Below are 72,089 nucleotides of genomic sequence, written 5' to 3'. Positions count from 1 at the left end.
TCGCAATGGTTACTGGTTTAGGAATGTCTGTGAACTTTCTTATGTTAATCTTGCCTTGTAATTGTGCTTGTTTTCATTTCTTATACATCTATGTGTTTGTGTTTCTTACAAACTAGGTGTACAAAATAGAAATCTCAAGTCACTGATCACCATCCAATGTGCCTCGCAGATTGTGATATTAGTGGTGTCGAGGAAAAAACGATAGTGGTGACCAATGAGTTGAGTTGGGAAGTCTATTTGGTAAACCTAGTTTATAATGATTTGATTGCTCTTAGTTTGTTAAATCTTTGATACTTACGTTTCTAGCAGATATCATTTTTTTCTTTGATTGTTTTTGTTTTCTACTGGTGACTGGATTGCCTGTCGCTATGCCATTTATCATAAACAATTTATCAGATGCATTCATGGATACTCGATGATTACAAGAGAAAGATTCTAAAATACAATGATTGAAAAGTCATGCCTTTGAAGAAAGTGATTAGATGCAAAAAGGTGCTATTTTCATGATAAATCTAAACTTTGTTTTATTCAAAATTCTTATGTCTCAATTTGATACTGCACTATTTATTTTCTTTCAGTTTTGTTTGTTAATACATACAATGGTTAGTTTATCCTTTTGTTATTTTTTTAACATTTTTTGAGTCTTGGGAAAACTGTGTCAACAAAAATGATTCTATTTCACGAATTCTGATACATGCATGAACTAACATTTACATATAAATATAAAATCTTATGAAATATAATACATGTATATAATTTTGTTTTTGTTAATTAACTAAAGCTTGCAAATTGTATAAGAAAATAATGGTCCAAGGATTTTATTTATTTCAATTTGTATATAAGCATGTGGCATAGAATTGAAAGAATAGTATTAATTTGGCATACAATTGATACAGATAAAGTTTGAAATCAAACTGAAAACCTTTTGACAGTTTGGTTTATTTTTTTTACTGTTTTGTTATCATAGTTTGAGATAAATTTGGTTCTTTGTAGGTTGACTTCATTCTAGAGTCTTGGCTTCACTGCAAGCTTCCAACTGGTGCTCTCAACATAACCACTTTATTCGGCTTTCTCAATGCATCAACTGAGGCACCACACCTTCTCATGGAGTTCATACAGGGTAGCCCAACCTCTCTTGTTCTCTTCATGGATTTGCTCCCAAGGAAAGACCTTGTCCTTCATCCTGAATACCTTGCTGAATTCTATCAAGACACTCAACTCGAGAAACTCAGGCAGGAACTCAATAACTTACCGTATGTGCAGCCATATTGCTCTTCATCTCTGTATATTCGCAGTGTACTTTCACCAACAGCCGTTGCGGTTAATATCAATTGCGGCGCCGACGGTGAGAGTTCTATGGAAGAGGTAATGGGGGCTCAATTGAGCAGTGTTGCCAAGGAAGTCCTGCAAATATGGTTGGATAAATGTGCTTGCAGCAGTCATCAAATGGAAGAGAGCAAAAAGAAATGTTTTGATTCAAAGAGATAATTTGATAAAAACTAAGACTGTCGAGATTGATCTTTCTGCAAATTTGCCAAGGATGTTTGGTCCCAATGTCGCAGAAAAGATTGTTGGAACAATACAGAAAACTTTCAGAATATGAGACTGGAATGATAGAGATTGGTCAGTTGGTTGGTTGATTGGTTGTGGTTCTCAGAATTGTAATAAAAATTACTGGAATAGTATGTGTTAGTGTGTGATTTGAGTCTCAGTTGATAATTACATTAGAGTGAATAGAGAGATTCATCTTCAACTGAATGTATTAAATTTAGCTCATTTAAACTTCATCTATGATTTGTAGGAATGGTCATAGGGCGGGCATGGAGAGTCCCTCCCCACCCACTCTTCCATTCCGGCCAGGATTCCCCATCCCCACCCCGATTAGACAACTAAAGAGAGGAACGCCAATTCTCCGCCCCGATTGGCGTTCCCCTCCCCGATTGTTTTTTTCCGTTAGAACCAGGGTATTTCCGCTCTATACAAGGCATATTCCTGAAAGGGATGGGGAATCTCGGGCCATGTCCATCCTTGTTGATTTGTCTGATGCTTTCAGTTATTATGAAAAAACTCATCCTTTTGTTTGGATTTTATTTAAGTTAATGAAAAGAATAGAAAATGGAAAGAAAATTTTACTCATCCTTCTGCATTAAAAATCTTGTGGATCCATTTATGTGGTGATAGTGATGTTATCATCTGGGTGTGTCAAATATAATTTTATATTTTTATTATTTTCACAGTAGTGATTATTGATCTAAAATGATTTTTGCTAGTTTGGTTGTCCATGTTTAAAATCTTGTTTCTATGTATTTGTTTCTTTATTAGTTTGATTGGTTGATTGTTGTTAGTGTTGTTTGATTTATTGGGCCTAATTTATCTGTACATGTGATTAATTCAATTACTTGTTTGTCCTTTTCCCAATAATTTAGTACATATTATTATGACTTAAAAAAATCAAACATTCCTTTCCCCAATAATTTAGTACATTATTTTTGACTTAAAAAAATCAAACATTCCTTATGTGTGTGAGAAAGTTGATCTTATCTTGTGACCTATTGCTTAGTTTGATTTTTGTTGTGGATTCAAAATGGTTAATATGATTCATATATTTTGTGGGGACCAAAACTATGAAATTAAGATGTATTAAAAATTGAAAGCAAATAACTTTTCTTTTAGATATAAGGCCAATGGTAGCCCAAAGAATGGTATCCAAGTCCAACACACTTTATGGGGAATACACCATATTCTTCCATTTCCTTAAGTGTGAAAGCCATCATTTAAACAATTCAAGTTATTCTCCATACCTTAAACATGCATTAACTCAATTAATTCTTGAAACATGTGCTCAAAAAAATAATTAATTAATTCATACTTAAGAAGTGTTAAGTAGATTCATTTCTTTATTATTAAGTATTAAGTTGATAGGTACTTAAAAACTTAAAAAGTTTTGACAATGTCATGGAAGGCTTAGAAAGGGATGTGTCGGCAGCCTTTGGGATTCTTTTCTCCATTCCCATCTAAACTTGAGGGTTTTTCCATATATACCCTTACAAATTGCAGAGACAAATGTTACTTGTATATTTAAAGATACACCTCTATCATTTATATCTTATGTCTTTATAGTTTCAGGTGTTATTTATTTACCTCTTTATTAATTTAATACTTGTGATTTGAGTTGTAACAATTTAGTGCAATGTAATCTAAATCGTTTGCAGAAAAATACCAAAACACTTAACTTTGTTAATATAAATCTTTTTTTTTTTTCTGCCCTTATTATTCAACTATACCTTCAATTATAATTTGAATGATTTTTAAATACTATGCAAATAGACCTGAATGGTTCTTATTAGTACATGCTTTAGTAATTTAGATAAGAATAAAAAGATAAATTCAGGTCTAATTTTATATCACATTAGTAAGAATTAACAGAGTTAAAGCATTTTTGAAACGTTTTTCTAAACGGTTTAGATTAGAGAGTATTAAAGTATTACAACTTAAATCATAAGTTCCAAATTAATAAAAAAGCAAACCACAATATAATTAATAATTTAGTAAAATTTCCCAAAAAACATTTATGACATATAACAAGATGTCCTCATTGTGATAATTTCTTTGCTTCCACAACTTTGCTATTCCTTTAACACATAAAACATTATTTACTATAAGTTAAAATATTACATTATATATATATATACAAAATGTAACTCAAAATTTGATTACAAAAGTAAACTCAATACTTTCATTAAAATATTTGCAATTAGAAACTTCATTCACGGCAATATAATTTCTTTGACTTCATCCGTAACCTACATAAAAAAAAAAAGAAAGAAAGTATTAAATTTTGAATTTAAGTATGAAGCATCGAATAATAAATATATCCATAATTAAATTTAACAAAGATAGAAATAAAGAAAAATCACCATGTATTTTTTTTTAATACAATAAGGAGAGGAGTAAATCCATACCTTTGTTTGGATGGTCATGAGTGGGAGTGAGAGAGGAGTGGATAGGGAGTGAGTGGGGAGTGAGCAATCCTCCCAAAATGGGGGAATTGCTCCACTCCTCCCTCACTTCTTAGGGAAAAATAACCTATTTACCCTTTTATTTAATAATTAAAATAGTAATTTAATTTAAATAATTAATAAATAATTAATTTTAAAAATAATTATTAATTAAATAATAATAGTTTAATTAAATATAATAATTAAGTTGATAATTTTACTAATAATTAATAATTAAAATGAAAACAATAATAACTAATAATTATAGTTAAATATTTATTTATAATAATTAATTAGTTATATTTCTTCATTAATTTATTATTTATTATAGTTAAGTAATTAATTATATTAACAAAAAATCATTAATTATTTATTTGAAATATCTTTAAACATGTAATTAGCTATTTATTATAGTTAATTAATTACTAATGATATTAACAAAAAGTTTTTGAAATATTTATTTATAACAATTATTTTTTTTCAATTTATATAATATTCATTTGAATAAGGGCATAAGTGTCTATTTATCATATTTACTTTCTTTATTTTTCTCATTCTCGATAAATTACGCTCTCGACCTTATCTACCAAAATCGTTCTTCATTCTCACTCCTACTCCACTCCCCTCATCTCACTCCTCCCCGATCCACTCCTCCCCACGTTGGCCAGTGCGGGGACTCGTCAGAGAGTGGGGCAAAAGTTGACCGAAAAATTTCCGTAGCCAGAATAAACATTCCGACCAGGTCAACAAAAAAATCGGCATACAAACATGAAACATAAATACATAAAAACATATCAAAAGTTAATTGATCCATTCAATAACAAGAAAAGTCAAATTAATTCAAAAACTTCATTATTATACACAAGTACATGAATAACAACTAATTTTTTTCCTAACCAATGGAGTACTCCAAGCACGGAACCTTTGAGAGGTTTCAAAATAGTTTTTCGCGAGATGCCAACTTTTGAAACCATTGCATAGTGTTTCTTCATCAATGCTAATGAATATTTTTTTCTCAATGTAACACACCAAACAATCGGCGGTGGTTCATCCGCAAGTCGGTTCGCCAAATCGGTCTTCACAACATTCATTCCTGAAAAACATCTCTCAGCGATGGTGAGGGCAGCTGGTAACACCAATGCTAGCTCGATGAGTCGATACACCAAAGGAAAAACAAATATGATATTTATGCTTCACCATCTTTATTGCAAGAGCTCCAACATCAACAAGATTATAGAAATCTGGATCCCCTCTTACGACATCAATGTAGAGTTCAAGTTGGTAGTGAAGCTCGGCTAGCTCAACGATAGAAATCTTGAGTATAATCTAGCAAGATGGAGTATTTCATGATGATCAAAACGAGCAAAGTTGTTGGAAGGATCAAGACTCAATACACCCTTAAGCAAATTAGTGTTTGCCTCATTGAAATGATTGTTTAATTCTTCAGCAACCTCATCGATTACACCGCCATATTTAAACACAATTCATTTCAAGTATAAAAACCAATGCCATACATATTTATCAATTATAAGAAAATGAAAATAGAATGAAATACCGTTGCAAAAGATTTCCCACGGAAATGATGAATATAAGTCATTGGTTCTCCATCAACAAGTGTAATATGACTGACTTTTCGATAATTTCGTCCATGCTTGGTACTTTAATTTTTTCCAGTTAGGGAGAAACCTCCTTTTATTAGTTTGAGGAAATTGATGCCCAACTAGTTGACAAGGCCCTCTAGCTAAGTATCTCCTTCTCAATGTATCCCTCATCTCTAAGTGAAAGCTATCAATTGGATTTCTCAAGCCCGGATCACTAACTATATCATTATCGGAAACTTCTAACTCTACACGAGGTCTTTTTCCACTAGCTTGGTCAATAGGAGTTTCATTATTCGTTGTTAATGGTTCTGGAGTTGATGAAGGACTTGGGTTTATTGGCATGAAATACTTTTTCATTTTTGTAATTCCTATTAATAACAATAACAATTTACAATCAATGCATTTAAATAAACAAATCAAAGATCATAAGCATGCAAACAGATGTAAAACCTCCAAGAATCTGATAGTGAAGTCAATTGACAAAATATTACATGAAAAAAACTAGAAGTCAAAAAAATCAAAAAAACAACATATCGGTGATGGAATTCTAAAAAACAATTAAACAAACACTTACCAATATGGTCAATCTTTCTATGTGCAAAAGCCAAATCTTGATATCAAATCCAGGAGATGAGATTTTTTTACGAAAAAAACAAACATAATGAGTCAATGTCAAATCTCTAAATGGTTGCCTTTCATTCTAATAATGCATGAGTACAAAAATATAAGGAGACAAGTTACTACAATTACAAAGTGGTAATAGGCTAATAGCTCATATGTGATATGGTCGACCCTATGAGGCATTTCTACAAACATGTGCTATGCCGGCACCGATTAGTGATGGTCGATCCACATGGACCACATAACATAATCCAATTAGTAATTAGCCTTATTTATAGCATAACTTCTTGCCATCAATAGATAGATATGGAGAAAAAATAGTTCATTAATTATCCTATAAGCTAAACCATCACAAAGTAGCAATGAATGGTGCCATGCATATCTTTGTTGCTACCACTCGTGACTCTACACGACCCGTCTGCTGCGAGAACTCAATCCTCAGAAGCTAAGAGGTTTTTTTTTTCCGGCGGAGGGTGTGGCAGATGTCCCTCCTCGCCACACCCCGGCGCCGCCACTGCCCCCCCTAATCCACTCTTAACAACCAAACACTAAAGCTCTGAAGCCAATCTTCTCCACAAAGTAGTACTTGCACGATGTGCGCCAACTCTGACAAGATTCAAAACTTTAAAGTATTTGAATTCCACTATTTTATTACATTAAATTATGATGCCTAGTTTGGAGTACATATATACACTCCCTCTTCAAAATACACATCTAATTCACACTTAACATGTTGAATGGTGTCAACTATCATAATGTAATCATCAAAAAGCTTTTAGCCCACAAACAACACCTTTACTTTTTACCACTTCCACCGTCAAATCACCACCATCACTTAGTTGAAGATTCTCGTGACTTACATTATCAATTGTTGATATATAAATTGCAACATAATTCTTAAAATTCTTATAAAGAGATTCTCTCACATAATTGATATAGAAATCAACATCTTCCGCATACAAAATGAGAAAATAATATCCAATCATCTACATTTTGTTTCTTGGGTATAAAATAGCCATAATATATATCAATAAATTACCGTCTCCTCAATATTTGTTATACCTATTTCTTATCTCACTCACTATTTCTCTCATTTATTCATTTCCAAAAAGTAAAGCTTCTCATCCGAAATTGTTTTTTTATCCATGATAATTTTTTTAAAAGTGCACAAGTGTAGTTGTGTAATAGTGATAATTTTTTTAATAAAAATATAAATATTATGAGTCTGTATGCTTTGGAGGATTAATGCTCCATTACTTATTAGTTTTTTATATAATTGTAATTTTAATAAGTGTATATTAAAATTTAAACGGTATAATTCAACATTATATTAATTTTTTCAAAACAGTAATTTTCCTAAAATCAAATTTATGATTAAGTTTTTTTAAAAAATTATTACTAGATTTAAACCAACCAACCTTATATCTTTAATTGCTATTTTGATAATATTTATAGGAATCCTTCTAATTCATTATTATTTTTATGATAGTCCTAAATCAATATAAAAAATTGCTCTCTATTTATAGAAAAATTACTCCAACAACATAAACCCAAAAATAATTGTGTTTATGGAACAATATATTTTAATAAATATATGTTTTATTAAACATAACGAACCATTTATTTCCATTAATGCCTTTAATGTGATTTGCTGAATCTATACTACTAATATCTATATCAATTTATATAAATAACATTATTTTACATCAATCCCAAATTAAAACTAGTTACTATAGTAGTCTACTAATAAATTTTCAACTTTTAAAAAAACAAAAATAATCAGAATTTAAATGAAATTTTACTTATGATCAAGAGTCGGGCAAGGTATGATTTGTTTTTTAAAAAATAATATGAAACATTAATTATACTGAAAATTATAAATTCATTTCTTTCCCTAAATTTATATTAAAATGACATGTGATTTTCTTGTAACATTAATAGTAATTTGTAAACAAGCTTGTTAATGATGCTATAAAAGATCCTATAAATGATCCTATTAATAATTCTTATAAATGACACTTTAAATGAGCCCCTCAACAATTCTTATAAACAAGTTTTTAATAATACAATAAACGAGTTGTTCATGAGCCTCAACAAACCGATTTTGGTAGTGCTCAGGTTTAGCTTATTTATTTTATGGTCCAACAATTAGATTTAAGAATCAGTCGTTTAGCTTAATAAGCTGAGCTTCCAAACTTTTAAAGAATACATTGGTTTATTTGCAACCCTATTTGTATGCTATATTTTAAAAAGTATTTAAGAAATTAAAAATTTTACACAACCTTAGCCTTCTAAAACCTATAAAAATTTAATGAGACAATATTTCTTTAGTACCATAAAGGAAGAATATGTGTGTCTAGATATCTATCAAACACAACCATTGCAAGGGTATATTAATAATTGCAAATTCAATCAAGCACATAAAAAGAAAGAAAAGAAAAGGCCCCACCATGTCGGCGAATCAAATCAAGGGCGGCATAAGCATAACCCCATCCACAAACCAAGTCTAGAGTCTAGACCGATCCATTTCAAATTCGATGGTTGAGTCGTTGACTAGCGTTTCTGTCTTTATTATTATCAACTATCAAGTTTGAAGGGTACTGAAAAGTTTTGACATTGTTATAGAAGTCTTTGAAATGGATGTGTAGGCAGCCTTTGGGATTCTTTTTCCATTCTTTTATAAAATTGAAGGTTTTTCATGTATACCCTTACAAAACTTGTATATTTACAGATACACCTCTATTATCTATATTTTATATTTTTATAGTTTCAGGTTTTATTTATTTATAAATAAATAAATATATTTAAAATACATTATCATATCATTTTATTACAGTTTTACGAATAACAAATGTGCTTGCCCGGTATGCATATGAAGATGTTATTTGTAGGACTATAAATGCAAGTATATGTTTTTAGAGGGTATATTTGCAAATTTCTCCAAATAAGGGATGTGAATTCTCATCTCATTTCTAATGAAGATCCTATATGGGTCAAATAATTAGTCAGCCTAATAAACAATTATTAATATGATAAGCATCTATATATCATTTATAATATTAGATAAAAATTGTGAAAAGTATGCCCAACACTTATTTATGTTTTAAACTATAGGTGGCAATAATCTATTTAGATCTAGTGGAATAAAACGGGTTTGGACAAAAGTTGTGTTAATGTGGGTTGAATCCGGACATTGCTTGGTTATCAAGATTTAAATCCGTGCTTTGGATCCGGACGTGAAAAATTCGGACAACCGGACTCTTTTACTTAGAATTTTAAAAACCCACAATCTTAAACCCACCTTTTTCTAAGCTTATCTTCCAAAAAAACTTGAAACATATTTTATTATTTCTAAATAAAAAGCGTTAGATATTTTTTTATGCAGGTAGTCGGGACCCGATCGGGGCATTGACTCGGCCAAGATCAGTGGTCAGGGTCGATAGGTTCGACTGGGTTGAATCAGAGGCAATAATAAAATATTAAAAAAATATTATAATAATTAATAATAATAATATAATCTATATTTTAATAATTAAAATACAGAATTACTTAAATGTGATATTTAAAACATTAATCATATATATTTTTTCTTTGATATTTAAAATATCTAAAATACAATTAAATTTAATATTTAAAATTTTAGTTTTATATACTGATTTTTAAAAAATATAAATATTTAAGAAAATCCTAATAATTCTACTCTCACAGTTAGGGATGTAAATGAGGCGAGGCGGGGGAATGGGATTCCCGTCCCCATTCCCGCTTCCCACAAGGCGGGGATTCCCGACTCCAGATTCCCGGCGGGGTAAAAAATCTCCCCACTCACTCCCTGCAGGGGATCCCACAGGGTCGGGGAATCCCGCCCCCTACCAATTTTTATTATATAAAATTCTAATAATACTATGTGTAAATATAAATATATATATATATATATATATAAAAGACCTATTTGACACTTGTCAATTTCTCATAAAAATTTTACCAATATTATTTTAATAATATTAAAAATATTGATAACATAATACTAAATTATATTATTTTTAAAACTAATTTTTTTATTATTTTTATCTCATAATATATAACAAAAATTAATTTTTTTAAAAAAATATTATATTTTTAAAGTTGATAAATAGCTTATTTTATCTAATATTAATTTTTACCTTAATTTTTATAGAAAATAAAAAAATTTATTAATTTTTTTAAAAAATTTCATATAATTATATTAAAGTACATCACACGGGAGTAACATTAATATTACTTAAAAAGTACGAAACATTATTAATAAATACCAAAAAAATATTTTTTTTTTAAATCCAAATATTTGATCCTTATAATCTTATATTCATATTGAATTTTTAAAATAAATAAATAAATAATCATATAAGTTATTTTCATATATATATATATATATATATATATATATATATATATATACATAGATGATATATCTATCTATAGTAAAATAGGGTAATCGCGAGGCAGGGAATGCCCTCCCGCCCCTCTGCGTGGAAGAGGGGTTATTTGGGGAATCCACCCTGCACTGAGCAGGTCCCCAGCAAGACGGAGATTCCACCCATTTACATCCATACTCACAGTCCCACCCTTAGAATTCCTTAGGAACTCACAAAAATAAATAAATAAATAATTAAATAATCACTTGCACACATTCACTCGCACTCTTTTTCTCCTCCCTTGCTTCGTTCGGCCAGCCCTAACTTCCTCTCACACTAGCGTTCTCTGTTTTTTTTCCCTCTCGCAGCTGCTCCCTCACTTCCTCTCGAAACCGGCTTCTTCCTCATCTCCTCCCGCCGCTCTCTCACTTTCTTTCACTATCGGAATTCTCTTTTTTTTAAAAAAAAATTTTATTTTTTTATTTACAGTAGATCCATCCGAGTCAATCGGTTTTCGAGGGTTAGTCCGCTGGTTACCCGATTTTTTGGGTCGGGTTATTTCAACACCGAGTCGAAAGGGGTAACGGACTAGCCTCATGGCCATGTCAATCCGAGTTTGACAACATTGCTTGTATGATTTGAGTTAAGTTTTGGATTGTTGACATTGGTTTTTTTACATTTAATATGAATTAAATTATTTTTTTATAATTTAATATTTGAATGAACTTAAATGTAGTTTATAGAAATCGGACAAATTTAGACATCCGGATAACCGGGTTTATTTTTTAAATAAACCAGATTTAGATGAGTTAGATTTGCCCAGATTTAAAACCGGCCTGGTCCAAACAACAAATTATTTATTTATTCTAGTAGTTATCTGAACCCAGTTTTACCGGACCCAGATTTTTGCCACCCAATTCTAAACATTGTGCAATAACAATTCTTGTGGAGCATGTGTAGCTCTGTGAATTAATTATTAATGGTGGTTATCTTGTTTAATCAGAATCATTTTTTGGTAGAAAATTTTTTATATTAAATTAATTAAATTTGGACTTCATTACCAACAGTAACAGATATTAATGTAATTAATATTAAATATTTTTTTAATTAATTTTTATATTTAATTTACTATTATTTTTTTAAAAAAAATGATATTTTCTTTTCAAATTTTCATGTGTGACTATTTTTTTTTTTCCTTTCTAATACCCTAAAAGCATCCATGTTTTAATAACTTCACTTTTCAATCCCTTATATTTTTTAAGAAATGACTCTCCTTTGGGCTAGCGAACTCAACAGGGAGCATTCATTGCTCATTGAAGTAGGGGCCTGAACAAATTTGTCTTAAAAAAATAAAGCCATTTTTTATCAAAAAAAAAATAAGAAAAAATTAATTATCTGTATTTAAGGCTATACATGAGCCGAGTCGAGCTGAGATTTGCCATGTTCAAGCTCATCTCGTCACTATTTTAATCGAACTCAAGCTAGAACCGAGCTTATTTCGAGCTTCATTTGTCGAGCACAAGGTTAGCTCGTTAAAAAATTTTGAGGCCCATTAGCTTGATTAAGGCTAGGCTATTTTTTTATTATTTATTTTTTTTATTTAGTATAGTACCATTTGAAGCTTGTTTAATAAATCATTATAAGGCTTTGCTTGGCTCGATTTGAGTTTGAGAGTCATTTTAGTAAAAGAATAATTTAAACTTGTTTATAAAATCATTAGAAGCTTGGCTCGAGTTCAAGCTCATTAAAAGCCTCATTAAACAAGTTAACAAATAACAATAATAACACAATGAATATTGGAATACAACCATCCATAATTTTTTTTATATCCATATAACATATACACAGCATTCATTTTATTCATCCATATCAACATGATCACATAAAGATTCAAATCATGCATAACATAATTAGTCTAGACATCATAATGAACCATGTTCATCAATCAAAACATGATGTAATTCAAACACCAAAGTCTAAAAGATAAAATAAAATAAAATAAAAAAATAAAAAAAGCATCACAACATGTAATGATCACATAAAGATTTAAGTTATACATAACATAATTAGTCTAAACACCAAAATAAACCATGTTCATCAATAAAGTCATGGCATAATTCAAACATCAACATAATTTAGTCTACGATTGAAAAAAAAAATCATAACATGTAACAAGGTCTTCTTGTTGTGATAATTTCTTTGCTTCCACAACTTTGGATTTCCTACAACACATAAAACATTTTTTACTATAGCTTAAAATATTACATAGTATATATACAAATTGGAATTCAAAATTTAATTTGATTACAAAAGTAAACTCAATACCTTCACTAAAGTATTTGCAAGTAGAAACTTCATTCATGGTAATAAATTTTCTTTGACTTCATCCATAACCATAGTAAAAGAAAAGAAAATATTTAATTTTGAATTTAAGTATGAAATATCAAACAATAAAGATATCCATAATTAAATTTAACAAAGGTAGAAATAGAGGAAAACTTCCTTGTTTTTCCTTTAATATAATAAAAGCTCTTAAGCCAATTAATACTGTGGTGTTTCGTTCTTTTTGTGTGTTGACTTGAAGTCTTATTCGAGCTGATTTGGTTTTTGCCTCGTAGTTTTTGACCGAGTCCATTGGAGTATGTTCGAGATTGAGTCATTTTGACTCACGCGGTAGGGCATGAGCTTGCATGCTCACTGGCTCGCCACGGGTTAAAGGTTGTGTCATCTGCGCAGAGTTGTCCGGGTAGTCCGATGGATTGTCGCACTCGAAGGCAAGCGCATGGTTGGCCTGCGCCTGCTAGATGAGCGCGGTAGGTAGGAACACGGCACACCTGCTCCCGCTGGATGGGCGCTTGGGCCTAGCCCGCACCCTGCGCCCGACTCCCACCGACAAGGTGGTCACAAAGGGTAGCATGGTGCCCTTGTGAGCTACGTGCCCAAGCCTTATTTTAAGGCTTTTTTTAGGCCTTTTTGTGGTGTTTTCTCTTCTTGGTGTTCTCCCCCTCTCTTTTCCTTTTCTCTTCCTCCCTTTTTTCCTTTGGTTTTCTTTGAAGCAAGAAGAAAGGTGGATAATCTCCTCTTCTTGTTAGTGGAGCTTCGAGATCCATCATCCTCCTCCTTGAGCTAATAGGTAAGTTTCTCCATTCTTTCTCCCTTGTTGTTTGATGGATAGATGGATCTAGGGTTAGAATAATGGTCTAGAAATCTCTTTAAACTCTAGCTGTGGCCGCTGCTAAGTTTAGAGCCGTCAAGGTCCTCATGCCCTTAATGTTTACCCATCGATCCACCTTGTGGTAACTTCGGCTTTCTGAAAAATATCCAATCAGGGTTCTATGCTTCCACCTGAATCTAGACCAATAAAAGCAGTCGGTCTTCCATAACACCTCAACAGGTTAGCTATGAAGACCGCCTACTTTCTCTTTCTATTCCTTTTATTTCCAATCTTATATATATTTCTTATGAACATGTTGCATTGTATAAGGACATAGATCCACTAGCATGTTAAAACTCTATATGCATGCTTTATATGATTGACTAGTTTCTAATTGGAAACCTTGTTGTATTTGTGACGAGCATGTTTTATCATGGTTTGGTTTTGTTGATTCCTCTGTGCTATTGTTGTACTACATTCCTTGTTTATTTTATATTCTTGATATTTGTGATCAGGATTGTGAAAATCCATTGTTTTGGTAGGCTTGCGGCGACTCGAGGGTTGAGTGGTGTGGGTGTTCCTCCTCGAGTTGTCGCTACGGTTGTTGCGTATCAATCCTACGAGATGGGGCGTGACATATCTTCTCCATAAAGTAGTGATTGCACGATATCAGTAGCTAAAGATGAGTGGTATGGCTCAATTACTCTACCATTGGTATTAAAAGAGGATTCCAAAGCCACTGTGGAGATAGGAATTAATAAAAAAAAGCACATGCCATCTTCGATAATATTTGAAACTTCAAAGTATTTGAATTTCACCATTCTATTACATTAAATTGTGATGCCTCATTTGGAGCACATATATATACTCCCTTTACTAAATACACATCCAAGTCACATTTAATATATTGAATGGTGTCAACCATCCTAATGTAATTATCAAAAGATTCACGGCCATTAACTACACCTACGCCTTCACCACTTCCACTAGTTAAATCACCACCACCACTTGGTTGAAGATTCTTTTGGCTTACATTATCAAAAGTTGATTTATGATTTTGCAACATAATTCTCATAAATCTCATAAAGAGATTCTCTCACATAATTGATATGGAAATTAACATCTTTCTTACGCATTCAAAGTGGAAAAATAATATTCAATCATCTTCATCGTGTTTCGTGGGTCTAAAATTGTCGTAATAGATATCAATAAATTAACACCTCCTTAATATTTGTTATACTTATATCTCATCGCTCTCACCATTCCTCTTATTTGTTCATTTCCAAAAGCAAGCTTCTCATCCAAAATTGTTTTAATCCTAAAAAGTTCTGGAAGAAATAAATTTGAAGTTGCATTTTCTGATTCTAAACAATATTGGTAGTCATCTTGAAAACTCTAAGAACAACACAAACTTTTTTTACTTTAGTCCACTCCTCAACACTGGGCAAATACTTGTAGTTTTCATCTCTTTGTTGGTATTGAGGAAAATCATCCTTAACTCCAAAGCAGTAGACAACATATCATATGTAGCATTCCACCTAGTGCAACAATCCAAAATCACATCTTTAAAAGGCAAATGCAATTGCTTAGTTATGTCACTTGGACATCATAAGACGTGACTGGATCATGAAAGATATTTATAAACACATTCTTGCACTTAAAAAATCACATCTTCAATTGCCCAAAGCTCATCTTTTACCAATAAATTGATTATATGTGCACAATATTTAATATGAAACAACACTCCCCCAAGCGAAAAAGCCTTTCTTGATAATTGAGGCTTTCCTTTAATAAGCATGCAACAACATCATCATAAGATGCATTATCTATGGTAATATTGTAAACTTTGTTTTCAAGCTTACAAAGCCATGAACCTTTTAAAGCTCAATCTTGAGCCGAGATTGATTGTGGGAAATTAGTTAAGTTGTGATTCAGGTTTCCAAAGTCAAAGGCGGTGAGGTGGGTTCAACCGCGGATTATCTTTGGGGATTGTTTGGATTGACTTTTGGAATGCCCATAATTGAAAATGAACATCATTGAATTTAAATATTACATTATTTAAAATATATTTTTTATTTTTTATATTTATTACAAATTTTTATTAAATATAAAATACAAACACTTGTGAGTATTTGAATAAAAAATAAAAATTTTGATTGATAAAAAAAATATAAATACAAACGTTACATTAATTAATAAATAAAAACATAACATACAAACAAATCGGATAACAAAACAACACATACAGTAACATACAACTATTAAATAGAAAACAAAAATAAATAAAAATTAAAAAAATAAAAATAAAAATAACTCATGGTATACGATTATTTATGCGTCACTATTGCAAAATTTTTATTTAGGGTCGCTTGAAGTGCATCCTATCCCAAATAAGGACATCTCAAACCGATTTGGCGCTCAACTGCTGTCATCGGTAATCTGTCAAGCACAAAGAAGCAAAATAAAAATAAAAATAAAAATAAATGGCCCCACCATGTAAATGAATCAAATCAAGCGCAGAATGGCCATCCACAGCCCAACTCTAGACCGAGTCATTTCAATTCGATGGTTGACTCGCGTTTCTGTCCCTACGCAGCCGACCTAAACCTTTATAAACATTCAATTCTCACTTCATCACCACTTTCCCTACTTTGCTACCTGAACATGCACCAATTATATATGTACACATATATTGACATATATAGTTAAAAAAAACTGTCGTATTACTTTAATACATTAACCAAAACTTTTCATACTTTTTGGAGAAATAAAAAATAATTCTCCAGCTAAAAATTAAAAAACTAAAAACTTACCTTTCTTTCACTACCCAACAATTGATTGAGATCAAGAAGACCTCTCCGGAGGAGACCGGTCAAGATCGAAACCAGAACCACTCCCCGCCGAAGTTCCGGCCAACTTCAACAACTCCCCAGTTCCACTATCCAAAGTAAACAAATCCTGCAACCCATCCCAACTCCCCTCTTTCTCCGTCCTCTCCTCACCCTGCAACCCTTCCTCAACCTCACACTCTTTGTTTGAATTGGAAGCTTCTTGATCAGGAAAAGGAAAGTTGAGCTTCGCCCGGGGTCCCCGAAACCTAATGGCGGCAGAATCATAAGCTCTCGCCGCCTCCTCTTCAGTATTGAAAGTCCCTAACCATTTCCTCACAGCCTGTGAAGGATCCCTAATCTCGGCCGCCCACTTCCCCCAAGGCCGTTGCCGCACTCCTCTATACTTATTCTTCTTATTCTTCTTCTTCTTGCCCTGTTGGCTATGTTCTTCAGCAGCGACGAATAAGTCACAGCCTAAGCATTTTTCGATGCCGCATTGGTGGCAAGTGTCACTCACTAGTAGCTCTTGCAAAGTAAACGCTTGGGTGGCTGAAGTAGTACTAGTGTCGGACACATTGCCGGAAATGACGTTGATTAGCGTTGACACCATGATTTCTAACTCACGCTCCGGTGATAGAAGATTTGAGGTTTGTTGGTGATGGTGGTAGTGTTCGTTGTGTTCCATGGTAGATATATATCGGATAAGATTGGCTGCAGGAATGAGAGGGAAGGGTGGCAAAAACGGTAGTTATATAAATGGGAGAAGAGAAGCAGTAGTGAACGTAAGATGCCGGTTGGATATTTATAGGCACGCGCATTGAAACTTTTTGTTTTTATATGTTCAGAGAACAAGTAAAAAAACGTGTTTCAGGTGTGAGAATGAAGGTGGACACGGGGTGAGTTCTGATTGGTTGGGGGTTTTGCACAGGATCTTGAACAATGGTGTGATAGGTTGGAGGTTTGCACACGATCTTCAGTAGGGGAATGCTTGGTTGGATGTTTGCATAAGGCCCACTAGTTGCCGCTGTCTGTTTGTTGGAAAACCAGGACTTTATGTCTATAAATTATGACTTTATATAAAATTTCACACAAAGGTTAAATGTTCCATGTGATTTTAATGCCGAAGGAATATAATTGTTATTTATACATCATTATCGTTTAGGATCAAGGTAAAAGTTAATCTTGGTTAGGTTATTATTATTGTTGTTGATTATAGTTACCATTTATAATTTATACTCTGATTAGTATGGTTTTTGGAAAATAAAACCGGTTGTAATTCTTAAATATGATTATTTCTTACAAAATATAATTAATTTTTAGTTTTAAAATAAAGATAATCCCCCAATAGATTAGCTTTGCAAAACAAGCCTATTTTATTTATTTTAAAACGATTTTGAATTTTTTTTGACAAATAAGCGACAAGTATTAACTATTTAAAATAAGTCAAGGATGTACATAGGCGTGGAGTTAATATTTCAACAAATTTATACTTTCAATTTATGTGGACTTTCGTGTTTAATTTTGAGTATTTTTCGAAACAAACATCCTTGGTAACTGTCACGCCCCGAACCTAACCGGGCACGTGGCAACCGCTACGACGACAAGAAGTGGGTCCCACGACGACTCCACCTTCAGGTCGTCGTAAGGCTCAATATAAACCTGTTATCACAAGTACAAAGCTAGAAGACAACATAATAATAATAAGATCACAATAAGGTTCCCTTATACTAGGGACCCTAAACATGAGTAGCATCAACAACAATACAAACCAGGGTTTTCAGATACAATCAGAAAATACAAATACATGAACACCATATAGAGGTCAAGTTTGGTGGATCCATAAAGTTTACATGCACACTATAACAAACCTAAACATGGAGCACAGATAAATCACTCTACTGCCCGCACCGCACAACTCTGTCCAACGTCACAGTCTGAAAACGAAGAAAAGGGAGTGGTGAGTAACAGATGTTACCCAGTGAGTGGTGACAGCATAGATGTAACAGAGTGATAAAGTATTTCAAATAGTAATTCCACAAGAATAATAATGTATAAAATCAATTCCAAGTATTTAACATATTAACAAGTAACACAAGTTTCATCAATAGTAAAAGCAAATAGCATTTTACAAAAACACAATAAACATAGCTCCAAAATACAGGCTGACCTAAAACAATTCCCACGCTAATCGTGGTCGCGACTAACTATGGGACCACCAAGGAGTTTTAAAACTTTTTAAAATTTTAAAAAAAAGTTGTCTTTCCTTGGTGTTGGCCACTGAGATCCCAGTGTGGTGAACTCGGGTTTCTCACATAAAAGAACCCCCTATCAATGGCTCCACGCACCACTTGTCCACGGTAAAACCAGGGTTAACCACGCCGTCTCCAGTCAGGCCGGACCGTGGAACCCCACACTGCAGTGTCGGACTAAAGTCCGCCGTCACTATCAAAACTGAATGCCACAATATAATTCTTTCCAATTTCCAATTCAAAGAATCCATCACACAATGTTTAAACCAGGAAATGTACATCAAACCATGTTCCATTTGCATATAAATACGGAAATATACATCAAATTATATCTCATTTGCATATAATTACGGAGATGCAAGTAAACATATTTCTTTCAAAATAAATAGGTATAAGCATTCTAAGTTCAACCATTTCAAGTAAATTCTTGTTCAAAATATATATTAAGGAAACCAATTTATCATCAAATTTTATGTGATAAAACACATGAAGAAATACTTTAGCACTCTTATTAAATCTATGCAATTATAAATTTAACCACTCACAGAACTAGTCGTCTCGTCCCGAGATGAGCTCACTGATCGGCGAGCTCCTTCTCCTTAGAGGACGCTTCGCCACCTAGATACAAGCAGGAATTCAAATTCTAATGAACACAAGAATGATAGCCAAAAGAAGATGCATGAAAATGCAATTATACATGTCTAATACGAAACCTTAGGGTTTTAGGGCAAAACATCGTCATTTTGGACCCAAACGACCTCAGAATGGAGTAAACCTAGTTCTAATGAGTTCAGGGTAAGAAGAGCTTCAATGTGGACCAAAGAAATACCAAAAAAGGCTCAAAACTTTCTGTGCTACAGTAACTTCGAGGTTTCTACAGTAAACCCGACCTTATACTATGGTTTTCTCCCAATTTATAACACTAAATCAAGAAATTTCTTCAACAACATTTTCACACATGAATCATAAATCATTGGCTCCAATTTAAGCCTATAAACCATCAAATCCATGGAGAGATTGAAGTTTTTATACATTTCCAAAAATAAAGAAATACTGGAGAAATACAAAATAAAAACATTGGATCTAAGGCTTACAGAATTCAGGAGTGAGGGAGGAAGGATTTCGGTATTTGAGTTCGCCGGAAATTATCGCCGGGAAAAAAAATTCTCTCTCACGTTGAGGTCGGTCGAACAAGAAACAAAGAAGAAGAAAATGAAGAAGGAGACAAGGTTGATTCCTTTTTCTCATTCATTCATTCTTTTTTATATATGTATATATATATAGAAAATGACTTAATTTCCCTCCTAATAGAAAAATCATAGAGAATGGATCCAAATGACAGAATTGCCCCCGATTTTTCACATAAAAACTACTATGCAAAAATGCCACTACTACTAAATGACCATTTTACCCCCCTAATGCAAGCATAAAAATTTAGATAGGCCCGAGGTCTAAATCAGGACAGGATACAACAGTAACAATTTCAAATTATTAAAAAAACAAAAATCAGAATCCAGCACTCACACATCCATCGGTCACCACTCATCTAAATTGGGGCACGGACAGGTTACCCGTAATTGGCAGTACTGTAAAAAATATTACAACCACTCACCAAGATTCGGCTCATGATCTCCTAGTCACCAATCAAACATCTTAACCACCCAACCTAACCCTATTTTTTGTTAAGAAAATAAAAAAACTAACACATTTTAAGAAGAACATAAAATTATTTTTCATTTTCTTTTTTAATTTATACATACTCAAAGTGGCGGAAGCAGGATGTATTGGCGGGGAAACAGGATGTATTGGAGGGGTAAATGCCAAAAGTAAAAAAAATATTGCCTGCAATATAAAATAATACGATAATATAACTTTTAATGAAAACAACCACAATCAAATACATATATCAGTAACAGTGTCAAATAAGTACTCTGCAGCATTTGAAATGGAAATATCGGCAATTAGTGGGGGAAAAATTAATAAACATGCTAAATAAACAAAATTATATATATTTATGTATAAATGTCCTAAATTTATTATTTGTTATTAATAAATGTTTCGATATTATGATAATAATTAAACAAACAAGTAAAAATAATAATTAATAAAAATTTTAATAATTTTAAATAAATAAGTATTTGAAATGGAAATATCAGCAATTTGCGGCATAAAAATTAATAAATATGCTAAATAAATGAAATTATATATATTTATATATAAATGTTCTAAATTTGTTATTAGTTATTAATAAATGTTTCGATATTATGATAATAATTAAACAAACAAGCAAAAATAATAATTAATCAAAATTTTAATAATTTTAAATAAATAAACATTTGAAATGGAAATATCGACAATTTGCGGCATATAAATTAATTAATATGGTAAATAAACAAAATTATATATATTTATATATAAATGTCCTAAATTTATTATTAGTTATAATAAACATTTCTATATTATGATAATAATTAAACAAACAAGCAAAAAAATAATAATTAATCAAAATTTTAATAATTTTAAATAAATAAGTATTTATATATTTATTACAAAAATATAAATATTATCTTAGGTCTTTATTTAAAATCGTTAACTCTCATCTTTACAATCCTGTCCTTTCCTTAATCTCTCAAGTTTAGTTTTGGTAGAATTTAAAGACATTCACATATTATAAATTACTAGTATAGATTTATTAATTATAAATAAACATTCACATATTATAGAAATAATTAAATATATAAGTGGGAATAATAATTTTTCAAAATTTAAAGAGTTAGATTTCCCAAACTCCACTCTTGATAGTCTTTATTTCTTTTTGTGTAATTGTGTGCAAGTGTCTTTTTGTATTATATTTATATATGTGTCTATCCCCACATGTTAATAATAAATATTTAAAACAATTAGTTAGGGCGAAAATAATGATTTATTAGTTAATAAATATAATCAGACATAGAATAAAAAAAATGATTAGCATGTTTAAGTGTGATTATAATTTTTAAATTTATAAGAGAATGATACTTGCAGTGTCGTGAAAATCATAAATTTAACCACTAATTCAAGGCTTAACCATAACTTGTATCTTATTAACTTGCTATGATCATTGGGAGGGGCTAAGGCTTCACCATCAACCATTCTTCATATCTTTTTCAACTCCTGTGGAAGAGGTCTCACTTAGTTCCGCCACTGACTGATACTTTTTACATCCCATTATTTTGTATTTAGTGTCAAATTATTTATTTTAATTGTTATTAGCAAAAATTATATATAAAAAAATAGATATTACTTGTCATCTTGGTGTATTAGTCAACATTATAATGTATTGTTTTTATTTGTATTATTCACCTCTGTTATTAATATTATTTAAGATGAATAGAAAAACATAATGTGTGTAATAGTAAAATCATATTATTAATTTAAACTATAATTTTTTTCAAAATTTTTTGTGTATTTTTGGGTGAAATTTCAAAAATTTTATGTATTTCTAAACATATTATTAACTTTAAATCCTAATATTCACTAAAATCTTGATGAATAAATAATTAACTTAAAATTTTGTTAAATTAATACAAACTTTTTGATCAAATGTAATTTACAAATTTTCTATTTGTCTTCATTGATATTTTAAAGAAATAAATCTAAATTACATATAAGTATTTATTAAGAATTGTTAATATTTAAATTTTTTTCTTGATTTATCATTTTCATATTTAAGAATAACTTGCATTTAAGAAAATAAATTGATAATTATAAATTTAATTATTGTGATTTATTTAAAATTATATTAAATATTTTTATTTTTAAAAATTATATTTATTGTTTGGAAAAAGAAATTCAACAATGTACTTATGAAATTTGAACTCATAACACAGGGCAATTTAATAACAACACTACTAGACTGCAAGTTATTAGTGGTACTATGTGTTTCGTAAAATATATAAAGAATTTATTACTCTTATGCTATGCAATTTTAGTTCCATGTCAGGGTAATTTATAAAAAAACATCATAATCTTTTATGCTATTAACTTTAATATTTTAAAATACAATTTTATTTTAAAAATAGTACAACTTAGTGGGCCGACCAGAGAACCGACATGTCTTGGCCTGACCCACCAGTTTTGAAAGGTGGCTGAGGCTGCATATGGGTAACCTTTAGGGGGTGACTCGGACCCGTCGGGTCCACCAGGGCCAATCCAGCATGCATGCACTGTTCGCCGATTAAGATTGGAATTTTTGAACTGAGGTCAAGCTAGTAATTAAGTGTCAGACATTCCATTCTAAACTTATTTCTATCAGAAACAATAAGCGAAAAGGTTTTCATTTGTCGTATCCTATATATTCTTTGACTTTCCCTTAAATTCAAAGCGTAAACAGCCTTGTTACAAACTGTAATCAATATATGGTCAACGCTTATTTTATTTCAATTGTAAACAGGCTAAAAGGACCTTTCCGTGTTTGTCAAACTTTTAGCATCCCTTATAAATCCTTTTTATCATTTGCGATGGTCGTAAGTGCTGACGTTTTTCTCAAAATTTATATCAATCGACAAGTGAAACTGACCTGGTTTCCTTTTTAATTTAATTATTTTTTCATAAAATTTATATTTTATTTTTATCTCCATACAAATTCCACATTTCCTCATGCAAGCTGTAATGAACTCATGTGAGACCATACATGCAGGGGCAAAACAAGAAAATTTTTTAGAGGAGCAAAATTTTTTTTATTAAGGCATAAGTAAAATAAAAAAAAACAAATAATATACTTTCACAATTTCTAAGACATTTTTTTATATTATATATATTAATTTATAAAAAATCAACAGGTCAAATAATTTGATTGTCATCATAAAGACATAGTTCTTCATTAGAATTTATGAATTATTTACTTTTTTTTTTAATATTTCTTTCTTCACTTTTATGAGTAAGAGAGAAAATTTGAGAAATTAAATATTTGTTATTTACAAAATATTTTTTAATAAATTTTGATAACTGCCCTGCATACCTTTTCTATATATATATATATATATATATGTCTGCATATATATTGTTTTATAAATTTTTCTAATTCTAATTTTAACCCTAATATGATTTTATTTTTATTATGATATGAATAAAAAAGAAGGTAATTATGATAAAAAGGGGGAGAATCTTAATCAACATAATAAAGGATACTAATATCCATTTTTAAATTTGGATAAATAAAATTAATAATAATAATGAATGATGAAACAAACCATCTTTATTCGAGGAGGTAGTTAGGATTATCAGATTTTTTTATATTTAAAAAATAATAAATCTAAAGAGCTGAACCTAAGAAAAAAAGGAATCTTTACGAAAGATGGTTAAAAAACAAGGAGAGATCGGATTTTTAAAATAAATCCGGGAGTTAAAAAAAAGTCAGGTTTATTATGATAAAAAATACTAAATAAATTAATTAATTAAAAAAAGTGAGGATAAAAAAATAATAATCCGAATAATAATCCTCATACTATATATATATATATATATATAGGATCATTCTTCTATAGACGTCCATAGATAAAAAAATCTATGGATGTCCATTATCAGCCATTTGATTCTATCGGTCAATATTAATGAACAGTAATTATTATAATAATATTTACAGTAATTACTATTTAAAATAATAACTATTCATCAATGTCGGTCTATAGAAAATATATTGTTATATATTTATACATATAGATATTCAAGAAACGGAGAATAAAAAATTTCAAAAAAAAAATGATGATGAAGAGATAATGATGATATTTTTTTTTTAAATAGTCCCTCTATTTTTCTCTCTTCCTTTTGTCCCTCTACTCATAAATGTTCCCGACTAGTCCCTCTACTTTTGAAAATGTGCCCACTTAGTTAAAAATGCTCTCAATCAGTCCCTCTTCTTTTAAAAATGTGCCCATTTAAACCCTCTAAGTGGGCACATTTTTAAAAGAAGAGGGACTGGCTGGGAGCATTTTTAACTAAGTGGGCACATTTTCAAAAGTAGAGGGACTAGTTAGAGGGAATAAAAAAAAAGAGAGAGAAAAGTACATGGACTATTTTGGTGATTATACCATATGAAATCCGCCGAAGGTCATGAAACAAGGATGGTGATAAATTAATAATAATAATAATAATAATAATAATAATAATAATAATAATTCCTGGATTTCGGGAACAAAACAACGTGTGGAACCATGATATCAGAAGAAGTGGGATCAGAGAAAAAAAATAGAAAGAGGAAGAGCAAACAGAGAAAAAAAAAGTGAGATGAAAAAATATAGAGAGAGAGAGAGAGAGAAAAAAGAGACTGAGACGAAGGGGCAAGGAAGAAGATTGGAGGAAAGAAAAGAGAGGAAATCACGATTGATGGAAGGCCGAAGAGAGGAGGAAAAAAAACGAAAAAGAGATAAAAGGAAAGAGAGCCGAAGACCAAGATTGAGGAAGTCAAGGATTGAGGTATTCAGGACCGGTCTGTCAAAGTTCAGTACCCAAAAGGATACAGTTTCAGTAACCAGAAGGAGACTAAGTTTAAAGGCAGAGAAAAGATTTTCTTCTTTCTTGAGAGAATCCTTTTTTTCCCCTTGCCCTTCATTGGGCTAAACCAAATCTATTAAAAGTTTTTCGAAAAGTTTCTCATCATGACATTTTAGTTCCAAGACAAAACAACGTTAATAAACCTAGTACTACAAAGATAATCATAAAACTGAGTATTCATCAAGGTTGTCAGACTCGACCCGGGCAATGACCCGGCTAAGGCCAGGGGTCAGGGGTCAATGGGTTCGACAGGGTCGAGCCGGGGTTAAACCGGGGTCAATAATTAAATATAAAAAATATTATAATAATTAATAATGAGCAAATATAATATTAAACTGACGCAGCGGGATATAGTTGAGGACTTGTTTAGTCTATGAATACCCAAGTCAACAACGAAATGGAAACCTAAATCCTGTTTATTCTAAGAATACCCAGGAATTTAGAGGAAAAACATATCAATTTTATTTCAAATTCAAGCTGTCTTCATAGCCCGAAGGTTTACAAATAACTAGACCAACAAGAGACACTAAAGGAGAAATAAATCGAAAATTTTCCAAAAATAGAAAATTCGCGATTGACACCATATAATAAATTAAAAACCAAACATAGCGAATGCCAAAAACGGCGTCTCAATCAGAGATCTTCAGCCCAAGATATCGATAGAGGAAATCTTTCCATAAACGGCAAAATTGCTGTTTTCGAGGCCCAGATTATGGAATTTGGCCGAAAAAGGGTGTGGCTCACGAGTTTGCACAACAAACTATGACTTTTGCTTGTTAACCTGTTTTTCATCTAATGGGGTCCTCTGATCACCAAAATTACCTCTTTAGGAAAATTACGAAAATGACCCCGCCTAGGTCATCGCATCCCACTTGTCCAGGTAGGCGCAAGCTAGCTCATCAATCAGGTCCGCATCATTCCCCCAGGTTGATTAGAATTTGTCCCCGAATTATCATCATCTGAAGAATCACCATGGTAAGGCACCAAATGTTCAACATTAAACACGTCAGTGGTTCGAACATGACTTGGTAACTTAAGTCGGTAAGTGTTGGGGTTGATCTTCTCAATAATTTCCAGCGGTCCAATCTTCTTGGCAGACAGTTTGTTGTACTCCACCACAGAGAACCTTTCTTTAGTCAGGATGGCCCACACATAATCACCGACTTCAAATTCCACATGCCTACACCTTTTATCCGCATTGTTCTTGTACTTTTCCGCAGCTTGTTCCAAGTTGGCATGTACCTTCTGGTGAAGTTCCTGCAATCCTCCCACAAAATCTTCCGCTTTCCCATGTAGTCTGGTCATGCTCGGTACTGGAAGTAGGTCCAGAGGCCCCTTGGGACAAGAAGAGTACACCACTTGGAAGGGGCTGAAGCCTGTGCTGCGGTTGACTGCGTGATTGTGGGCAAACTCAGCTTGGCACAGTTTCTGGTCCCAACTCTTCACATGCTCCCCAGCTAGACATCTCAGCAAGTTTCCCAGGGATTTGTTGACGACTTCCGTCTGGCCATCCGTCTGGGGGTGGTAGGCACTGCTAAAATTTAACTTGGTGTTCACCATCTTCCACAAACTTCTCCAGAAATGGCTCAGGAAACGAGTGTCCCTGTCAGATACAATAGAGGTAGGAATACCATGCAAACGATAAATCTCGCGGAAGAAGAGTTGAGCCACGTTCACCGCATCTGTGGTCTGCTTGCAAGGGATAAAATGAACCATCTTAGAGAAACGGTCTACAACCACGAAGACGGAATCATTACCTCGCTCACTCACTGTGTCCGGGGTAGTCCCATCACAAAATCCATGTTGACATCTGCCCAAGGTTGAGAAGGAATCGGAAGTGGCATGTACAACCCCGTATTGGTGGCCGCGCCCTTAGATACTTGGTAGATTTGACACCTCTGCACAAAGCGTTCTACCTCCTTGCGAATAGTCGGTAAGAAGTAGGAGGTTTGAACCAAGTGCAAGGTTCTGTCCCGCCCAACATGACCTTCCCAATGTAGTTCTTTGATGATGAGGGCCCGCAAACTACAATCAGGGATGCAAAGTTGATTCCCTTTGAACAAGAACCCGTCATGGAGCAAGAATTCAGTCTCCTCTCCACGTTTGACTCTTGCCAGAACACCAGAAAAATAGGGGTCAGAAGTAAGTAAGTTACTGAAAGAGTCAAATTCGGGTACCTCAACATGAATCCTGGTCAAAAGAGCCTTCCTCCTGCTTAGTGCGTTGGCTACTTTATTGGTCACCCCCAATTTGTGCTTCACCACAAAAGTAAAACGCTCCAAATAGGCCACCCATGAAGCATGCCGTGCGGACACCTTATCTTGCCGATGTAGATGCTTCAGCGCCTCATGATCAATGTATAGAATAAACTCCCTGTGGAAAAGATAATGGCGCTAATGCCTGACAGCCTGCACAACGGCGTAGAACTCCACATCATATGTGCTATACCGCATCCTAGCACCTGATAACTTCTCGCTGAAATAGGCGATGGGTTTGTTGTTCTGACTCAAGACCGCTCCAATCCCTATCTTGGAGGCATCCGAATGCAATTCGAAAGGTTGGTGAAAATCTGGTAACACCAAAATTGGGGCCGAAGAGAGGCGCAACTTAATCACCTCGAACGCCCTTTCCACCTCCTGAGTCCATAGAAGTCTCCCGCCTTTCATGCAGTCCGTTAATGGGGCCATGATACTGCTGAAGTGAGGAATGAATCGCCTGTAAAATGATGCCAGTCCATGAAAGTTGCGAACCTCCGTGATAGTGGTGGGTCGTGGCCAATGCCTCACTGCTTCCACCTTGGATTCATCCACCTGCAGGCCTTCTCCAGAAATGACATAGCCAAGGAATGATACCCTCGATGTCATAAAGACGCACTTCTTGGTTGTGGCGAAGAACCTCACCCTGCGAAGAACTTCAAGAACTTCCCGCAAATGCTCCAGATGGTCCTTGGGGTTAGCACTATAAATTAAAATATCATCAAAATATACAACAACACATTTGCCAATAAATGACCTCAAAACCTGGTTCATCACCCGCATGAAGGTGCTGGGTGCGTTGGATAGCCCAAAAGGCATCACGAGCCATTCATAGAGCCCTTTAAGTTTTTTGAACGCCGTCTTCCACTCATCTCCAGACCTTACTAGGATTTGGTGGTATCCGCTCTTCAAGTCCAGCTTGGTAAACATGGCCGCCCCGGTCAGTTGGTCAAGAAAGTCATCAAGGCGGAGAATGGGGAATCTATACCTGACCGTAATCTTATTGATGGCGCGGCTATCTTCACACATACACCAGGAACCATCCTTCTTTGGTGTCAAAAGGGCTGGAACCGCACAAGGGCTTAAACTTTCTTGAATATGCCCTTTGGCCAATAACTCTTCTGCTTGTCACCGCAGTTTTTCATGTTCTGTTGGGCTCATCTGATAGTAGGGCCGATTTGGAAGAGCCGCGTCGGGCTCCAAATCAATCTGATGCTGGATATCTTGCAATGGTGGCAGTTCATCGGCCAGTTCATCAGGGAACACATCCTTGAACTCGTCCACAATTGGTTTTGCAATATGTGGAATAGCTTCCTCCACTGCAACTCCCTTCCCTATCAGGGCAAACACCACATCTGACTGTAGAATTTCCAACTCGAACTTTGCCAAGGTCAATAGATTGGTACTATCCCTAGTTGGGCTGGTGTGGGTGGTGTCCCTACTAGGTAGTAACACAATCTTGACTCCATCCTTGGTAAAACTGTAAGTGTTAGTTCTTCCATTATACACAACGCTCCTATCGTATTGCCATGGCCGCCCAAACAGCAGATGACACGTATCCATAGCAACTACATCACACCAAATTGTGTCCTTGTACTTTGATCCAATAAAAAGGAGATCAAAGAACGCTGAGACACGGTCACTGCACCTACTTTCTTGAGCTATGCAAGCTTGTAAGGCCTAGGATGCTCCTTAGTCACAATTCCCAATTTTTGAATGACTGTTGCAGAGACAATGTTCTCACAACTTCCTGCATCAATCACAAATCTACATACCTTACCAGAGATAGTACAGGTAGACTGAAAGATGTTCGTCCGCAACCAATCTTCCTCAGTGACCCGGGGTGTGAGGCAAGATCACCTTACAACCAATGCAGTACCCACATCTCCTCCGATAACTTCCTCATCATCGGGTTGCTCTTCTATTGCCACCTCTTTATCTTCCTCTTCAGAATCTACTGCTTCAACGAGAAGGACCTTTTTACCGGCAGACTTCTTGCATTCAGATAGCCGATGGCCCGATTCTCCACAGCCAAAACACCGAAACATGCTGCTGCTGCCTGTTTTTCGGGCTGGGCAAGCACCCACACACTGCTTTCTTCAGCATGACTCACGCCATTAGGGGAATTGCTGTTGCTAGCACCACTGCTATGCATCCCAGAAACACTAGGATTACGCCTTCTTTGCTTCTCTACCTGTAGCGCCCTCTGATGTGTTGTAGAAACAGAAACAGGATCAAACATGTTAACAGTATCCTGAATCTGCATCCTCAACCCTCCAATATAAAGCGCCACCAACTGATCCTCCGTCTCCTGGATCTCGTTCCGGGCCACAATTTGGTAAAACTCTGTAGTGTAATCATCAACCGACTTGGTACCCCGCCTCAAGTTCTCGCGACCTTTGATACATCGCCTCTAGAAGTTATAAGGAAGGAATTGCGTGCTCAAATGCTTCTTCATCTTCTCCCAGTGCATGATCTTCGGCTTTCCCAACCGGGTTCCGAGTCAACTCGATTCTGTCGCCACGATGCCGTGGCTCTATTCCAAGCCTAGTAGCCACCAAAGGCACGCTGTGTCTTCCTGCACGCCTTTGAATTCCAAGATCTCCTCCACAATCATCAACCAATCGAGGAACTCCTCTGGTTGTAGGCCTCCATGGAATTCAGGAATCTCGGTGCGCATCCCGGGTCTCCCATCGCCTCGATCGTACTCGTAGGGCCTCGCCTCGTATTGAGTTATCTCTTCACCGTAACCAACATTAGTTTGGGTAACGTTTGGTACCTTGTTATTTATCATCGCCGCCATCCTTTGGGTCATCACCTCCATTATTCCCTCAAGTCGTTGATCTATCAATTGCACCAACCTTTGCTCCATTTAATTCATCTGGTCACGCTCATAAACGTCTTGAAGGTTCTGCTCACGCGTAGGTGTCATGTCTCCTCCAAGGTCGAACGAAGCTCTGGTACAAACAGACGCAACAGGATATAGTTGAGGACTTGTTTAGTCTATGAATACCCAAGTCAACAACGAAATGGAAACCCAAATTTTGTTTAGTCTAAGAATACCCAGGAATTTAGAGGAAAAAATATATCAATTTTATTTCAAATTCAAGCTGTTTTCATAGCCCGAAGGTTTACAAATAAATAGACCAACAAGAGACACTAAAGGAGAAATAAATCAAAAATTTTCCAAAAATAGAAAATTCGCAATTGACACCATATAATAAAAATTAAAAACCAAACATAGCGAATGCCAAAAAGCGACGTCTCAATCGTAGATCTTCACCCCAAGATATCGATAGAGGAAATCTTTTCCATAAACAAGCAAAATTGTCTGCTTTTCGAGGGCCCATATGATGGAATTTGGCGAAAAAGGAGTGTGACTCACAAGTTTGCGTAGCAAACCGTGTTTTTTTGCTTGATGACCTGTTTTTCCATCTAATGGGGTACTCGATCACCAAAATTACCTCTTTAGGAAAAATTACGTAAAATGACCCCCGCCTAGGTCATCGCATCCCACTTGTCCAAGTTGGCGCAAGCTAGCTCATCAATCGAGTCCGCATCATAAACCCATAATTATATTATAAAAAAACCTACTCAAATTTGATATTTAAATTAATAAATTACCTTATATACAGTAGAGTTTTCTAATTATGTCATTTATTTTTACATTTTTTAAATATTTACAAATTTAATATATTAATATATAATTATCGAACTTCTCTCGGTGTTATTTATTTATTTATTTGTTTATTGGTTGATTTTGTTAAAATAAATAAGAAATTAATTCACCAATTCTTATATCTCAATTGAGTTTTTATTTTGTTTTAAATTTTCTTATATTTTTTATTTAATTAGAATACTTTAATTTTATATTTTATAATAAAATTACACTCATTTATTGTTTTATTTTCTTAATAAATTAAATTTTTAGAAAGTATTTACATAACACATTGATATATTTTATTTTAAAATGTTAATTTTTGTTGGTATGTTTATGATATATATATATATATATATAATGTAATTCTATTTATTGATTATAAATTATAAATTAATATTAATAAATATACACGATTTTGTGGTTTCTAATGAGAAAATAATAATAAATTATTAAATATTGTAAAAAAAAATTAAACATTATGACCCGATTGACTCGGCCGGGTCAACCGGTTCGGGTCATCGGGTTAACATCGGGTTTTTAATTCCCGGGTCAATGGGGTATATCCGGGCCGACCACATGGCGGGTTCCTGATTTTTCCGGTTGAACCGGCCGGGCAGGTCCGGGTCTGACAACCTTGGTATTCATTGGGCTGCAGTGACTGTGAGAGATCTCCCAGCTCCTTTAATGCTGAGTGGAGAAGCATCCATGCTATTGGTTTGATGACAAGTCAACCTGCCTTTTTCTTCTCCACATTGCGCCCCTTATATTGGTGATCAGTCAACCTCTTCAAAGCCAGTTTCAAGCACCTTGCAACACCCTTCCTTGCTTGAAACCTCTTTAACTCTCAATTGTGTTCTCATATAATTATGCTTCTTCACTGGCAGAGATTTTGTGAGAATATCAGCCTTCTGATCTTCGGATTTGCAATATGTTAACACGATTAAACCATCAGTGACTAAGCCACGAATGAAATGAAAACGAATGTCGATGTGCTTTGTCCTCCCATAGTGTGCGGGGTTCTTTGCAATTTCTATAGTAGACTCGTTATCACACCACACTTCAATGGCTTTTATCACCCTTCATTCCACAATCCTCTAGCATTCTTCTCAACTAGATTCCTTGACATGTTGCGATGAGTGAGCAACATATTCAGACTTTCGGGTTATGCTTAGAGCTGTCACCTCTTGCTTCTTGGAACTCCATGAGATGGCCCCTGAACCAAGATCAAAAACCATCCTTGAAGTGCTGCGTCTGTCATCTATCGAGCCTTCCCAATCACTGTCACTGTAACCCCTTAGCTTCCACTCTTCAACTTCATTATACTTTATTCTAAATTTGGTTGTCCCTGCTATATATCTCAGCAGATACTTTGCAGCCCTGAGATGTGTTTTGGTAGGTTTGCTAACAAACCTTGAGAGTAAATTCATAGTGAAGGCAATGTTTGGACGTGTGTGTGTTAGATACAACAACCTTCCAATCAAGCTTATGTAATCCTTTGAATCAGCATCTCCTGAATTGTCATTGCTTTGGAGTTTCTCACTTTGCATTTCATAGGTGTGCAAACCGGGTTACAATGTTGCATCCGAAAACAGACTTCAACGTCAACTCCGCATATCTCCTTTGAGTAATGAAAATTTCTCTTTGATTTTGTTTCACTTCCAATCCTAGGAAGTAATTTAATCATTTCCCCAAATCCGTCATCTCAAAACAGTCCTTCATTTCTTGCTTAAAAACTCTCCACCATTGCTTGAGATGAACTCAAATAAATAATATCATCCACGTAGATGCTCACCAAAATCAGGTTACCATCTCCATCACTCCTTTTATATAGAGGATATTCATTTGCACTTCTAATGAACCCTTTGCTCCGAAAATACCTGTCAATTTTTGAGTACCAAGCTCTAGGAGCTTGTCTCAGACCATACAGGGCTTTTCTCAACTTGAGCACCTCGTTCTTTTCTCCTTCCTTCTCATAACCAGTTGGTTGTTCAACGTATACCTCTTCAAGTATTTCCCCATTCAAAAATGCCGACTTGATATCAAATTAATAAACCGGCCACCCTTGTTGAGCTGCCATAGCAAGGAGAAGACGCACGGTCTCCATCCTAGCCACTGGTGCATAGATTTCATGGAAATCAACCCCTGCTTGTTGAGTGTAGCCCTTTGCGACCAAGCGGGACTTGTGTCTTTGAACTCTTCCATCTGAGAGATACTTGGTCTTATACACCCACTTTAGCTGCACAACCTTCTTGTCATGAGGGAGATCAATCAATTCCCTTGTGCCATTTCGGTCTATTGCATCCATCTACTCTCTCATTGCTTCTCTCCACACCTCAGTCTTCACTGCTTCTTCATATGTGGTTGGGTCACAGACATTTAGAGCAAATGTGCAGCTCTCATAGATGTCCTTCAACAATTTCACCTTTCTCACTAGTGATTCTCCAACTTGATCAATATCATGATCAATGTCATCTCCTGCCTCTCCTTCTATATTAACTGCATCATCTTCACCAATTTGAATTGTTGGAGATGAACTGAGACTCGGGCAAACGTCTTCACTTGAACAACATGCGTCTGCAGCTGAGTCTTCATAGAGAATCAGTGGAGAGTGCCATAGTCTTTGACCTAGAATTCCAATCCCAACCTGCACCTTCGTTAAATATTACGTCTCTACTAATAATAACCTTAGATGTAATGGGATTATACAGCCGATATGCCTTAGAATCCAGGCAATATCCAATGAACACACATCTTTCAGATTTTGTGTCTAAATTTTGCAGTTTATTTGAGGGAATTAAAGCATAAGCTATGCATCCAAAGACCCTGAGATGACTCACCTTGGGGTTGCAATTATGCCAAGCTTCATATGGTGTCAAGTTTCTCAGAGCACTAGTAGGTGATAAATTGATGAGATGCACAGCTGTGTTCACTGCTTCTCCCCCAAAAACAATTTGGCAACCTTCTCTCCTTCAACAAAGCTCTGGCCATGTTCATAATGGTTATGTTCTTCCTCTCTGAGATGCCATTCTGTTATGGTGAATATAGAGTAGTGAGCTTCTTGATGACTCCGCAATCCTTACAAAAAGAATTGAAGTCATTGCCGGTGAATTCTTCTCCTCTATCCGTGCGCAACACCTTGATCTTCAAACCTGATTGAGTTTCCACCATCTGTTTGAATGTTATGAAAGTTTGTGGTGCCTCATATTTTTGCTTCAAACAATAGATCCAACACACCCTGGTGTGATCATCAATAAACAACAAGTAATACTTGTTGCCACCTAGAGAACTCGTCTGCATAGGCCCACAGATGTCAGCGTGAATCAATTGTAGAGGAGCACGAGCACTTCCCCCGGTCTTTGCTTGAAAGGATTTCCTCACTTGCTTCTCCATGTCACAGGTTTCACATTGATTCATCTTACCAATGTTGCCAAGCGCCAACACTAATTCACTACTCTTCATACTCCTTAATGCATCAAAATTCAGGTGCCCAAGCCTGAGATGCCATAACCTTGTTGTTTCCTTCACACTCATTGCAACATTTGCATGCCCCACGTCTGAGACATTGAGTGGATACATGTTATTTCTTGTCCTAATTATCCTCGCCATTATGTCACCAGTTTTATCACTACGAATCACGCACCCACTTCTTGCAAATGTCAGTGAGTACCCGGTGTTTGCAAGCTGGCCAACACTCAGGAGATTGTGTGCCAACCCCGGGACATCTCATACACCATGCAATAGCTTGGTCCTTCCTCAGATGCGTGAGTGACACTGTTCCTCTCCCTTGAACAACCATCTCCTTATTATCTCGAGCCCTTTACATTGATCTTCTGGGTTTCATCAAGGTTTGAGAATAGCTCCCTTGCACCGATCATGTTATTGGAGCATCCGTTGTCCAATAACCACACCGATGTGACCTTCTCACCCTCTTCACACACAGCCATGAATAGATTGCTTACATCTTTCTCCTCAGTGACCATTGTAGCTTCCTTTTCTGTGTTCTTGTCTTTATACCAATAGTCCATCTTCATGTGGGCCAAACTTCTTGCATATATGACATTGTATGTTCCCTTTGTAACTCCTTTGTTCACCTTGTTGTTGATAATTCTCACTAGATCGACCTCTTCCTCTGAATCTCCCTAGAGAGCATCCTCTTCCTCGACCTCTTGAATCAAACTTTTCTTTGTCTTTGCTTCCTGTCGCTTCACCCTTGACATGAAATGCTTTTTCTTCCTTCTCGGGCTGGTCATCGACTTGTCTCGATAGCTCTAGCTTCGTGAGCAAACAGCGAACCAATCACATCTTCCATTGTGAGTTTGGTGAGGTCCTTGGACTCCTCGATGGCGATCCACGACATGGTCAAATTTGGGTCCTAAGCTCCTCAGCGACTTCCCAACAACTATAGCTTCGAGATAGTGTCTCCCAAGCTCTTCATTTTGGTTTGCCACCTCTTGAACCCTTGTAATATAGCTCTGAACTCCTTCATTCCCTTTTATTCTGAGATTCTCAAAGTCCTGTCTCAGTGTTTGAAGCTTGACAGCCACCACCTTCGGGTTCCCTTGAATGACCTTTTTCAACGCAGCCATGCCTCAGTAGCTGTGTTCGCTGAAGCAATGCGTGCAAGAATGGGCCGTGAGAGAGCTTGCTGTATGAAGAACAGCGCCTTGGCATCCTTCTTCCTGTTCTCTCTTACTTTGGCTTCATCTTCCTTCTCTGAAAAACCCTTCTCTATAAGCTCCCATAGGTCTTGTGATCTAAATAGAGTTTTCATCATGAGACACCAAAGATCATAGTTTTCCCCATCAAAGATGGGCATAGCTAGTCCTGAAATCCCTCCTGGTGTATTGCTGCCGGATGCCATGGATGTTTGACAAGAACTGGCTCTGATACCACTGTTCAGGATCGGTCTGTCAAAGTTCAATACCCAAAATGATACAGTTTCAGTAACCAGAAGGAGACTAAGTTTAAAGGCAGAGAAAAGTTTTACTTCTTTCTTGAGAGAATCCCTTTTTTCCCCTTGCCCTTCGTTGGGCTAAACCAAATCTATTAAAAGTTTTTCAAAAAATTTCTTATCATGACATTTTAGTTCCAAGACAAAACAACGTTAATAAACCTAGTACTATAAAGATAATCATAAAGCTGAGTATTCATTGGGCTGCAGTAGGGGTGAGCAAAACCGGATCGGATACCCGGTTTAAACCGAATCGGATATCGGATATCCGGATCCAAATTTAAGTTTCATCTACTCAATGGATTTTTTTTATATAACAACATCAACATTCATAAAAAAAAAAATAATAAAAAAATAAAAAAATATGAGAAACTTGTAACTTATAAAGAGGATTAAAACCTTACATTATTCTCCCCACAAAAAAAGTCAAAAACATAATAAAGAGTTTCACCAATCTTAGGGCTCTGTTTGGATACCACTAAATTCCATAGGAATGGTAGTGGTTCCTATGGAATTTAGTGATATGTAGGAAATCACAATAAAAGGTGTTTGGCTACTATTTTTCATAGTGTAAAATTCATGTGGAATCATAGGATTCCATAGTATTTTTTTAAAAAGAGGAGTGCCATCAAAAATATTTTTCTCCCTTTGTTTTTCGGGTTAAAGAACTGCGTCCCTCACGCCTTTCTTTCCCATCGCCCGCTCCAATGCCTTCTTCCCCCATCGGCCGATCGAACACCTTCTTCCCATCGCCGTCTCCGACACATTCTTCCCATCACCCGCTCCGGCCCCGGAACTGCCAATGAAGTCCCTGCGGTTTTCCTCTCATCGGGATCTCGTCACTGGTGGCTTCTCCGGAGGTGTGTGAAGATATTTAAAGAAAAGCAAAGCGATCTCGCCGCCGCTTCTTCGTTTCCGGCCCGAGCATCCTCGTCCTCTCCAGCGATCTCGGTCCGTGCCCTTCACTTCTCTTGATCTCTGATCTCTGATCTCTTTCTTGGTTCTCGGGAATTCTTTTGGTGTTGATGCTTCTGAGATTGGCTAGGGTTTTTGTTGCTTTATCTTTTTTGTGTTGATTGTTGGATGGAAGGATCATTGAGTTGGTGTTGTTTTTGAGGGCTTTGGTTCCCGGAACACGCGTGGTGCCACCATTGCGAATTTCCAACGAGTGTTTGCAAGGTACATGGATTATTTATCTTTCTTCTTCTTTTTTTTTATGAATTAATTGTTTTTTATTTAGATTTATTTGGAGTTTTGAAGACAGTGATGAAATTGTTGGTGATTTAGTTTGGGTTTGAGCTTGAGTTTATGAAGTCTATTATTTCTTGAGATTATTTTTTTAAAAGTGTTTAGATGGTTCTCATTTGTTTTTTAGGTTGAATTAATGATGTTTTGTTTCTAGTTTATGGTACCAAGATTTCCTTGACATTGGACAAGGCACTGGTTTCTTGAGATTCTAATTATTTGTAATTTTTCGATTATGATCTCATTGACGTTGAACAAACCATCCTTTTCTTGATATTATATTAGAAGCCGTGTGTTGATGGTGATCATGGGTTTTTTTTTTATTTATGAATCAGTTTTTTTATTTTGATGGTTCTTAGTTTTTTATTATTTTCTTGCATTATTAAAGAACATTTAAGTGGACAAAGAACACACAGCATGGAGTATAATCCAAAACCGGGTTCCAAGACCTTGTTAATGAAAATTGCTTTGAAAACTCAATCTTGTTTTCCCTGAATGAATGCCTGCTTGTCACTGATACTCAAAATGAAAACAATTCCTAGCCCTGATGATTCCCTGCAAACCAAATACTAACAAACACTGCTCACATATTATTATTATTATTATTATTATTATTATTATTATTATTATTATTATTAAATGATGATTGAGACGCTTGGAAGCAGAGGAAATGAACATCTCTGAAAACATAACATAAAAAATAAAATAAAATAAGAAGAAGAAGAAAAAGATATCAAGTGGTTCATTACAATTAATGAATTGCAGAGTGGAAGTATGGCTTGGCCTTTTAAGAGCATTAGAAGACATATCCCATCCCTTTATTTTTCCTTGCTCTTTAAAGAACATTTAAAGAATGAATGAGTTTTGACTTGATACGGATGTTGATTCTTGATTGTATAGATTTGAATTCTCAGTTATTGTTTGCAAATTTATGTACTAGATTCCTTTCTAAATTGTATTAAAATTTCACCCTTTTTTTTCGGTCTGTTATACATATATGTCTTACTTAATGCCAACACTGAATTAGCATTTTTATCATATGCTCTGATTGTCATGTTAAATCTGTATAAAATTAACTTCAAAAGCTGTTGATCAACAATAAAACTCACAAAGAAAGAACTCCAAAATTAGGGTATGATAAGTTAGCACACACATGATATAATTAAATAGATCAAAAGTAAAAACATTTACATAATTAAAGTGAATAGAATTTTTGGCCATTGCATGACACGATAATAGATTTTCTGAGAGAAGAAATTAACACAATTTACATGCACATGTTTTGGAAATGTTTGTTGAGCCACACAATCTGAAATTACTATACAAGGACGAGGAATCATCGGACAAATATCGATGTCAGGAAGTGAAAAACCCCTTCAAGCAAGCAATAAGAATTTCCCAAATTTCCTTTATCTATATGTTAACAATCTTCATTAATATGAAAAGTCATGCTTGATTGCCTATAGTGAATAGTGAAATTTTATAAATAATGGCATCCATTTTGGCTTTGTACTATAGATGGCAACTCAAGAGAAGACCGACACAAGGGCTAAATGGAATGAAAATCATAAAGGCTCATATAGTGAAATTGTTAGGTGACTATAATGTTCCAGCGTACTGCTCGCAAAATGGATGGACTAAAGAGGCATGGAATAGAATATTGCGTGACATGGTAACGAAACTCCCCAATTTAAAATGCATTGTTGTACAAGTTAAAGCATTAGAGCAAGAGATGAAAAAAATTTACAAGCTTCTGAAGGGGTTTACCGAATTGAGTGGCTTTGGATGGGATTATGAAAAAAATATGGTCGAAGCCACTGAAGAAGTTTGGGCACCACTACTCGAGGTATATATTTTTATCACATAATTTACAAACTTTATGCAACAATTTATGTTAATCATTTTCACCAAAATATGCCGAGAAATAAAGAAGCTAGAAGATGGCATAAAAAACCCTTTCCATATTTCACAGTACTGCAGGAGATTTATGAGGGTAAGAAAGTGTTGTTTACTAATTTTTGCTTTAAAGATTTGTTCATATACTTTCTAATAATTTGTACATTTATTACACAGGGAGATATGTAGAAGGAAGACGCTCTCGTGATGTAGACTATTATGCAAATGTGCCAATGGACACTCCATCTCCAAGCATTCCGGCTCCAAATGATCCCATCCAATCATTGTCTACACCCGAAATAGAGATAGAGGATCCTAATTTTGTACAAGTGGAGCCTCCATGCAGTCAACCAAATATTTCACAACCCCAAAACTCATGTAGTGCAAGCCGGCAAAGGTTAGGGGATGAAGTGAAAAGAAGGAAAAAGGACCGAAAGCGAAAAAATGTTCAAGAGTCATTATTCAAACAATATATAGATATGCGTCGAGCTGAGACGGATAGATATATTGATGCTATGAAAATGAACCGGGTAGAGGAGAAGCACACCATTGGAGAATGCATGGCGGCATTTAATGCGTTGTGTGATCAATTTCCAGATGAAGATTTTTTAAAATTACAACATTGTTTAAAGACAAGGATAATCGTGAAATCTTCTTGAGTCTCATCAATGAAGAACGGAAAGTGTTGTGGCTTCGGCAAATGATTAATTAAAAACAATGTTATGTTCTATGTTTTTAATATTTAGTTACATGTAAAACGTTATGTTTTATGTAAGACGTTATGTTTAAATGACTTGAAACTTTTATGTAAGACATTATGTTTATGACATGTATTTATTTGTTTGAGATATACTTGTTTATTTGCTGGCAGGTTTTTGAATTATTTGTGGCTATCTTATTCCTTAATAACAAGAAAAAAGATTTTATAAATAAGGCAACATTGATAAAGTTACATACTGATAATTGCAGCCCCAAAATAAAACAACATCGATAAACTTACACATCGATTAAGTTACATTTCTACGATAGTTACAGTAATCATTTTGATATGTATCATCTCCATTTGGGACAGTAACTTCGTCAGCTGCATTACTGATTTCTTCAATTTCATCGGTGCCATTGTGTATACGTATGAAATTATGCAAGACACATGCAGCGACTACTATATCAGTTTGGGAATCTATTGGATGAAAGGTTGCAACTTTAAGTATAGGAAATCTCATCTTCAAAACACCAATAATGCGTTCAACATGATTTCTCAATGAAGCATGTCGCAAATTAAATAGTTCTTTGTAATTACTTGGTCTACATCCTGCCCGTCCTTGCTCCTGTAAGTGATAACGCACACCTCGGTATGGAGCAATAAATTTTGGAGTATTTGCATATCCTGCATCCACTAGGTAATATTTATTTGGGGGGACATGGAAGCCTTGGTCGATTGAATGCTGAAGTATTCTAGCATCAGAAGCAGAACCTTCCCAACCAGCTCGAACATATACAAAACGTAGGTTAAAATCGCATGCGACCATGACATTCTGGGATAATGTTTGTTTCCTATTTCTGTAAGGATCTTGCAAGGCCAAAGAAATAGTGATTGGAACATGTGTTCCATCAATAGCACCGATACAATCCTAAAATAAAAAACCAATAAGATTTGTTAAGAGAATATATAAAAAAGCAAATACTAAATAAAAAATATGTATAAAGATTTCTAACCTTGAAATATGGAAAAAAAAATGTCTATTATTCTGGATAACTGGTGATGTAATTATTGGTGGCAATTCTATATATGTAGTCGCAAGAGTAGTAATAGCTTCAAGCACTTTTTTAAAATAACGGCTAACCGTTTTTGCTGAATGTTGAAAACGTTCTTGCACATCACGATTACTAGCGTTGTGCGCAAGAGTGTACATGAACATTGCTAGTTGTTCCTCAATTGTAACCCTTTTCGAGCTTCGAAGAAGAAATCTTTCTCTTAAACAATTAGCAAGTGCTTGAAATATACGAGGCTCCATACGAAATTCACGCTTACAACGTGCGTCATGACCTTCAAGAATTTCTTGAACATATGCATCGCCTGTTAATATTGATGTATGACAAGGCCTAGTTTCTGAACTTACACAAAATAAACTTGGTAAAATGGCGGTCATGAATTCGTCATCATCGTCATTAAGCTTTCTCCATTGATCCAGATCCATATTGAAACAAAAGAGTTTGAGACGTACAGATTTAAGATGAAGAGAGATAAGTTTACAAATGACATAAGAGTGTTGGCTTTAAATAGAGAGATTGGTAACGGCTAGTTTTTAAAAAACTCCAACGGCTAGTTTTTAAAAAACTCAAACGACTAGTTTTTTTTTAAACTCTAACGGCTAGTTTCATTTTCAAAATTAAAAATTTCTATAGAAAAATTCCTGCGCACATCCAAACACTGATTTTGTAGGAATTTTTTTCCTGTAGTAAATTACGTAGGAATCATTTCTGAATCTATGGAATAAAAATTCCCTCTGAGAAAAAAATTTACTATACAACCAAACAGGACCTTTAGACATAAAGATTTGGAATTTTTCCTTTTACTTTTAATCCTAGAAGAGTTTAAATTTATTAATATGTATATATAATATAACTATATATAAGTAACTCTTTAAGTATTTAAACGAGGGATTTTTATTTTTCTACTTACACCCTTGTAAAATTTTTAAATTTATTAATATATATAATAAATTTAAATTTTATATCAGTCTAAAAAGTAAAAAGAAAAAAATTTATCTTCAAGGGTTTAAATGAGGGATTTGGATTTTAAACTTTTTAAACCATATAAAAATTTAAATTTATTATATATCTAATTATCTATCTATATATAATTATATATATAAGCGAATATATTAAAACCGGATCGGATTCGGATACCGGGTTTTTAATTTCTCCCGACCCGTATCCGATCCGGTTTTCACCTTAAAAATTCGGACCGAGTGCCGACCCTCTTTTTCGGATCGGGTATCCATTTGGGTAAAAACCGGATATCGGATCGGATCATCGAATCGGATGCTCACCCCTAGGCTGCAGTGACGGCGAGAGATCTCCCAGCTCCTTTAATGCTGAGTAGCTCCTTTAATGCTGAGTGGACAAGCATCCATGCTATTGGTTTGTTGACAAGTCAACCTGCTTTTTTCTTCTCCACATTGCGTCCCTTGTATTGCTGACCAGTCAACCTCTTCAAAGCCAGTTTCAAGCACCTTGCAACATGAGGAAAGGAAGAAGATCAAGCAGGTCATGCCCAAGAAATTTTATATGCTTACATTTGTACAGAAAAAAATGAAAACATTCAATTGAATGAAAGACATGCATGAACCACGTATGAGTGCATGAAAGCCCATCACTCTTGTCATTTAATGCATGCTTTTTTTATTCTCCATGCATGCAGTGGGTTGAGTATATTGCTTCCATGTTCATGCCATAGCTAGCTCTTCTTGTGTTGACATATATATGTGCATGGTATTTCTCTGGATATATTCCTTTCAAATCTTGCTTTTCTTCCTATTTTATGCCCTATCCTATTAATGATGAAGCAACAAGCCTTCTTTTGTTTTGAAAGCTTTTCTCTTCATTGTCACTCCACCATGCATCTTAAGCAACTATGTCCATGTATTTTCTCTTACAGAGATATTTCTTTTGGAGTCTTAGAGGGATGTAGTGATCTTGATGATAATGGTTAGGTGAGGCTCGCTGACATAAACTAACAAATCAAAGAAAATTGCCCCACTTAAATTAACCCAAAAATGCATAAGCCTAAAGATGTCATAGGTACGTACTTGTTTGATAGCATGCCATGCGTCACCATTGAGATGTATGTCCAGAAAAAAATAAAACAGTGATGATATGGTGGTGCATGTTTTTAACAAGATAAAATGGAAAATTGATTCTCTTGAATAACTTAAACATGGTTACTGTAATTGCTTGTTATACTATCATATTCAGTAGTTATAAAGGATCATCTCCTACTTAACTAGTTGTTTAATTCAATAATTTGATCATTGAAAACAAATAGCCTTTTCATTGCTATATATGCATGGTGTCCGCCCAATTCTGTCCTGGACTAGGATAGGTTATGATAGGGCTATGAATCTCATGTTATTGATTATAGACCAAAAAAAGTCTTCTACAAAACTAAGAATAAAAAACCGTGAATAAAGATGTCTAAACAAGAAATGCTAGGAAAATGATGAAACAGACAAAAATTAGGGCTAGTATGAGAAATTGATAAGAAAAAGTTCAAGGGTTATTCGAAAAAAGAAAGGTGAAAATAATAATAATAATAATAATAATAATAATAATATTATTATTATTATTACATTAAGTTATTATTTTTATTATCATTGGTGGGTTCATTATCATTATTAATAACAAGGTATAATAGTAACTTAATTAAAACTCAAAGAATGTCATTTTAGTAATTTACCACATCTAAAAACTTTGCTAAAAATACATATCCAAACAACTTCATACATAAAAGTACTTATGTATTGTCTTATCCAAATATAAATTAAAAGCACTTATTTTTTTTAAAAAACATTCTTGAAAAAGTGTTTTTATAAATTTTAAAAAAATATATATTTTTTTTAAAGTCAATCCCAGCAAACCCTGATCAAGCACATAGAAGACAAAGGGTGAAAAAGAAAAGGACCCACCATGCGCAGCATCACCATCCACAAACTAACTCTATAGACCGAGGCATTTCAATTCGATGGTTGACTCGCGTTTCTGTCCTACGTTGCCAAACTTACCTTTATAAACATTCAACTCTCACTTCATCGGCACTTTCTCTTCTTTGCTAAACATGTCCCAATCATATCTATAATTATATATAGTTAAAAAAAAAGGCTCATATTACTTTAATAAATTAATAAAAAAATATCATACTTTATGGAGAAATAAAAAATAATTCTCCAACTAAAAAATTTAAAAATAAAAATAAAAAACCTTTTACTACCCAACAATTGATTGAGATCAAGAAGAACTCGCCGGAGGAGGCCGGTCAAGTTCGAAACCAGAACCACTCCCACTATCCAAAGTAAACAAATCCTGCAACCCATCCCAAATCCCCTCTTCATCCCTCCTCTCCTCACCCTGCAACCCTTCAGGAAAAGGAAAGTTTAGCTTCGCCCGAGGTCCCCGAAACCTAATGGCGGCAGAATCATAAGCTCTCGCCGCCTCCTCGGCAGTATCAAAAGTCCCTAACCATTTCCTCACAGCCTTCACTGGATCCCTAATCTCAGCCGCCCACTTTCCCACAAAGGCCGTTGCCGCATCCTCTATACTTGTTCTTCTTCTTCCTCTTGATCTGTTCGCCGTGTTCTTCAGCATCGACGAATAAGTCACAGCCTAAGCATTTTTCGATGCCGCATTGGTGGCAAGTGTCACCCACTGGTAGCTGTTGCAAAGTAAACGCTTGGGTGGCTGAAGTAATAGTGGTGTCAGAGACATTGCCGGAGATGACGTTGATTAAGGTTGACACCATGATTGCTGACTCGTGCTCCGGTGATGGCCGGAATGAAGTTTGTTGGTGATGGTGGTAGTGTTCGTTGGGTTCCATGGTAGATATATATATATATTGGATAAGATTGGCGGGAACAAGAGGGAAGGGTGGCAAATAAGGTAGTTATATAGATGGGAGAAGAGAAGCAGTTGTGAACGTATGATGCCAGCTGGATAGGTACGCGTATTGAAACATTTTGTTGCAGTTTTGAACAGAATCTTCAACAGTAGTCTGATTTGTTGGAGGTTTGCACTTTGCATAGGGCCCACGAGTTGCCGCTTATTGTTTTTTGGAAAACCAGGACTTTATGTTTATAAATTATGGCTTTATAAATTAAAAGCTCCATGTGATTTTAGTGCCGAAGGAATATAATTGTTTTTTATACATCATTATCTTTTAGGATCAAGTTAAAAGTTAATCTTGGTTAAGTTATTATTATTATTATTATTGACATATATTACAACTTTTTTTCATTTTAATTGTCACATATATATAATTTTTTATATAAATATTAAGGTTGAAATTAAAGTTATTAAAATTAAAAAAATGCTTTATGATAAGATATTTTTATTTTTATTAAAGTTATTTACTTTTATTAATGCACATATTCTTCTTAAATAAGACGAAATGTAAAATTTAAAAAAAAAAATAATTAATGGTGATCTAACATTTAAAGGTGATATTAAAAGTAATTTTGATTTTGATTTTGATTTTTTCAAATGTGACAATGAATACAAACCTGAGGAGTATTCAAGTAGTGGCCCAATGAGTGTTCCTAAAATTTATTTAAATATTTTTTAATATATTTAAATTTTTATTTATATTAAATATGGTATTAATAATTAAAAAATTTTAATTGCATTTATTGTGTGCGACAAATGTTCATGAGACCTTTCAAAATGAAGGTAGGCCAATAGTTTCCATTGTACGGAGTTATTTGATCATAATATTAGAGTTTTAACTGTATGTCTATATACAATTTGTCTCAAAATCCTCAAAATTGTAAAACCTTTGATGAAGAACATGAAAATTTACCTAATTATTATTATTTGAAAATTTGAACAAGTCACCCACGTCAACAACGGATTAAAAGAGAGTTGAACTCTTGATCTATTATATGGGAGTCAAATGTCTTGATTACTCAGCTATTGTCATTGTGGCTTATTATTATTGTTATTATTACTATCATTGTTCATAGTTACCATTTATAATTTATTTTCTGATTAGTGAGTAATAAGGTTATGATTATTTCTTGCAAAATAATTTTTTTTAGTTTTAAAATAAAGATCCCCCTTTTCAAGTCTATTTTATTTTTTTAAAAAACCTATTTTAAAGAAATTAGGGATGTGCATATGTGTGAAGTTAATACTTCAACACACTTGTGCATTCGCTTTATGTGGATTTTGGTATTTATTCTTGGGGTTTTTTTTAAACAAACACCCTAAGGACTTGATGTCAATAGGTTAAGTGGCCGTGGGTAACTATTTCAAATTATTTTAACATCCATCAGTCACCACGTGCCCATCCCTATAATCTGACCATAGTTTGCACGTCTAATCAAATTACATGCACTGTTTACCGATTAAAAATAGAATTTTGAACTGAGGTCAAACTAGTAATTGAGTGTCACACTTTCAATATAAAACTTAAGGCATGTTTGGTACAAAATAAAATAATATGGCATAATTTTATTATGTAAAAAGTGCAATGATTATTATAGAAATTGTGGCATATTTTATTCTTACATAATGAATGTTTGGTTTAATAAAATAAAAAAATTATAACCAGTCGATCAATCACTAGAGAATGACCAATTATCAGCCGGACCGCTGGTGGATTGGTGGTCAGTGGCGGCCGGTCGCCAGAGGCTGGATGGACGGTGAGCGAACCACTGGTAAACCGATGGCTAGTAGCCAAAGCTCGGTTGGACCACTGACAAATTACGATGGCTGGCCGGATGGTGGTTGGACTACCACACACTTATAATAAAAGAACATTCCACTTTGAGTAAAATATTATTTATATCATAAAACCCAAGTAAATTTTTTTGTAGGTTACCAAACTTTCACCTTTTTTCTTTAAGGTATCCAAACTTTGATTTGTATCAAAAAGGTACCCCAACATTGACTTTTGCTTCACCGGCTGGTCACCCGGCCAATTCCGACAACTTAATGCTGATGTGGAGGCTGTGATTTCATTGTCATCACAGGCTTTTGCCACGGCAGCAATTCCATGTCACCACTTAAAGGGTTATAATGTCATTACACACACATCAAGAAGAAGTCCATCCCCTTTTCTCCACCGGTTGGTAAGGGTTTGTTTGACACCTCGGCGAAGGCAAGGCCAGGAGTTAGCGAAAAAATTACGGAGTAATTGGAAATCTAGCAAAAGAGAAACATAATTAGCCATTTCGGGGAGAGACGGAGTGAGCGAAGAACCCAACTGCGCAGGATTGCCAACTTATTGGCTCGCCGGAGAAAGGAGACGGCTCTAGTTTCTTTTATTTTTTGGATTTTTTTTATCTCTTTGGTTGATTTGGTCGGGGGAGTTGGTAGACGTGGGTTTAAGTGGTTTCGTTATTGTTGTGAAAGAGCTCATAGATGAAGGCTTTATAGTCGACAAGAAGAGCTCTCGTAAGACCGAAATATAATGATTATATAATAATTATATAATGAAATGTAAAAGTTAATTTTTATTCAACATTGAATTAATTACATGGTGATGAATAATTGTAATTAGGAGGTATGGGTTGTTAGAGAGGTTGTTAATGATTTACAACTTTATCCTGGCATATTATGTGTTTGTTAAAATGCCATTTGGAGTGTAAATTCAACTCCTGCATCAGTTTTTCTGTATTTTCTACTGTAATGGCAGTAATGGTTGCATTTGAATGTATTGTTCAATTTTTGGATGTAAACATAGATTGATCAAATATGTGGGAAATAATACTATAACAAAAAAGTTGAATTTACATGTAAAACAAATTGCACTTAATAAGCGCTACAAGTTTAATGAAGCTTTGTGAGATAGGGACATATACTGAAGCTGTGAATATGCACATATGCAGTTGGTTCAATTTTTTTGATTTTGCAGGTTAAGAGAGAAATGAGATTGCAAGTGCAGGCTCCTCCACACAACAAATTTAAGCAAAGATTGTGAAGAAACAATAAGTTCAAATTGAGATTTTACTACATAAGAAACACAGGCACTGTATAACAAAGCTTTACAAAATTGTTGTTTGATAACACTAAAACCATATCTTCATTAAAACTAAAACTGCAGCTTTACAAAAAAAACACTACAGAGCAGTGCTTTACAAAAAATGTGAACACTAAAACTATATCTTCACTAAAACTGCATATTTACAAAATTAGGCACTGCAGAACAATGCTTTTACATAGTAAAAACTACAGACTTTTACAAAAACATTGCAGAATAGTGATTTACAAAAAATGTCAACACTAAAACTATATCTTCAATAAAACTGCAGATTTACAAAATTGGGCACTGCAGAACAATGCTTTGCAAAAATAGTAAAACTGCAGCTTTTACAAAAACACTACGTAATAGTGATTTTCAAAAAAATGTAAACACTAAAAACTATATCTTCACTAAAAGCTCGAGATGTACAAAAATCGGGCAAGCAATTTTGCATCTTAAGAAGGTTTTTTGTAAGGACCAGTTGAACTAGAATAGGCTCCAATTCCTGGTGGCAACCAAATCTTTCTCCTTTTGTCAGCACCTCCTCCCTTGTTGGATGGCCCTGCTTCTTTAGTTTTTACTTGAATCTTCAACATTGCTGAAGCAGTTGTTGATGATTTGTTGGTAGGTTTTCTTCCATAAGGTTGTGCTTCCATTACAAGGTTTGAAGTTTGTTCATTCCCTCCTGCAACTTCTTTCACTGCCATCTACACATTTGATTAAACATTATATAAATCAATCCTAGAAGTTAATTATCCAAAGATACAAATTTCAATAACCCTGAAGGAAAAATAAATAAATATAGAAGAAGCTAAACATGAAGAAGAGATGTGGAATGAATTTATTCCATGCCAAATTGTTGTTATCTTGCAGTGATGTGGTAAGAGATCCATGATATATATAAGAGGAAATTATTGAATTAATTGAAACAACATCTCTAATTATAATTGACATATATATAATTATACATCATCTCCAAATATGCAAACAAGTTAATTATCCAAAGAAACAAATTTCAGTAACCTTGAAGAAAAAAAATATATAAAAGAAGCTAAACATGAAGAACAATAACAACAAAAGCAAATCCCCACAAACAAAAACTAACATGAAAATAAAAATCCAAACTAAAATGCCACAAAAAAGTTTGGCATTGTCTGTTCATTTCATGCCAAATGGCATAAAAAAATTCTGGAATGATTTTATTCCATGCCAAATTGTTGTTATCTTGTAGTGATGTGGTAAGAGATCCATGATATATATAGGAGGAAATTATTGAATTAATTGAAACAACATCTCTAATTATAACTTCATATATTTATAATGCAACTAATCAGATATTTCAATCTTTTCTTAAGCAAACCACTCTAAAAGTCATGTTATCCTCAGAATTCTTATATATTAAAACCTCAACAAGCAACAGTAATGTAAACACAGTTTATTTAACAAAATATATAGTTTGAGATGACATATATATAATTATGCATCATCTCCAAATATACAAACAAGTTAATTATGCAAAGATACAAATTTCAATAACCACGAAGGAAAAATATATATATAGAAGAAGCTAAACATGAAGAACGATGACAACAAAAAGCAAATCCCCACAAACAAAACCAACATGAAAATAAACATCCAAACTAAAATCTCTAGCAAGAGCCACAACATGAGCAACCAACCCTGAACAACAATAACAATGAAAGATCAATACCAAAGTGACACACACATGTAAACAAAGCAAAAATATCCGAAAGTAAATATGTATCATAGAAAAATAATGATGTGAACACCCAAATACTCACAACGCAACCCTACAATGTTGGGGCTACCTTTCCCTCACACCGAATGTCCTACAATAAAATTAACTAGGACCAGGGAAAACATAAACCTCCTACCATAAACAACAAGTCCCTAGCTAAGAGGGGTTAGGGTTTTCAGAAGAGCACTCTACAATATCGTCGGGGCTACCTTCCCTCACCCTCGAACCTCCCAGTTAACGGCCATCTTCGCCGATGAGTTCACCTCTGTTCAACGACCTTCTCGAAGGTAACAGTGATCTCCGGGCAGCAACTTCGGCTCTCTTCACAGGCCGAACGATGACTTCCCTTTCCCTCACTCACTGTCCCCTTCTCGGAGATGAGAATGAATTGTCCCAGCTTGGAATACGTGAGAAGGGGTTTTACGGACGCGTGGCAAACACTGTTGGACATGTGACTCCCTTGTTGATGTGGAAAGCGCGCGTGCCATGGTGCTGATTTGGAAGCCACATAATGAATAACCTATCGGAATTGGCTGGGTGACCAGCCGGTGAAGCAAAAGTCAATGTTGGGGGTACCTTTTTGATACAAATCAAAGTTTGGATACCTTAAAGAAAAAGGTTAAAGTTTGGTAACCTCCAAAAAAATTTACTCCATAAAACCCATATTATGTGATAATTGTATATTTCAAATTAAGTGCTCAAATAGTCAATAATATATAATTCTTTAAATTATTATATACTGTACGAATTATATTATAATTTGTGGCTATCTAGACATGCCTTAGGGGCTGTTTGTTTGTAAGGCTTGGATTGGGAATAGATTGGGAATAGGTCCAATGCTTTGTTTGGTTGGCAGGCTTGGGAATGTGGGAGGAATCTATGAGGAATGAGATGAGGGGAGAGGGTTGATTGGCATTCAGCCCAATTGTGTGAGGAATGCCCAATCCGGATGAACAAATGTCCATTTTACCCTTGCCTTTTAAAGTTTTTCCACTCAACTTTTGTCATTCTCCTTTCCTCTTCCTCTGGTCCGTGAGAGAAAGTTGCAGAGAAACCACCACCGCCGCTCTTGTCGGTTTGTGTGAGAAATCCATTCGACAGCCTTGCGATCTTCAAGGTTTGCATTTTTCTACACTTGAAATGTTAGTATTTGCACTTTTCTTTGATGGACACTGGTTAGTATCTTCAAGCTTGTCATGTTTGTTTCTCCTTATTTGGATCTTCAACATTCCAGATTTCTTCTTTTTTTGTCCTTGTTCTTCTTCATGTTCTTTATTTCTTCTTTCTTATCTTCTGAAATTTTTTCATGTTCTTTAATATGTAAAATAACTCATATTTCTCCTTGTACATTCTAGATGTTTACTTATGAGCACTATGAAGAAATACAAATTGCACAGCAATATATTACAAAGCCTCCTGAAGAGGATTAGGAATTACTTTTTTTTCTTGGTGATTGTATAGATGATTTTTATCCAAAAACAAAAAATCAAAAACAACAAATTTTTGAAAATCATCAACACAACTATTGATTACAATACACACACAAACTATTTAAGTTCATGTATTGTTTTGTAGATAGCATGCGTGGTTAGTGCATTCTTTGATTTTTTTTTCCTTCTTATTTTTTGCAATATCAATTACTTATTATGGATTACACACTTGTTGTGCGTTCATGACAACCTGGGTGAAGTATTTCTTGGAGCTGTGATGTTTATTGCTGCAATTGATGAGAATTGATTGTGAGCAGAGGTGTTAGATTATGCGTCACGGATGAGGAGTTTGTGGTAGGATAGAGTATGTAGGTTGTCCTTTGAGTTGGTGTAAATTGAGCCTGTTAAAAGAACTTCAGAATATTTCTAGTACCAGAGAATCAGGACTAAAAATTGTTAATATGCCTCTTTAGATTTGAACTACAGATAATAACTTATTACAATTTAAATCTGCTTTTAGATCTCTTAACACTATTTGCAAGGTGAAATTATATTTGAATCTCATTTGAAAAACTAAGATCCCTTGACAGTGGATACTATAGACTTTCTTGAATATCATGCTGGACAGGCTTGTTACCTGGTGTTTCTTGATTATTTATTATATGATGGTTTGTACATTAATATTTAATTATTTATGCATGATCTCATCTGATGGCATGCAGATGAATGGCAGCCTGTTGCCTTACGAGATTACTCTCCAAAGAAAATAAAGCACCACTCACTTTCCAAATAAATGTTGCATTGATCACTTGAGTTACATGCCAAAACAAAAACGCACACACTCACTTTCTAAAATAAATGTCGAATTGATCACACATATAATTTAGTTAAGAATGAAAATAAAAACTTATTTGAAAAAAACTTAGTTACAATTTATTATTATTATGACACATTTCACATTTAGTTTATTATGTCTTAATCATCAATATGAATGACTATATCCATTATTATCATGCTCTCCACTGGATATTTGAAATGGTTTTTTTTATACATATAAGATAATAGTTTCATCTTATATACTCAAATGAACCATTTGTTGGAGAATAATTATTCTTGAATATAACAAAAAGCTAACTTATGCTTCATCAAATCAATTAAATATAAACATCCAAACCTTAAATCAATTAAATATAAACACCCAAACCTCAAATGAAATAATCACATGATATATAAACCTTTATCATTCTTCCATGTGTTCATTTTTGAATATATATTTGTTGCCATGTTAGTTTATACATATGAAGTGTGTGGCATTCATTGGAGTTTATATATGTAGGGTGTTGCGAAGTGGTGATTGTGGAAGTGGGAGCTCAAGTGGCCACAGGTATGTAATTGAAATCCCTCTTATGTTTCACATATATATATATATATATATATATGTGTGTGTGATGTGCTTGACATATATGTATTTGTGAATTTATTGTTAGCTTTGTTCAGTATGGAGTTTTTGAGCATTTCTGTGCATGTTTGTATATATGATCCCATGAAAGTACTTAAAATGCATGATCCTTCATGTACATCTTCGTGGAAAAACATTAGACTGAAATAATTAATTGTTATTTTAGATATGAAGAATATTAAACGACTTCAACGATATGCGACAATGATTATGTCTTACATCTATGTGCTGAGCCTCATGATCACCGCATGTGCAATCAAGCAAAGAAACAATAGAAATAAAATGATTCAACGGGAGATTGTTTGATAAGTTGATGAAGACTGATTGATTGAATGTTGTTTGGCCAGGTTAATAGAGGAAACCCCGATCGCTGATTGAAGAAGTGATCGAGGCCACAAGTGCAAGATTCGACCTTTATTTAGCATCTCCATGCAAATTAAACTTTTTAAAAAAATGTTGACTATGTCTCCAATTTGCTTCCTTAGTTTGTTTTATTTATTTATGCCAAGAAAAATTGTTTGAAGACACTACTATCATTCTCACTTTGAACTTGGATGCTTATTCTTTTTTAGTGTATGTTTGTTTGTTTAGGTTGCAATTCCTTGTTTGTTCTTGTTCCTTTGGTTGAAACTTTTTTAGCATTTTGTCCAAAAAGGAAAAAAACAATATCTATATATATAGAAAAGATGTTGACAACATTATAAACAAATAATAATGATAACATATTACAAAATAAATTTATACTATAAAAAAATACAACAACAACAATAACAATAAATTAAATTAATTCCCGAAAATAATAAAAAAATAAAAATGATAACATTGTAACAAAACAACAATATTAATAATGAAGGTTGATTGTAAAATTAATTATAAAAATTAATTATAAAAAATAATCATGACAATAATGACAATATATTACAAATAAAATAATATTATTGGCAATGTATTTATTTATTTAATATTTACTCTATAAGGGTATAAAAGACATTTTTCATATATTTTTCCTATTTACTTTTCTCATTCCCAATGAATTACTCTCCCATACCTTCCAACCAAACACAGTTTTCCTTCCATTCCTAATCCATTCACCCTTATTCTCATTCCTATCTCATTCCTATCTCATTTCTCCTCAACTCCATTCCTTGCAAACAAACAGCCCCTTATGTCTATCCATAACAATAAGCAAAAAGATATCATTTGCCGTATCCTATAAATTCTTTGAGCTTCCCTTAAATTCAAAGCTTAAACAGCCTTGTTACAAAGTCTAAACAAAATGGTCAACGTTTATTTCAATAGTAAACAGGCGAAAAGGACCTTTTCGTGTTTGTCAAACTTCTAGCATCGCTTATAAATCCTTTTTATCATTTGCGATGGTCGTAAGTGCCGACGTTTTTCTCAAAATTTATTTCAATCAACAAGGGAAACTGACATGGTCTCCTTTTTAATTTAGTTATTTTTTCCATAAAATTTATATTTTATTTTTATCTCCATACAAATTCCACATTTGCTCATGCAAGCTGTAATGAACTTATGTGAGGCCATGCATGCAGGGCAAAACTAGAAAATTTTTTAGAGGAACAGAAATTTTTTATTAAGGCATAAGTAAAATAAAAGAAACAAATAATAAACTTTCATAACTATTTTTCTAAAATATTTTTTTATATTATATATATATATATATCAATTTATAAAAATCAAGAGGTCAAATAATGACATAATTCTTCATTATAATTTGTGAATTATTTACTTTTATAATAATTTTGTTCTTCACTTTTATGAGTAAGAGAGAAAATTTGAGAAATTAAATGCTTATTCTTTAAAAAAAATAATTTTTTAATAAAATTTGATAACTGCCCTGCATGACTTGTCTGTATATATATATGTCTGTATATATATATATATATATAGATAGATAGATAGATAAGCCAATAATTTTTCTCATATTTTATAAAAAAATTATATGAATGGTATTAAATTTTTTCTCATATTTTTAATAATTTTCTCATATTTTATCAAAAATTATCTTTTTTTTTAAAAAAAAGGAAAGCCTTTTTTTTAAAATATTGTATTTTTTAAAATTATTTACCAAAATAAGTATTTTTTAATTAATTATCAAAATGCACAAAAAAGTATCATACATGGTACTTTTTTGCACATGGGTTATTATTAATTTTTTTTTAATTTTATAATAGTTTTATATATGATATTTTACATTTACAAGCTCATAAATTTTTTAAATTAAATTTTTTTTTCAAACCCTATTTAAATTTTACAATGGTTTTTATATAATATTTTATGTTTTAGTGCTTATATTTTTTTAATTAAAATTCTTTCTCACAACCCTATTTAAAATTTACAATGGTTTTTTAATATAATATTTTACGTTTAAGTCCTTATATTTTTTAATTTAAATTCTTTCAAACATATATCATTTGCAATAAAAAAAGCACATATCATATTCTAAATGGATGAAAAGGATAATATATATTATAAAAAAATTACGACAATCACATATTACGAACGACTACTTGGACCAGGTGCATTGGGACAATTCCGAAGACATTGATCTGAGGGTAACATTTATCAGGCCAAACAAGCACAAGCATGGCAGTGTGGGTAGTATTTACCGTGAAGAAAAGGACTTAAACGTAAAGTATAAAGACTTAAACGTAAAATATTATATGAAAAAATCATTGTAAATTTTAAATAGGGTTGTGAGAAAAATTTTTAATTTTAAAAAAAATTATAAGGACTAAAACGTAAAATATTATATAAAAAAACCATTATAAAATTTAAATAGCTAGGGTTGTGAAAAAAAAATTTTAATTTAAAAAATTTATTAGGTTGTAAATGTAAAATATCATATATAAAACTATTATAAAAATTAAAAAGAAAATTTAATAATAATCCATGTGCGAAAAAGTACTATGCAGCTTCAAGAGGTGGGACATCAGGCGGAGTTTCATCCATGGCCTGTGATGCAGCTTCTGTCTCTTCTATTCCGGCTAGGAACGGGAATTCCGTCACTACGGACGGAACGATCAGAAGCGGGGACCTGTGATGCAGCTTGTGGCTATTCTTCTTGAACAGCTGCTGGTGGGACTTGAACATCCTCTGCATCGTCTTCATTATGTGGTGAAGGGATGTCTGCATCGTCTGTATAATTCGTATTGTACTACTGCGTAGAACTGCTTTTCCGAAGCCGTGCAAACTTTTTGAACCTAACGCTAGGGACTAGGGGGACGGTTCGGCGAAGAAGGGCCGGTCGATCTCGCTACCTTCACGGAGGGACCCCGAATCCCGATGCGGTGACGATGACTCAGACCTTTTTTCCGCTTTGCATCTTCACGTTCAGGCTCGTCTATACGAGCTCGCAGGTCATGGAACTCTGATAAGACTTGATTTAATAACCGTCGCATTTCATCGTCACTTTGCGGAACCTCCCCATGCCTTTCTGCGCGTGTTGTCGACGGCCAATTTCTTGAGAGGTGGTTGGGGGATTGGTTCGGCGTCGCTTCTTTGTTGGCTCGTGGGCTTGATTTTTCCCAGTGCCGGGGCCTTGTTTGTCGGCGGGACTGCCTTGTATCGTAGCCCGATTCCAATGCTCCAACAGGGGTCTGCTTCTGATGATGCTCAACATTACCAACTAACATATTCTCCTCGTCGTTAGCTGGCAGAAGTTCAGAGAACTGGCAAGTAAATACAAGGCATCATAACGTTAGAACATTTGCAGAACATTATACACAGTAATTATATAATATACACAGAAAACAAAAAAATATACACAACAAATAAAAAAATATACATAGGAACATGATACTGTACACATGAAAATGATACTATACACAGGAACATGATTTCATACACATGTACAGCATTGCAGACATTGGAAATAACACATTCATAAAATCACCAATCATTTTAGACAGCAATATGATTTACTTACTTTTCTTCTTTTGATTGAGTTCAGTAGTAGCTCGATAGACGCCGACTTGATGAAACTGGAATCCCCATAGCACATGATACGGGGTGTCTTGCCTATTCTTTGTTTCTTGACACTGCCCGTCACCTCATAAAACCAAATAATCAGAGCAATGGAGTAGCCTCTCAAATACTCTGCACTAGGACAATTTCCTTTACAACGAAGTTTGACACGGGCGGCTGTCGCAGGGATGTCTTCCATCATCCACTTGTGAGTAACGTGCGCCCATGCGTAACGGCCTAGTGACCCCAGATCGTCGGCGTCCCTTGCCACGAATGGTGGAGCATTTAGACAAGTGTTGGCGAACAAAATCGTCATCATGAAGTACACCACAAGTAGCTTCACGAAGGTCTCCTCATCGCTGTGTTTGCTGTGCACAATTCTCAGTAGGCTATCTTTGATTGCATCTTGGTGATGGTTGTGTATTTTATGAAGATAGTTCTTCTCAAATTCTGACTGGACCCTCACATGCTTGAAAGAGACAGTATCTCCATGGCAACTGAGGCCTAGGATGAGAGCGACGTCTTCTGATCTGAACGGAAGCATGCTTTATCCCATCTTAAACATTTGGTGGTTCTCATCGTACAACTGCAGTACTGCATCGAGAACCCCTCTCTCTTGTAATACGGGAGCGATGTCCATAAAATGGGCAAACGGCTTACCGCGGAGTATCTCCCAATGGCGCCTACTCATTAGTTTTTTCAACTCTTCAATGGTTTCAACAACTGGACCCAGATAACACTGAGCATTAACAAGTATTGTTGCCATCTTCTGATCTATATAAAAAGCAAACACAAACTCAATCACTAAGAGATAAGTATCATTTTCACATAACAAAACAGACAGTATACACAGGAAAAGCGAGAAACTTTACACAACAATGTCGATATTATCAAATGAATCGCACAACATACACAGAAAATAGGGAAACCCACTCTGATAACCCTCCTTCTTGGGCAATTAGATATGTCTTCTCACCTTCGTGCTACCTTTTTCCCTTGAGGTGACTCGCCAATCTTTCACACAAACTAGGCGGAGATCTTTGCCAAAGAAATTCCTCAACAAGTGGAAACCGGGGATGAAAGTCACCTGAGATCTCGAAGACGAGGTTTCACAAGAAAGAAGATGAACGGAAAAAAGGACTTTGACGGCGTTCATTGATATAAGAAAAAGGCGAGAGGATGCGACCTTTGGCGGAAGGGAGGGTTTCGTTCCCGACTCCTGAGGTTTCACCGTCCAATCACCAAACATCGCGAGCGGTTCCCAACGGAAAAAACAGGAGTAAAAACATCTTTTCACACCGGTTGAATTAACTTCACAACACTCAACTCTCTCAGGGGCAGCACCGTCTTTTCACAGCCCATTTCACGCCTTCATCAAGCCCGTTAACTGCTTTTAGGCTGAAAAGGGATTTAAACAAAAAGGAGGGACCCCTGAGGAAACACAAACGTTTGGAAGATTAAAAGGAAAAATTCAAATTTTTCATGGTTTTTCTGGTACTTTCAAATTCAATAATTATACATCTAGATACTCAAAAGATCAATATATATATATATGTATATGCATATATATATATATATATATGTATATTTCAGTTTTGGTGTTTGGTGTTTAAAATGGAAGTAGTAATTTTGGTCCACTACTAGTGTTTGGTTGGTATGAGAATGGGTATATATGTATATTTCAGTTTTGGTGTTTGGTGTTTAAAATGGAAGTAGTAATTTTGGTCCACTACTAGTGTTTGGTTGGTATGAGAATGGGTATAAAGGGACCACTTCCTCATATAGATGAGATTACCATTCTATACGGATTTTTTTAATCTATAATTATTATGCAAATATTTTTAGGTTATAAATAATTAACAATCTATAAGCATGGAAGGATTTTCTACTTATTCTAAATCATTGGTGAAATGTCACTTTGCTAATTTTAATCTGTAAGTCAAAATGAGGAAGTGGGTGGCGTCTTTAATTTTCAGAAGTGCTTCCATGAACCAAACGCATGTTTTTGTTTACATCACTTATGAGCTCATTTCGGGGAACCAAACACTATGAGGCATGCGAATGAGGGCTGTAGAGTAAGCTTTTGCAATTCAATCTTATTGAAATTATGGCCCCAAGCAAAGTAACTTATTTTTCAATTATTTTTATTAAATAATAATAAATTACAGAATAAAAAATTGTGGGTCACAAACTTGATGATTAGATTAAATTAATGTACTTTAGTATTATTATAAATCAAGTAAATAACATAAGTTTTATAATTTAAAAAAACATCAATTAATATTTTTATTAATATGATTATGTGGATAAAGTAATAAGATAAAATCACTAAAATAGCCCATTTATGTTTTTTAATTCCTCTAATATAATTTGAGCATTTTTTTTCTCCTCCTATATTTTGATTTTGACACATTGAATCTTTCTGTATTATAAGCATGGAAGGAATATATCGATTTAGTATTCTAAATCATTGGATTTTTGGTATTTTAAAACATTGATTTTATATAATTAATATATACATTTACTCTAAACCATTAGTTATATAACATATATGCTTATTTTATAAATTAAAAAATTTGTTTTATTTAGTTATTATAATTATTGTTAGAAATAATTAGTGTTAAAATATTTTATCTACCCTATATATATACCAAAGTACAAATAATGCCACAAGCATTATTTATTTTATTGTTCAAACATTATTTATTTTATTGTTTTAAATTCAATAGTTACACATCTAGATACTCAAAAGACCAATATATATATATATATATATATATATGTGAAGAAAGATCATCCGGCGACATTCACAGGAACGCCCTAGATTTTGAAAGGTAAAGAGAGGATTGAGAGGAGAGAGATGGGTGTATGAACAGTGCTGTCAACAGTATCCATGCATGGTACCTTGTCTAGTTGGGTTGTTCTTGGTATGCTTTCTTTATACTTTAGGTTTTTGTGTTCCAACTGTAGGCCTAGTAGAAATGAAATTGAAAGGTTGAGATTGATTCAGTCACTATTGTGATCACAATTAACGGTTCAGATAAAAATGCATCTCACTTTTTCACTGTGCTACTATTCACAAGCACAGAGTTAACTATGCATCTAAATAATCCAAACTGTTGGCTTTTGATCTAAAGGTTAATAATCAACTTACTTAGATTTGATATATGAGGACATGCGTAGAATATGCACCCCCCCACCCCTCTCTCTCTCTCTCTCTCTCTCTCTCTCTATATATATATATATATATATGTATATATATATATATATATATATATATGTCAATAATTTTCATCAACTCTATTTTTAAAAAGAATAAATTATTTTTGTTATTACTCTCTCAGTTCTTTTTATCATCGTGAATAACCGAATCTCAAATACCAAGAAAGTTTGGTTATTTCACATAGTTTAATAAAAAATTAATTATTTTTCCAAAATTACCCATAATTTATATTTTCACATTTCTCTCTCATATTAAATTTCAAAAAGAGAATTGAAATTAAGTGTTAGGGCAATTTTGGAAAAAATAATAATAATAAATGCTTCTTGATGTTTAAAAATGACAGATAAAAAAAGACATGGGTTTATGACAGATAAAAAAACGAAAGAGTATTATCTTAAATACATATTATGCATTTATTTCATCACAATTAAATATTATTGAGTTAAAAACATATTGGAAGAAAAAGATATATATATATATATATATATATATATATATATATATATATATATATATATATATATATATATATGAATAACATATATTCCCGCTTCCGTGAGCAATTAAAATTACTAAGTGATCAAAGTCACCTGGTTTAAGTGGTTAGCGGCACCAAAAATAGGTCTCTCATGTGGCGTGTAGAGTGATGAAGGTTTGAATCCTCGTTTGAGGAATTAACTCGTGGGTGATATTATAGCCCACATTCATGCGCCAAGAAACAAACACTAAAAAAAATGATCAAAGTGTGGAGTTCTTTCAGGAGTGTTTGCATGCGCCGAACATATGAAAGTGACTAGAAGCGTGATCACTTCTATCATTTTTGAGCTCATTTTAGAATGCATGCAAGTGAGAGCTGTGAAGCTCTTGCAAGTCAATCTTTACTAAAATTATCGCCTCAAGCAAAGTAACTTATTTTTCAATTATTTTTATTAAATAATAATAAATTACATACTAAGAAATTATGGGTCGCAAACTTGATGATTAGACAAAATTAATATACTTTAGTATTATTATAAATAAAGTAAAAAGATAAGTTTTATAATTTTAAAAAAATAATTAAGATTTTTATGAATTTGATTATATGGATAAAATAATAAAGTAAAATCACTAAAATTTTCCATTTATTTTTATAAATCAGTATTTTTAATCCCTCTAATATAATTTAAGAGTTTTTTTCTTATCTTATTTATTTTTTTTCGCACATTGAGACTTTTTTTTATAAAACATAGATTTCTGGTTAACTTTCACAGACAAAAATTTCTATAAAATAAAAAAATATTATTTTAAAAAGTGAGAAGACAATAAAAAGAATTCCAAGCATCACCTAATTCCTACGAGCAACTTCGGCATCATCTCCATTAGAGATCATTAAAAACCCGGTTAAACCGTAAATCGGACTGGACCGGTTTTTTTTGAACCGCCGGTACGGTTTCAACCGGTTTCATCATTAACTGGTCCGGTCCGGTTTTGGAACCGGTTCAAGACCGGTCTGGTCCGGTTCCAGTTTTCGGAACCGCGGTCCAAACCGGACCGGACCGGTTTGCCTTGTTTAGTTCTTTTTACCTTAAACTCTCTCTCTCTCTCTCTCTCTATATATATATATATGTGTAAATTTTCTATTGCTAATGAAGCTGATTGTTTGTTTTTAACTCTATATATTAGATGGCCACTCTATTAATTTAATTTTTAATTCATAAAAAGCTGGGACCGAACGGATCTGGACCAAAACCCGGGTCCAAAAGCGGTCCAAAACCCAGAATCGGGACGGACCAGACCGGTCCAAAATGGTTTGGACCGGTCCGGATTTCTCTGTTATTTGGTCCGGTCCGGTCCCAATAATAAAAAAACCGTTTAACCAGTCTGGTCCGGTTTTAGACCGTGCACAGCCCTAATCTCCATTCCCGCCATATTCCACTATTTAAACATCCACCCACTCACCTTTCAATCCCCACCGTTGATTTCTCCCTAGCTCCCGCACCCCATCGCCATTGCATGGTCCTTCAGCAACCTCCCCCATTTGTTCTCAATAATTAATACACATGTGCCATTCTGGGCAGCTTCATCTACTTCTCAAACCAAGACTTGTTCTACTTTGAGGCGGCTAGTTGGAGAGACACCTTGAAGAAAAACAAATCAATGAAGAAATTACTTTGGAGAAGAAAATAGAATAGGTTTTTCATTTCACTCCAAAAAGAAAACAATATGAGATATTTAACGTACAAGTGTAGACTAATTACCCTAAAAAGTAGGAACTAATTGCTAACAAAAAGGAACCTAAAAGGAAAGAGTACAAATATTACAACTATGGAAATAATTCAAATGTTACAGCTATGAAGATATGTATCTTTGATTGGAGCAATTTTCTCTTCACCCACCCTTCAAGTTGGAGCCTCTTGGAAGCCCAACTTGGAACAAAGAAAGAAATGTTGTGACTCACCAAGGGGTTTAGTCATGAGGTCAGCAAGCTGTAATGAAGATGGAATGTGCGCCGCCTGAATGAAGCCATCTTGAATTTTCTCACGAGTAAAATGACAATCAATATCCAAGTGTTTAGTGCCCTCGTAGTAACAAGGATTGGCGGCAATCAACTGAGCAGCCTTGTTGTCACAAAAAAGTGTCATTGGTAACTCAATATTAACATGTAGATCTGCGAGAAGATAACTGAGCCAAAGAAGTTCACATGTAGTGGCAGCCATGCTACGATATTCGGCTTCGGTGGAAGAACGAGAAACAATGGTTTGTTTCTTGGTCTTCCAAGAAACAAGAGAATGACCCATTGTTGATTATGATTTATATAACGCAAGTATACGCTATCGTAAACAAGTAATATAATGATAAGAGAGTATCGTTCCCACGAGGATTGAGCTTATTAATTACCAAAATTACTAACCCTAATTCTACTTGATTAATGAAATTGAAGAAGTTTAATTTAGAAAATCTAATTCAAGGACTAGAGAGAGATAGAGATAAGGAGAAATCAATGTCAAGAGATTCTAGGGTTTCCGAGTTCACCTAGACTAATTCCACCTAGATCATCTAATTCAATCAATCAATGTTTGTTTCTTATGTTGTCATCAAATTTCCCTAAATTACATATTGATCTTTCTCAAGCATCAATAGCATATTCCACTAGATAAGTTAACATCATCTCGAGATAACTTGTGAACCTATGGAACTCATTAAGCTCTAGAAATTTATAATGATGCATACAACCTCATAAATATCTCTATCTTATGATGATTGTACAATATTTCAACCAAGACCTAATTCAATTATCACCTCTCGGTCTCAAATCAAATTAATAATCATGCAATTGGTGATCAAGCAATCACAAGCATTAAGCATAGATTAAAATATCCAACATAGTCTTGAAACAAGCATCAATTAAATTAAACAAAGATGAATCTAGGGTTTCATAGTCTGGCTACATCGTAGCCCTAGAAAAAGTATTTAGAACATAATGATTGAAAAGTTTGACATATTAACAAGGTTCATAATCAAATAAACAAAGAAAAACTAAAAACTAAAGCCTGGCAATGAATCCGCGCCGAATCTTCGCTCCCGGTCTCTTGATCTCCGAAATTCTCCTCCTTTTTCGTCTCAACCCTAGCCCCTTTTATAACATAAAAATCGGGGTAGCGCCTAGGCGCCAAAGACTGTAGCGCCTAGGCGCTATACTTTCTGTTTTGCACCTCTTGATGTTGGAGCGCCTAAGCGCTGCATGCTAGCACTTAGGCGCTAGATTTTCTGTTTTGCTCTTCTTCCTCCAATTTTGTGCCTTTTACATGTTTTTCCTTCAAATCATTTTCTTTCTTTCCTACAATGCAATAACAATAAGATTAGGAGTAAAATTGGTTCAAAATAATTCAAATTTAATTAATTATGAGTTAAAGAAGGTCTATATATTAAGTGCAAATTATACTCATCACCCATGAAAATACAATATCCAGTTAGAGACCGTCGAGTCATCAAGCAGCCCGCCCAATCACTGTCAGTAAAACCAGTGATTTTTAAAGATTGTTGAAAGGGATATAACAAACCTTTGGAAAGAGTCCCTTTTAGATAGTGAAGAACATGCATAGTAGCAGCCATATGGGGTTCTTTAGGAGCAGAAACAAATTGACTAAGGTGTTGAACCGCATACGAAATATCGGGTCTAGTCATACTGAGATATAGCAAGCGACCAATGAGACGTCGATAGCTCTCACTATCTGACAAGGGCGTGCCCTCATGAAGGCTGAGTTTAAGCCCTTGAGGGAGAGGGAACCGAGCCAGTTTAGCTCTAGTAACACCAGAATCAGTAAGAATATCAAGAACATATTTGCATTGGTGAAGCATTGTGCCTTGGTCAGTCGTGCAGATTTCAATGCCAAGAAAGTACTTGGCAAGCCCCAAGTCTTTAATAGTAAACTGATGATCTAAAGCAGCTTTGGTATGAGTAATTTCTGCAGGAAAATTACCTGTGAGAAGAACATCGTCCACATAGACAAGTGCCACGGTAATATGTACACCATCATGCTTAACAAAAGAGAGTAATCATGCTCGATTGAATATAACCAAGGCTCAACAAGAAAGCGAGTAAATTCTTGATTCCATTGGCGAGAAGCTTGCTTTAAACCATAAAGTGAGCGCTTCAATCGACATACCAATCCAGGTGTAGGAACTGAATAACCTTCAGGTGGATAATATAAATCTCTTCATCAATATAGCCATGCAAGAAGGCATTATTGATGTCGAGGTTGATGCATAGGGCCATCGATGAGCGAGTGGCGAGAGCAATAAGAACCCTAATCGTGGCCAATTTTAGCAACAAGACTAAATGTGTGTTTTGTAATCAAGTCCCTCCTTCGATTATACCCCTTCACAACCAACCGAGGCCTTCAATCGTTCCACATTACCATCGGGATTAAGTTTAACCTTGTAAACCCATTTTGGAGTGAATGGCTTTTTGACCTTGTGGCAATTTGCACCAATTCCCAAGTCTCATTCTTCTCAAGAGCAGCAAGCTCATTGTCCATCCATGATTACCCACCACGGGTCTTGTTTAGCTTGTCATAACAAGAAGGTTCTTGGATAGAAAATACATGGGCTAAAAAACTCACATAATCTTTAGGGTAAGTAGAAAGACTATGAGGTGTTAATAATGGGTAACAAATAATGGAAGGAGAAGAATCAGTAGTGGAAGGGCATTTAGCCTTTTGGACTGCACCAACAAAATCATCAAGCCATACGGGATGAGTTTTCTGCCTTTGAGATCTCCTAAGTGCAAGTGGTAGAGTGTATGAAGAGGAGGAAGAAGGAGACGACTCAAGAGAGGAAGAAGGCAACGTAGTAGAAGGTGATGGAGGAGAGATATGTGAAATACATTGGTTGTCATCATTTGAAGAAGAAAAGGGAACAAGAGAAATAGGGGTATGGCCCATGGTAGGAACATCATCATGTGAAAGACTATTAGAATCAACAAGTGGTGAGTTAGGTGTTGCATTTTCAGTAGAGTTTGGAAAAGAAGACAAGGGTTCTAATGGGAAATGACAAGAACCATGGGCCATGTCTTCAAAAGTAAGAGGATGTAGAGTAGGGGAAGTAGATGTAGGTATATCACAAGCCTTAAGATGAGCTGGATTAAAAGGAAAAAGTTGTTCTTTGAAGGTGACATCTCTACTATAAAGAATGGAATGGTTTTCCAAATCAAATAATTTATATCCTTTTTTATTTGAAGGATAACCTATGAAGATACAACGCTTAGATCTAGGAGACATTTTATCATAATTCGGTCCAGTAATTTGGGCAAAGCACAAGCAACCCATGACTCTTAAATGATCATAAGATGGTTTATGACCATGAAGGGCCTCAAAGGGAGTTTTCCAACCTAAAACAGACATAGGCATGCGATTAATGAGATAAGTAGCTGTTAAAATACAATCTACCCAAAAAGGCTTAGGAAGATGAGCATGAATCTTAAGGGCTCTAGCAGTATCAAGAAGATGACGGTGTTTCCGTTCAACAACCCCATTTTGTTGAGGAGTATGGGGCATGCTAGTTTGATGTATAATACCCTTTTTTTGAGAAAAATAAGCACTACACTCATGTTTGACTACTTGATTACCATTATCGGATCGAATTTGTTTTGACCTAGCATGAAAATGATTTTTAACAAATTTGAGAAAGGAAATAAAAGTAGAACAAACATGAGTTTTATTAGGAAGAAGATATGTCCAGGTGCCCCTAGTTTTGTCATCCACAATTGTGAAAAAATATCTTGCACCTAATAAATCAAGTGTTCTATAAGGCCCCCATAAATCAACATGAAGCAGTTCAAAAGGAAGTGATACTTGCGTAGTATGCTTTGGAAATGGCAACCGATGATGTTTAGCCAATGAACAAATATCGCAAAAGAAATCCTTGTGAACTAATTGTTTACAATGATCCAAATGAATGAGTTTTGAAACAGAAGAATGACCAAATCTTGAATGTAAAACATGTAAATCAAGCAGAGAATGCAAAGCTAAATTTTCAGAAAACACTACACCACTAGACTTATTAGCATCAACAGAAGCAGGAACTGGGCTAGTCTTGGCAAGAGACTTGAATTTGTACAATCCATTGGACCAAATTCCTTCAGCAATTACTGAGGCATTAGAAGGGTCCTGAAAAACACATTTGTTAGGTAAGAATAAAGCAGTAAAATTTGATGTTTTGAGCATTTGTCCAACAGATAAAAGGTTAAACTTAAAATCAGGTACATAAAGGACATTGGTAAGAACTAGGTTAGGTTGAAGAAAAATATGTCCAATGTACCTTACTAATTTGGTGGTAGCATCAGGAAGTTTTATGGGTATAGGGTGAGGTAAAAGTTGAATGGAATGAAAAAGAGACAAATGTGGGGACATGTGATTTGAAGCCCCTGTATCTATTATCCATTCACAATCTTGATATGTGTGACTAAAGCAAGAAAGAGCAATAGCTTTATAAAAAAGAGTACCTGCAAAGTTGTTTGAAGTATTCCCCATTTCATAAGTCTTTCCCACATGATTTTTTCCTTTAAAAATCTTCATCATTTGTTCACAAACAGCAGTAACAAGATGTTGATCGACCCCAGCCTTTCCTGATCTTCTTCTTCCTGCCTTTATACCAATCGGGATAACCTATGATCTCAAAACAATGATCAATAGTATGTCCATCGCTTCGACAATGAGTGCAAAATTTCTTATCCCCTGTTTTGATAGTTTTGATGTTTCTTTGGTTACTTTGAGTTCTCTTTCCCACCGTGTCGGCAAAAAAAGCAAATGATTCTGGAACAAAATGTGTTACTTGCTTCTGTGTCTCAACCTGTTGCACCAGATAATATGCTCTATTGATAGAAGGTAAAGGATCCATTGAGAGGATATGGTTCCTACCGATTCATAATCATCATTCAATCTCATTAGAAATTACATCAACTTGTTCTTCATTTCCAACTCCATGAATTTTTCCATGACACCACATGCACACTTCTCCATGTGTCCACAACTGCACACAAGTATCCCATTGAGATTATTTAATTCATCCCAACATCTTTTCAATTTGGAATAATAGGTAGCCACATTTTTGGTTTCCACTGTGTTATTTGATTTAAATCTCTCGGATTTGGTAGATTAAAGGGAGCATTACTTTGTCCAAATCTCTCCTTAACATCACACCATAAATCATAAGTAGACTTGGCAAACAAAAAGCCTTGAGAAAATTCAGTCACCATTGAATTAAGAATCCAACAAGTCACCATGTAATCACACCTTATCCACCTCTGCAAATTCGATATGTAGTTGCTGGTTTTCGACAAGAACCATCAATGAACCCCTAACTTCGGTTTTAGCACCCAAAGCCATTTGAATCGATCTACTCCATCCGAGAAAGTTCGATCCATTAAAAAAGTGCATCTGGTTAAGGTCATACAGGGTGATCCGAATTTGCGAGATGCTGACGGATCGTTGATAAGGTTAAGCTGAGGGTTGGGGATGATGGAATCAGTCGGCGTTGCCATTGTTGCAGATTTCCAATATTTTTTTCCTTCTAAAAAAAAACTTCAAAACTTTAAAACTCAATCAACTGATCGAATATTTCACCGAAAGCGATTAATCACTCCTTGCTCTCTGATACCATGAAGAAAAACAAATTAATGAAGAAATTACTTTGGAGAAGAAAATAGAATAGGTTTTTCATCTCACTCGAAAAAGAAAACAATATGAGATATTTAACATACAAGTGTAGACTAATTACCCTAAAAAGTAGGAACTAATTGCTAACAAAAAGGAACCTAAAAGGAAAGAGTACAAATATTGCAACTATGGAAATAATTCAAATGTTACAGCTGTGAAGATATGTATCTTTGATTGGATCAATTTTCTCTTCACACCTTATATCTAATTTTCAGTCTGGTTTGATCGGAACTAGAGCAGATCTTGTAGATTTACATGTCAGGGTTGGGTTGGTGAAGTGGGAAGAGAGTGTGAAGGAAATGGCAGGGAAATGATGGGATAATGTGTGAGGGGCTCAAGGTTGGGCTGTGAAGGTTGGGGGAGCTTTCATGTCTTGAAGGAAAAGGGATGTCTTGAGGAGCTTAATTGGATGTTTGGCCTCGTTATTTACACAGATACGAGGATTTTAGCAGTTCTGGTTTAAGATGAACAGAAGTGGACTTTATGTGAAAAGTATGAGAAATGAGTGATAGGTTGATGTGAAACCCATCCCTGGTGCTCTTGTTGTCAATGTTGGTGACCTCTTGAACCTCTTCCAGGTGTACGTTCATTATTAGAAGCATGATGTTTTTTTTTAGCTTACTTTTAATTTTGTTTTTATTTTTTAAAAAATAGTTTTTGTATTTTATAAAATTCACTTCAACAAAAGTTAATGGGAAATGTAACCCCGGTTAGGCAGAGAGAGAGAGAGAGAGAGAGAGAGAGAGAGAGAATGTGCAGAAATAAAAAAATAATGAGAGAAAAAAATTTGAATTATATTAGAGGAATTAATAAAAAGGCTGATTCATAAAAAAGAGGTTATTTTAGTAATTTTATCAGATAAATAGTATTTTTAAATAAAAATTTAAAAATAATAAATTTGAATTATATTAGAAGAAAAAAATCAAGAGAGAGAGAAAACATACTGACTTCGACTTGCAGATGAGTTTAGCGGCGGTGTTCGAAGCCTTGGAGAGGATGGAGGAGGTATCGATCCCCTCCACGCTCACGTTCGTCGAGAGATTCAAGCACAGTATGGAGATGAGGAGGCGGCCGGACGGAGTTGAGAAGCTTCGAAGAAGAAGGAGGAGGTGTTATGTCCAAGCTACAAACCGAAGTACCATCCTTCAAGCTTAAGATGATAAAAAACTACAACCAAGAACAAAAACAGAAGAAAATTCAAGAGAGGGAGAGAAAACATACAGCTTCCTGCTTGCCGATGAGTTTGGTGATGGTGTTCGAAGCCTCGGAGAGGATGGGGTAGGTATCAATCCCCTCCACGTTCACTTTCGTCAAAAGATTCAAGCACGGTATGGAGATGAGGAGCAGCTTCGGACGGAGATGAGAAGCTTGACTTAAAAAATCATTGACTTAAGAAAACTACAAATAATGAAAAAAAATCAAAATCAACCATCTAAATGATTTATATCCCAAAGAATGGTGGATTTTTGGTAGAGAGAGTCATAGTTTAGGCATCGGCTTGTATACAAGTCTCATGGGTATGTATGCATTCATATTGTTATGCACCACGCGACTTAATTTAGACTTCGTTAAAATTCTCAACCATAAGAGAGGTTTACTACAAATTTTAGTTAGAATGAGTAGAATAATCTAAAGGGTTATAGAGTAATCTTGTAATATGTTAACTCTTGTAAATATATGTATGTAGTGAATTGTAGCGGGCAAATTATAACTATTGGATTAGCTTGATCTCCATTGTCCACTAAAGAGATGGACTAGTATAAACATCTTTTTGTTAGACTAAATCATGGTTCATTACTTTAGTTCAGTTCATGTTTTTTATTTTTTTGCATGGGTTAGTGTGCATGCATGAGTTTGTGTGCATGCGTAAATTTGTGTGCATGCATGAGTTTGTGTGCATCTAAGTCAGGGGAGAAAGTTTGAATGAGTCAGTTAAAGCCACGTTCTGTTGGTCATGGTATAGCTAGTGTGGTCAAAGCAAGACATGGTACGAATGTGGGGCACGTTATTAGCCATGTAACTACTAATAGTTAATATATATATAAAGGAAGAAGAAAACCAGAAAAGGCTATGAGTTTTTGATGAGGGGCGTATTGAGGAGCAAGCCTGTGACTTTTTGGACAAAAGGGATATGGCCTAATAAGGGTATTCTAGTAATTTTTCAAGCGGTGGAGTTTTGGTTTTTAATGGTCTCACTTGAAGGAAAACGGGTCAACGAACACAAATCACTAGCTTTGCTTGTGTGTCATATCAAAATTTGGCCAAATTCCATCGTTTAGGCCTCAAAAACCCTAATTTTGCCGGTTTTAGTAATAATTGATTTCGTTATATCTTAGGATAGAAATCTCTGATTAGTGAGATGTTTGTGGCAATAGTCTTTATTTTGATAGCTCTTTTATTTCTTGCTGATATTTGAGAATTTACTATTTTTAGTGAATTTTCTAATTATCTCCTTTTTTAGTGCTACTTTCGCCTATTTAATGTAAGCCTATGGGCAAGAGGAAATCGGTTTTGTAATCTTTATTTCCTTGAGTAATAAGATTTTACTCTCTTCCCCAATTCCTGGATATCATTGATCAACAGGCGTTGGAAACTTGTTACCGGGCATTCGAAGGCGAATCAACGGGTTTCAAGTATACCGCTGCATCAGTTTGGTACCAAAGCCGAATCGATCAGTGCAGGTCGACCTACGCAAAGGATGGAGGAGATCTACGATCATGAGGACGATGCTAGATTTTAGCAGCGAGTTGGCCGCTTCTTAGACCGTCAGATGGAGTGGATGATGGAGGAGCTGACTGAACATATTACCCAAATGATCGGTTACATCAATCAAGTGTGTATCTCCAAAAGTGGAAGCGAATGCACCATTGAGGAAGACAATGGCTACTTTGCTGGCATTGCCCTGGCAGGGCGACGAGGAGGGCAAGATCATGGGGGTGACAATCGACACTACCGCGATGAAGATAGGCATTGGGAATTTGGTATACGGGTCGATATTCCAGAATTCCATGGAAGACTACAAGCAGAAGATTTCCGAGGGGGAGTTATTGTTGACCGTTCCACGGGAACTAGCATGAACAGGGGAAACAATAAAACCATTCAATGTTTCAGTTGTGGAGAAAAGGGGCATTGCCAAGCAGATTGCAGGAAGGAAGGCAAGAGAGTTATGCTTGCTGAGGAAAAGAGAATCGAGTGACATTATTCACTTTGTATTTGACAAAGATGACCTTGATGAGGAGGAAGAAGACACAATCGATGTAGGCCCCCTGATGTTTGACGAAGGTGAAACTTGATGAGGGAGGTCAGTCGAGGGGTGACGTTGGTGAGGCCTGTGTAGTACGAAGATCCTGCTTGACACCCAAGGCTACTGAAGACGATTGGCGGCGATCTAACATCTTATAGTCCACCTATACTATCCTTGGGAAAGTATGCAAGTTTGTGATTAATGCAGGTAGTTGTGCAACTGAAGAGACAATCCCAAAGATTGTGAAGCCAATTGTAGTTGAATTCAAAGATGTATGTCCTAAAGAACTACTTGATAAGTTACCACCATTAAGTGATGTTCAACATCAGATTGGTGTGGGCCTTCCAAATCAAGAGTGAATTCGAGGGCCAATTCTATTCAACCTAGGGAGAATGATGAGGGGTGTATTGAGGAGCAAGCCTGTGTCTTTATGGACAAAAGGGATATGGCCTAATAAGGATATTCTGGTAATTTTTCAAGCGGTGAAGTTTTGGTTTTAAGGGTCTCACTTGAAGGAAAACGGGTCAACGAACACAAGTCACAAGCTTTGCTTGTGAGTCATATCAAAATTTGGCCAAATTCCATCGTTTAGGCCTCAAAAACCCTAATTTTGCCATTTTTAGTAATAATTGATTTCGTTATATCTTAGGATAGAAATCTCTGATTAGTGA

At 34.5% G+C, this 72,089-nt stretch overlaps 4 protein-coding genes across 5 annotated transcripts in view; 1 reads left to right on the top strand and 3 right to left on the bottom strand.

The window, feature by feature from the left end:
• The window catches only part of LOC120262932 (red chlorophyll catabolite reductase-like), a 2,664-nt gene extending 888 nt beyond the window's left edge, over positions 1-1,776 (top strand). Inside the window, 2 exon segments of the mRNA XM_039270845.1 lie at positions 994-1,461; positions 1,463-1,776. Of these exon segments, the coding sequence (XP_039126779.1) occupies positions 994-1,461; positions 1,463-1,603 (609 nt within the window). The 3' untranslated portion in view covers positions 1,604-1,776.
• Positions 1,777-16,077: 14,301 nt separating this feature from the next.
• Positions 16,078-17,356, bottom strand: LOC120263837 (ethylene-responsive transcription factor ERF109-like). Of its 2 annotated transcripts, none has more exons than XM_039271813.1 (2): positions 16,579-17,356; positions 16,078-16,204 (listed from the first exon to the last, which is right to left on the bottom strand). In XM_039271813.1, exon 1 carries the CDS (start codon positions 17,279-17,281, stop codon positions 16,610-16,612), a length of 672 nt encoding a protein of 223 aa, XP_039127747.1. In that variant the 5' UTR covers positions 17,282-17,356; the 3' UTR covers positions 16,078-16,204; positions 16,579-16,609. The 2 variants fall into 2 exon arrangements, with proteins under 2 accessions (XP_039127747.1, XP_039127748.1); XM_039271814.1 differs by lacking the exon at positions 16,078-16,204 and adding an exon at positions 16,362-16,423.
• Positions 17,357-28,759: 11,403 nt separating this feature from the next.
• LOC120263078 lies at positions 28,760-29,194 on the bottom strand. The gene has a single exon (XM_039270995.1). It carries the CDS (start codon positions 29,192-29,194, stop codon positions 28,760-28,762), a length of 435 nt encoding a protein of 144 aa, XP_039126929.1.
• A 15,197-nt stretch (positions 29,195-44,391) lies between these two features.
• Positions 44,392-44,748, bottom strand: LOC120263077 (ethylene-responsive transcription factor ERF109-like). Its single transcript, XM_039270994.1, has one exon. The coding sequence runs from the start codon at positions 44,746-44,748 to the stop codon at positions 44,392-44,394; it is 357 nt and encodes a 118-aa protein (XP_039126928.1).
• Positions 44,749-72,089: the final 27,341 nt, after the last annotated feature.

The sequence above is a fragment of the Dioscorea cayenensis genome, chromosome 6 (genome assembly GCF_009730915.1).
Source record: "Dioscorea cayenensis subsp. rotundata cultivar TDr96_F1 chromosome 6, TDr96_F1_v2_PseudoChromosome.rev07_lg8_w22 25.fasta, whole genome shotgun sequence".
NCBI lineage: Eukaryota > Viridiplantae > Streptophyta > Magnoliopsida > Dioscoreales > Dioscoreaceae > Dioscorea > Dioscorea cayenensis.
Note: the sequence above shows the minus strand (reverse complement) of the source record. Positions and strands in the feature narration are given on the sequence as shown.

Coding starts and splice junctions, on each gene's coding strand:
- LOC120263078 (XM_039270995.1), bottom strand. CDS start 29,194: ATGGATACGTGTCATCTGCTGTTTGGGCGGCCATGGCAATACGATAGG.
- LOC120263077 (XM_039270994.1), bottom strand. CDS start 44,748: ATGCTGAAGAACACGGCGAACAGATCAAGAGGAAGAAGAAGAACAAGT.
- LOC120263837 (XM_039271813.1), bottom strand. CDS start 17,281: ATGGAACACAACGAACACTACCACCATCACCAACAAACCTCAAATCTT.